The sequence below is a fragment of the Lotus japonicus genome, chromosome 2 (genome assembly GCF_012489685.1).
Source record: "Lotus japonicus ecotype B-129 chromosome 2, LjGifu_v1.2".
Lineage (NCBI taxonomy): Eukaryota > Viridiplantae > Streptophyta > Magnoliopsida > Fabales > Fabaceae > Lotus > Lotus japonicus.
In genome coordinates this window covers 82925264-82983675 of record NC_080042.1, presented here as the reverse complement: position 1 = coordinate 82983675, position 58412 = coordinate 82925264, and the positions used below count along the sequence as shown (strand labels likewise).

Genomic DNA, 58412 nt, shown 5'->3' with positions numbered 1-58412 from the left:
AATGTGTGGAAAGAGATTTCCCATTAGATTTTCGCACAATACATTTAGTATGGGAATAAAAAAGTGTTAATTGTGAATAAATTTGAAGTCTATGAAGTAGTTGGCATGTGAAAGATAACTTAGGACCAAAAAAAGTGCTAACCATCTTTGCTATAGGACTATCACTCACGCCTACTTGTGCATCAAGCCTGCGCGGTTTCCATTATCGTAGATCCTCTCCTGATCTTCATGATTTCTAAGCAAATAATTTCACTAAAAAGGAAATCTTTGGATAGGGTAAAATCAAATTCAAAAGTAATATATAAGATAAGGCAAGAGGGCCACATAAAGGTAGTGCATGAGTTTATTTAATTTAATGGGGTTAAAAGAAAAATAAAGGCTCAGATGCTATTTGGCAATATGGTCCTCTTTTTCTTCCGAATCTATATATCTATCCCAATCCCATAATCTACTCAAAATCTCTTATACGAGTCTTTACACACACCATGGATGATGCCTATACAAAGCTTATATATAATTGATGGCATCTTCAACTTTTTACCTTTTTTTTCCGGTGTAGGGACATGTTATATATTAGGATTTAGGAGTGCCCCACCCATAATTAAATTAAATTCCGAGGTTATCCTCTGTTCTCTTCTCCTATCTAGAGTGGAGTGAGAACAACTAAGCAAGTAAAGTTGAATCTAGGAAAAGCTAACATGCAAGCACTAGCTAAAATATCCCCTTAATCTACATGATCCATGATATGAGAGCACCAAGTTTGCCAGATATTACTTCATCCACTTGTCACTCTTTAACACAATAGTCACTCTCTATGTCAATGCTATTGTTGTTTGTTTTGAATCAAGTTGAGATACTGTGGATTCGATATAACGTGCTTATAGGACTACTTTAATTTCTCCTTGTTGCCACTTTTATTACATATATCCTGAAGTTTTTGTCATGTAGTATGTGACTTATCAGAACTTGACATTTCCGCGGGCAACTTGTTGATCACTTGCATGTGCAGCAACATTTTCACCTGTGGTACTATAATTTCAGAATACCTTATCCTTTAAGGATCCATTAACATGACTAATACCTGAATTAATAATGGTACCAAGCATCATAGCAGTGCCATTCTGTCACGCCTTCTACCATCTCAAGGTGAGAGTAGAAAACTAAGGAATATGTACACGTGTATGCATAAAATGTCACAGGTAACTTCGTACTCCACATTAATTAACTGATGTTGTCTTTTATACTAGATAGAATAACTTACAAGATAGGAGATCAATAATGTTAGAGCAACTCCAACCCTGGTTTCTTAACCCAGCTGGAGTTGCTAAGAAACTGTATCTTATTTTTTGCAGCATTGGAGCATGCCTAGTTGGCACTTCTGATATCTTAGCAACAGTGCAGAGTTCCTTGCACAAGGAACTCTGCTTTTTGGTTTCTTAGATTAAAAAAGGCTTAAATACTCTTTTGGTCCTTAAAATTATAAAGAGAATCAAATCTGATCCCTGTAAAATTTCGCATCAAATTGGGTCCCTGAAATTGTTTTTTTAATCTAATTAAGTCCTTTTGCTCAATTTTGACTAGTCAACGGTCCAGTGGAAAGCCTAGTCAGCTAAGGATGGCCACATGCACTTTTTTCACATCAATTTTAGTCCCTTAAAAAATATTTTAATCAATTTTAGTCTTGTTCTTCCACCGTCCTCTTCCACCTTCTTCCTCTTTCTCCATAACTCAAATCCTTAAACCTAGAAATTCAAAACCCTAAAAAAAAAACTATATGTTTATCACATTCACCTTGGTCTTCTTTTTGAATTTATGTGATTTGAGTTATGGATGAAGAGGAAGAAGGTGAAAGTGGAAGAACATGAAGGTGGAAGAACAGAAACTAAAATTGATTAAAATACTTTTCAAGGGACTAAAATTGATGTGAAAAAATCCACGTGGCCGTCCTTAGCTGACTAGGCTTGCCACTAGACTGTTGACCGGTCAAAATTGAGCAAAAGGAGTTAATTAGATTAAAAATACAATTTTAGGGACCCAATTGGATGCGAAAATTTTACAAGAACCATATTTGATTTTCTTTACAATTTCAAGGACCAAAAGGTTATTTAAGAGCCATTAAAAAATGATATTTTATCTCACTTGCTTCAACAGATTGCTTCAGATTTCAGAGGGAAAGAAACAGAATGAAGGAAGATGGAAGAAGATGAACAACAGAACACCAAAACAACAAACAAAATTCAAACTTTAAAATAAAAATTATTACTTTACAATAAAAATTAAAACTTTACACTCAATCTCCTGATATTTACATGAAAAAAATAAAATAAAGGAGAGGGAGCAAAGTGAGCAGCAAAAATTAAAGCTTGGACCACCGATCAAGCACCTTGCATGTCTGATCCAGATGCTTGAGGGGCGATCTGGGTCTTGATTGAAGCTTTGGTGGCGGCTGGGGTAGGTTTTAGTTGCGGTGGTGGGTGTTTGGTGGTGGTGAGGTGGGTTTCGATGGCTGTGAGGTGGGTTTTGGTGGCGGTGGATGTTGCATCGTGGCCGGTGGTGGGTGTTTGTTGGCGGTGGAGGTTGTTTGTTGGCGGTGGTGAGTGTTTGTTGGCGGTGGAGGTTGTATGTTGCGGTGGTGGGTGTTTGTTGGCGATGGAGGTTGTTTGGAGGGGCTTTGGAGGCGTGGAAGGGGGGGCTGCGGCTAGGGTTGGAGGCGTGGAAGGGAGAGAGCTTGAGGAAGAAGAAGAAGGTGAAGGAGAGAGCTTGAGGGTTAGGAGGAAGGAGAAGGGTGAGGAGCGGCTAGGGTTAGTTTCTGAAGAATGGGAGGAAAAAAATGTATTTATAGTGGGTGACCGGCTGAGCCGGTCATCCCACCGTTGTGGACCGGTCCAAACCGGTTTAGATCGGCTGGAGCCGGTTTTCTGCCCGTTTGGGTTTTTTTTTTAATTTTTTTAAATTGTTTTAAATATTAAGTAAAATTAAATTAAAATTAAATTCATATTAATTTTAATTAAATTATTTTTAAGTTGAAGTATTGATTTAGTATTAAATGTTAAATCTAAATTGGGTGAAAATAAATATTATTAATTTATGTTGTATGGTGGGACACAGGTGGGACCCTACAAATAGTAATTTAAGAAACCATGGGTTTGAGCAAAATCTGCTCCAGTTTCTTAGGAGTTTCTTAAGTCTGATGTGGCAGTACGAGCCCACAGGAATAGTGCTGAATAGTGTGTTTAGAAACCAAATAAGAAATTGTGGGTTGGAGTTGCTCTTAGATGCTTAGACCACTTTATTTATTTAAAGGGAGATATTTATAATATGTCCTATGGAGGGATGTCTAAATGACTCATGATAAAGTTTGGGTTAAATAACTCATCATCCAATTACATTTGAGATAAATGAGTTGGAATTTCTATATTTTATTTATTAATTTATTTCCAACTCATTTATCTCCAATATGATTAGATAATAGGTTATTTAACCCAAACTTTATCATGGGTCATTTAGACAACCCTATAAACCAAAAGAATGATCATGTACTTGTGGTTAATTCCAACTTTTTTTGCTATAGTTCGAGATTTTTACTTTAGTTTTTTTTTATAAGCCATATAAATATATTGAAATGAAGTGCAATACAAGAGGAAGTTATGGTAAACTATATATTTTACTAACTTTATTTTAATTTTACAATTTAATCCTAATTAATATTTTTAACTATACACTAAAAGTACTGAACTCCCTCATTTTAAAAGAAATAATTCACCCGAAATTTTAAAATATTAACGGTACGGATCCTCTTCCTTATAAATTGTTTTCTTTCAATATAAGACTTATTAATTAATCACACTTATTATCATCCGACACTATGAACATGATCAAGACCATTTTTTTTTTGTACAATATGTTTTATTCCATAACAACATCAGCCATCAAACAGTTACATTTGGCATACTAGCAGAAATTGATCTTAATTCATGTTGAGATTTTTCTAGAGCGACAAGTGTAGGACATAAACAAAAGCACATATGAGCCATTGAGGCCCCTGATCCTTGAGTAAAGAGAAGTTTCCCATTCCCTTCCAACCAATGCTATTATGAAAGTACAAAGAGTGTTGCTATTTCACACAACTATGTCATGTGAAGGATCTCAACCTTTAATTGATTTTAAATAAGATCTTGACCATTAATAGATATATGGAGAGAGAAAATTAAAATTGTGAGTGAAATAATTTTGTCCATTAGATTTCTAATTAACGGTTGAGATCCTTCACATGACATGGTCATGTGAGATAGCCACATGAGGGGATCTAAATCCCAAAAGACATGGTCATATTGAACACATTAATTGCACCCAAATCCTCTGTTTTCTCCCTGTTTTACAAGAATAAGCAACTTTAAAGTAATAATCATATGTTTGTCTCTTTGCTCTTAATTTAGTTTATTTGGATTGTCTAGTTGGGTGGTTTAATTTGCAATTGCTAGGATGTTCATAACTTAACATTGTATTATAAGAGCAAGACTGCAAGTGTTTTTTATTTCCTGCTCTATTTTAAAAACTAAAATTGTTTTACAAAACAATAACTGATCTTCTAGAAATTGAGCAAGATCGACTCTTGATCGAGCGGTGGTGAATTGCTGAGAGCACAGTGGTCCAATGAATATTCACGACGTAGGAGCCCAACGCTCAAGAATCTCAAAGTTTATAAAAACAATAAAAGAGTAAGTGATTTGTATGAATAGCTTACACTACAATCAAACTTGTTTATATGGTCGTCTAATCAGGTGAGAGGGTAGCTAACCATTTACCAACCTGGAATTTAGGTTGCATTAAGGCTTTAACCTTATTAAGTTAGTTTGACCAAATTTCTAACAACTTAAATTAGCTAGAAGAATAGAAGTCATATTGTGATCTTGATCATAACGCTCTACTGAGTCACTTTGACCAACCGTCGTAATAGTGGGTCAATTCGTATTTGAGCCAACAAAAACAGTAATGAAACTTAAAAATGTTGCTCCATTCAATTGTAATTATTTTCATTCTATTTTATTTTCTTGCATCAATCCATAAATAGTTTAAATATAAAAAGACTTTTACTTTCACACCAATCATAACACAACGACACACTAAAAACATAGAAAAATTTAAAAGCCACTAGCTAGAAAAATTTGACATTGTTTGCATGTATTTGATTTATGATTTTTTGCTTCGTGTGATAGCTTTTAAAGAATGATGAGGCTTGTAATATTGTCCAGGAATCTCTCTAATCAATTCTTTTGGGTTGCGGTTCTCTGTAGTAAATTTTATGTGATGGAATGAAATTGCTTTTTAGGACACATCGAAAAAATAGAAGAAAAAAAAGCCAAACAGGGAGAAAGAAATCACCTAGCATAACCGCTACACAACAAATCAAACTCAGTTCTAGACACAGAAACCAAACATGATTTTTACATGATGAATATCAAACTCAATTATAGACATGCAAAATCAAACATACTAAGTTGTTAGAACTCAACATTCTTAAGTTTTACGAAGAAAAAAATCAAACAAAGTTCAATGGTATCGAAACTTGAACTTGCAATCCAGCACCAATTTCTTCCCCATCTCATATACTATCTCTTTCAAGGTCGGATAAGGGTCGGAGCAAAGTCTAATGGAATAAAAATCAAATTTGTAGGTTTTCAGAAATTCCCTACCTTCAACACATGCCATAGGAACTTAACATCCTCATCAGTCACGAGTCCTCTGACCATATCTGAGGTATAAAACCCATGCCTATTTAAGTGAACCGTTGTTAACCGCGTGCTGATGCAACCGGGAACATGAACATAATCAAAGTTGAACGATCTCCCTGAAACCTAATTCTTCTCCTGATGATTATCAATAGTCAATTGGTCAAGCTTTGGACATCCCTCAAGTAAGATGAACCGAAAACCGGTATACATGCATGGAACAACCAACTCCAAACGAATCAACTTCTCGAACTCAGTAAATTGAAAATGGAGTGGAAGACAGAGCATGAACTACACAAGTAAGGAGTGTTAGAAAAACCACAATAGACCAATTAAAAAAATTCATCTTAATGTATGAAAACAGAAAAAAAAAAAAAAAAAAAAAAAAAAAGCATCCTAACATAATACTTGTAACACCCCGATTTCGGTGGCGTCACTTTAGTAACAAAAGTAAACTTAATGCGGAAAAACGTGAATATTTTTTTTTTCGATAATAACTAAGACAAACTGAAATAGATAAAACCCAAATGCGAAAAGCAATAAAGCTAATATACAATATATATAACAGCCCCCGCCGTAAGTAGCAACCTCGTCACGAGTAACCTCCAGTGACGGAAAGAAAAGTGTAACGCCCGTAGACAATATGTACAAACCAAATGAAAAGGTGAAGTGTCCGCAACACTATCCCTCAAAACTGAGAATAAGCTGACCCATCGGCCTGAAGCAAGACCTCCTAAGTCCAACCAACTCTCTATGATTCCCGTAAAGAAACCACACAAAAAGCTATCGGCGGGAAACTACCCTGTCCCCAAAGAAAACAAATGATGTTCAGAGCTAAGACTCTACTCCTACACTAATCCCATCTCGAGGAGCTCACACTAACACTCAATCCTACATGCTAGCGTGATCATCGTCCGAATCTGATTTCAGAACGACCTAGTCTATGTACACCATCCGTCCTCCTCTCGCGACCGCGATGCGTTCCTGTTCCAGCATCTCAACCCTAATTCCCCCCGAAGGGTGAACCGTCGTGAACCAGCCCGCCAAAGACATCTGACAATGGGTGTTTGTCCGCCAAAGCACACACAGAAGACGCGAGGGTCAACTCCAAAGAATTATGTAAATAATAACACAGATAGATACAGATAATAGAATAGCCACTTAGGCTTATAGCTAGGAATGACACCCTAGGGTTGCATTATTCCACAATGAATATAACGACAGTAAATCACAGTTAACATGCATCAAGTAGGACTAACAATTATCTAACACACTCATCAACTAAGTCAGTATGCATGTTGCATGAAATGATATGACGGTTAACCCAGTTAACCAAATGCATTCCGGAAACGGATGGACATCAAACGGATCAATCCTAGCACCAGCAACGGTGGGACCATTTCCGCCCGCGTGCCTTTTACTCCAACAATAACGGTTTTGGACATCAACGAGTCAATCCTAGCACCAGCAACGGTGGGACCATTTCCGCTCGCGTGCCTCTGGGATGGACATCCACGGGTCAATCCTAGCACCAGCAACGGTGGGACCATTTCCGCCCGCGTGCCTCTAACACCACACCAAGGTAGTCAGATCAGCAGTAAACCCGAAGGTCTGCCATTTCGGTCTGCTACAAGAGTCGTCTACAAACGCTCTTACACGGCATTCCGGGTCTTATGACCATTTTGGAAACCAACGAAGGTCCGGTAATCACGCCGTGTATTAACCTCCAATGTATGCATGAATGCAAAGTGATTAGCCAAACAACGTCTCCGACCTCACTCGACACGTCGCCACGTGTTCTAGGTAAATTAAAGTCTCTAAAAGCTTACCCTAAGGTAAAGTCGATTCTGCGACAAAAGACACTTCTTCACAACAACACATAACTCACGATGATCTTCAAATCATCCGACTCATCTCAATCCGATGGTCACAACTGCTCAACGAGCACAGAGTATCACACTCTTGGAAACTAACGGTTTCCCGGACTTATCCCCAGGATAGCCCAACAACACATAGCTGCTCCAACAGCACAAGAGTATCGACATACTCAACACAGCTGCTCCAACAGCACAAGAACATCAACATACTCAACACTTCTCGACTTCCTCAACGATTGGATCCGACGACACTTCTCGTTTTCCAGAAACTAAGATTTGCATCCGAAGCTTCCTTTCGAGTTTATTATCATTAATTGAAGATTTAGAGGTTGTTTAATGTCTTATGAGTTTTCTTTTCAAAATAATATCCTTTTAGTCTTATCGCAAAATCTTATAAGTTCTCGGGATCTCCTAATCCCCAAATTACACCAGAGAATGTCTCGATCCTTGAAACACCATAACAAGGCCCGAATCTCATTCGTCCTATCAAACTTTCTCAAAACTCTCAAAATAAAATCGGCATGACCTGCCCGCTATTCTCACTTTTCAGAAACTCAGATTTCATTGCAAAAGCATAAATAACTCAGCACAATCAATCAACATGTCATATATCAACATATTAAGCAATAACCACATAGCACTTAGCATATAAGCATGCACCACACATCCTAGATTACCCACATAGCACATAGCATGTAAGTCAATCTCAAAAACATAGTAGTAGATGCATCATCTACATTGTCAGCCGAAGCCTCAGAAAACATTTTTCCAATCAAACACAAACAAGTGCATAAACAGTAAACAATGTCGAAAGCATCGACCCTAAGCATTAACTAGAGATTCAGTGAGATGCCCTCACCTGTAGATTCTCCAGGGTGAACTTCAAACTCTTCCTCACAACCAACGCCTTGCTCCTCTAGGAATTCCTCAAAATCACCTTTAGAGCAAAACCACAGAAATACTATCAGAATCTATCGAAAACTAAGCTATCGATACTTACTAAGGTTACTCGAAGTAGTTCATATTCCGAGGTACGATAATCTAGCGCGAAAGGACAAGTTTTCGGAAAAGGAAATTTTCCTCCTCCCCCCTCTATAGGCTCGGCCACTTTAGGTAATTAGGGGACTCGATTTTTCTTCGATCAAACTTGGTTCCTATGCTATCATTAGCCGTAACTAAGGGTATTCTAAACTCGGAAAAATTATCGGATCAAAAACTGTCGCAGGGGTATTTTGGTCATGATTTTTAACTTAGAATTTCAAAACTGAAATCCCAAAAAGAAAATTTGACAGGGACGTTACTAACGACGTTTATGACAACTAATCCTACTAGCACTAAGCTAAGGCGATAGTTTTCAGCCTAAAGGTTGAAGCTTTACTCCAAAAACTCCAAAAAAATGGGTATTTGAGGCATAAATTGATTCCGGCGGAAATCCGGCGGCATAACGGAAAATCTAATCCGGCAGAAGTGATCTTGGGCACATAAGGAAGAGGTTTAGAATCAGAAATGAAATATTCAGGATAGTTTTGCAAAAACCTCAAAACTATCAGCTCAGAAAAGTCTATAGAAAAGCTATGGAAAAAGCGATCAGAGGTAAGGATTAGCGACTATACCTCGAAACCTTGAAGCAGCAACTGATTAATCGACGATCAAGCAAGTAATGAAGAAAATCTTCTCCTCCTCCTCTCCTCTCAAACTCGCGGCCTTGGTGGGGAAAATGGGTATGGTTTTGTGTTTTTTTCTCATTTCTTGGCTATATATAGAGGTTGGCAAAACGCGGTAAAATGAAAGTTTCGCGAATCTGATTTTTCCGGCTTCATTCTCCATGAATTCTAAGATATGTTTTGGCGAAAGAATTCCAAAACTAAAATGAGGTCTCCTTGTATTTTTAGTAACTAATGCAAAGTCGGTGTAAAACTATTTTACCCGATAAGTTGCTATTTGCATTGAATGTCGGAATGAAAAACTTCCTTCTGAAAAAAGATTGAAATCATCAAGAGAAATGGGTGAACGCGTGTAGAATCTTCATTTGATGTTCCGAATAGAAAAAGTCCTCATAGTCGGGTGATTCTAGGGTTTTGAAATACCAGGGTTTCGGTTTCGGTAAACTTCCGATTATTGGAATCGGACGTTCGTAGATCCTAGAGTTTCGCCTCGAAACGATTGTGATATATGGAAAAAGAGAAGTTCTAACATTTCTCTGAATTTTTTTGGAATTAACTTCCATCGTGCCTATAAGTGATAACTAACTATTTACTAGGGTTTCTGTCCTAGGTTTAAGCGTATAATGATCGTGCTATAACTTTTATCGATCGTGATGCAATCCTTAAACTTTTCCTGAACTTTCTCCTTCATAAATATATCTCATTCGATGAACTCTTGTTCAGGTTTTCCTTCACGATATATTAAGCCTAGTCGTAAATGGAAATCTCTTCCACTTTTTCTAAGCTTAAAAACTTGGGTCTTACAATACTCAAAACCAGTGAGGGAACAATAGAAATATGTTCCACCGCCCAATATACAAACAACAAATACAACTCATGATTAGAACTCTAAATTCTGACACCACTTGTTATGTCTTATAAAGTCATTAAGAACTGCAAGCTAACAAGACACATAACACAGTGTAAAATTGCATGCCTCGAGCATAAAAAATTTGACATTATTTGCATGTATTTGATTTATGATTTTTTGCTTCTTGGGATAGCTTCTAATGATGAGGCTTGAAATATTGTCTAGAAATCTCTCTAATCAATTCTTTTGGGTCGCGGTTCTCCATGTTTGTTACAAATTTAATGTGATGGAATGAAATTGTTTTTTTCCGCCTTTATTACTCTGTCCCTTGCCCTCCTCTTATATAGATTTGAAGAAAGTGGAGCGATGGATTGTAACTTCATGTCACCTCCTATTCTAATGCAAGTCTAGTCATAGAAGTTTTAATGTTTCTCATTAGATGCATAGTGCAAAAATCAGTGTTCCTCTTTACTTGTTGAACTTATGTTTATTTTTACTTTTGTTAATCAACCAAAATAGAATGGGTTCTAAACCCAAATAGGAAAAGAGAAAAAAGGGACGCACCGAAAAAACAGAAAAAAGCCAAACAGACGGAAAGAAATCACCCAGCATAGCCGATGTATAACAAATCAAACTTAGTTCTAGATACGGAAACCAAACATGAGTTTTACATGATGAATCACAAACTCAATTCTAGACATGCAAAATCAAACATACTAAGCCTTCAGAACTCAACATTCTTAAGTTTTACGAAGAAAAAAAATCAAAGAAAGTTCAATGGTATCGAAACTTGAACTCGCAATCCAGCTCCAATTCCTTCTCCATCTCATATAATATCTCATTCATGGTCGGATAAGGGTCGGAGCAAAGTCTAATGGAATAAAAATCAAATTTGTAGGTTTTCAGAAATTCCCTACCTTCAACATATGCCATAGGAACTTAACATCTTCATCAGTCACGAGTCCTCTGACCATATCTGAGGTATAAAGTCCATGTCTCCTTAAGTGAACCGTCGTTAGCCGGGTGCAGATGCAGCTGGGAACGGGAACATGATCAAAGTTGAACGATCTCCCTGAAACCTGATTCTTCTCCTAATGATTATCAATAGTCAATTGTTCAAGCTTGGGACACCCCTCAAGTAAGCTGAACAGAACCTGATATCCATGCATGAACAACCAACTCCAAACGAATCAAGTTCTCAAACTCAGTAAATTGAAAATGGGGGGAGACGGAGCACAAGTAAGGAGGGTTAGAAAAACTAGAATAGACCAATTTCTTCTTAATGCATGCAAATAGCAAAAATCATCCTAACATAAGACTCAAAACCAATGAGGAAAAAAGATAAATATTTTCCACCGCCCAATATACAAATAGCAAATACAACCCATGATTAGAACTCTAAATTCTGACACCACTTGCTTTGTCTTATAAAGTCATTAAGAGCTGCAGCTAACAAGATCCATAACATAGTGTAAAATTGCAGGCCTGCACGCCTAGAGCAATCAAATACAAAAAGAAAATACAACCCTTAATTAGAACTCTAAATTCTGACACCACTTGATGTGTCTTATAAAGTCATTAAGAACTACAAGCTAACAAGACCGATAACACAATGTAAAATTGCAGGCCTACAGGCCTAGAGCATCAAAATACAAACAGCAAATACAACCCATGATTAGAACTCTAAATTCGGACACCACTTGACGTGTCTTATAAAGCCATTAAGAAGTGCAAGCTAACAAGACCCATAACACAGTGTAAAATTGCATGCCCAGAGCATCAAAAATTTGAAGTTTCCGCCTTTATTACTTTGTCCCTTGCCCTCCTCCTATATAGATTCGAAGAAAGTGGCAAGATGGATTGTAACTTCATGTCATCTCATATTCTAATGAGAGTCAAATAGGAAAAGAGAAAAAACAGACGCACCGAAAAAACGGAAAAAAAGCCAAACAGAGGGAAAGAAATCACCCAGCATAGCCGCTACATAACAAATCAAACTCAGTTCTAGATACAGAAACCAAACATGATTTTTACATGATGAATACCAAACTCAATTCTAGACATGCAAAATCAAACATACTAAGCCTTCAGAACTCAACATTCTTAAGTTTTACGAAGAAAAAAAATCAAACAAAGTTCAATGGTATCGAAACTTGTACTCGGAATCCAGCTCCAATTCCTTCTCCATCTCATATAATATCACCTTCATGGTCGGATAAGGGTCGAAGCAAAGTCTAATGGAATAAAAATCAAATTCGTAGGTTTTCAGAAATTCCCTACCTTCAACATATGCCATAGGAACTTAACATCCTCATCAGTCACGAGACCTCTGACCATATCTAAGGTATAAGGGTCATGCCTCCTTATGTGAACCGTCGTTAGCCGAGTGCCGATGCATCTAAGAACGGGAACACGATCAAAGATGAACGATCTCCCTGAAACCTTAATCTTCACCTGAACTGCAAGCTAACAAGACCCATAACACAGTGTAAAATTGCAGACCTGCAGGCATAGAGCATCAAAAATTTGAAGCCCCGCCTTTGTTGCTCTGTCTCTTGCCCTCCTCCTATATAGATTTGAAGAAAGTGGCAAGATGGATTGTAACTTCATGTCACCTCCTATTCTAATGAAAGTCTAGTTATAGAAGTTTTAATGTTTCTCATTATATGCATAGTGCAAAAATTAGTGTTTCCCTTTACTTGTTGAACTTATGTTTATTTTTACTTTTGTTAATCAACCAAAATAGAAGGGGTTCTAAACCCAAATAAGAGGTTACACGCCCCTTTGGTGGCACCCCTATCCCCACCAATGTAAGACATAACTTAGCAATCACAAATGAATGCAAATAAGGTCTTATCCTTAATAGGTAAAAATGAATAATAAGAAGATAGAAATTACTACATAATAAAAATAACCCTGAAATTAACCGCGTCAAAATTAAAAAATTACCTGGATGGTCGATCTTTGCAGCACTCGAGTTGTGATTGTTCTACATACAACATTGAGGAGCTTATAGAGAGTTCCTTTGTTTTCTTTGACAGATAATGCGACATCGAGAGTTAAGTCAGTTAATTTTTCCCACTGCACCCCCATAATACGTGATCACGTCTCTGCGCATAGTGACATACTCAGAGTCATAATTAGAGACACCTTGCAGGTATTTGTAGCCGAAGATCTTACACATGATTGTAAACATCATCAAATATTAAACTCTCTAATAAAGTAAGGTACAACCCTAAGGTATCAGTTTGGCTCAAACCCTTAGGCATACTCGTAGAGTTGAAGATGAGTTTCTGCAGAACTGGACATGCGGATATCAAGTATGACACCACTTTAAGAGTGTCTCGGGACTTAATTTTCAATGAGGGCAAGTAGGCCTTTCCACATCCTTGTACCGCTTCTAGTCTACCAACACCACCCAGGTGAAAGATGTAACACCCCGATTTCGGTGGCGTCACTTTAGTAACCAAAAAGAAACTTAAAGCGGAAAACGTGAATTATTTTTTTTTTGATAACAGAACCAAAGACTTGAAGAAATAAACTCTCAACGAAAGATAACAGAACTAATATATAATATAAATGCAGCCCCCGCTGTAAGTAGCAAACCTCGTCACGAGTAACCTCCAGTGACGGAAAGTAGAAAAGTGTAACGCCCGTAGGCAAAATGTACAATCCCAAAAGGATAGGTCAAGTTTCAGCAACACAAGCCCTCAAAAGTAAGAATAAGTCAGAGCTATGACACTAACACCCAACCTTAGTAGACTCTAAACACCCATCCCCTATACTTCCATCATCGACTCTCATCTGGTCATGCATGAAGTCCGGGTCCATGTCGAAGGCTCAGTTGTAGTCATTTCGCTCCGGGTCTTCCCCGTACGACGAAGCATCACGAAACAGTCCGTCAACGACATCTGACAAAAAGGGCATACATAGCCCCCCAAACACAGGTAGCACGTGCAAGGGTCAACTTACGGAAGACAGTATAGAGAATACGATACAACAAGTAGAGTATAAAAGGGTATATATATATATATATGTTGTATATACACATAAAAGTTCTGCATTGTCTACCCTAAGGTTTAAACATAGCATGTTATCAAATCTCTAGTACAATTCAATCATCAAAGCACATAACAATATTTATCAACATCTACTCATTAAAACACATAACGATGTTTATCAACTTCAACTCCTCTAAATCCCAACGAATATAATTAGAGTGCATGATTCGTCAATGCCACGTCAATCCCGACGATTCCGGAAGAGATAGGCTGGGCACGATCGAGTCGGTCCTAACACTGGCATTGTGTCGACCATAATCCCTCGAGTGTCACTTACAACCTTGACATAGCCAGATCAGTCCTAACCCTGCGGGTCGACTCTTCCCTCCGCTATGCCCGACAATCAACAGGTCGATCCTAACCTCACGGTCGATCATATCCCCCGTCGATGTCCGAATTACCTGAAGGTATAAACTGTACCCGAAGGCATAAACTGTACCCAAAGGCATAAACTGTACCCGAAGGCATATAGATATACTGTACCCGAAGGTATATACTGTACCCGAAGGCATATAGATATACTGTACCCGAAGGCATATAGATATACTGTACCCGAAGGTATATACTGTACCCGAAGGCATATAGATATACTGTACCCGAAGGCATAAACTGTACCCGAAGGCATATACTGTACCCGAAGGTATATACTGTAACTCATGATGATCTCCAAATCATCCGACTCATCTCAATCCGATGGTCAAAACTGCTCCTCGAGCAAAGAGTATCAACATACTCGGAAACTATCAATTTCCCGGCTTATCCCTCGGATAGCCCAACAAACCCCGCTGCTCCAACAGCACAAGAGTATCAACATACTCAAAACTTCTCAACTTCCTCAACACTTGGATCCGACGACACTTCTCGTTTTCCAAAAACTAAGATTTGCATCCAAAGCTTCCTTTCGAGCTTATTATCTTTATTTAAAGATTTAGAGGTTGTTTAATGTCTTATGAGTTTTCTTTACTAAATGATATCCTTTTAGTCTTATCGCAAATCCTATAAGTTCTCGGGATCTCCTAATCCCCAAATGACTCCAGAGAATGTCTCGATCCATAAACACCATAACAAGGCCCGAATCTCATTCGCCCTATCAAGCTTTCTCAAAACTCTCAAAATAAAATCGGCATGACCTGCCCGCTATTCTCACTACTCGGAAACTCAGATTTCATTGCAAATGCATAATTAACTCAGCACAAACAACCAACATGTCAAATCAACATATTATGCAATAACCACATAGCACTTAGCATATAAAGCATGCATCACACATCCTAAATTACCCACATAGCACTTAACATGAAATTCACTCTCAAAAACATTCAGTAGATGAATCATCTACATTGTCAGCCGAAGCCTCAGAAAACTTTTCCCAATCAAAACACAAACAAGAGCATAAACAGTAAATCAATGTCGAAAGCATCGACACCTAAAGCATTAGCTAGTAAGGTAAGTTGCCCTTACCTCTAGTTATTCCAGCGTTCTCCTCAAACGTTCCTTCACAATGAGCTCCTTAATCTTCAGGAAATTCTTCAAAAGAACCTTTAGAGTAAAACCACAGAATTCCATCAAAGACTATCAGAAATTCAGTAATCAATACTCACTAAGGTTACACAAAGTAGTATATACTCCGAGGTACGATAATCTAGCGCGAAAGGACAAGTTTTTGAAAAAGAAGTTTTCCTCCTCCTCCTCTATAGCTCTCGGCCACTATTCACAAATAGGAGGGTCGATTTTTCTTCGATAAAACTTGGTTCCTATGCTATCATTAGCCATAACTAAGGGTATTCTAAACTCGGAAAAATTATCGGATCAAAAACTGTTGCAGGGGTATTTTGGTCATTATTTTTAGCTCAGAAATTCAAAACTGAAATTTCAAAAAGCAAATTGGATGGGGACGTCACCAACGACGTTTATGACAACTAATCCTACTAGCACTAAGCTAAGGCGATAGTTTTCAGCCCAAAGGACGAAGCTTTGCCCCAAAATGGGTATTTTCACCAGAATTGAAACTCAACGGTAGTTTTTCGAGAATCGGCGGAGTATTATTAGCTAAACATACTCAGAAGAATGTAGGGAAGATGTTTAGAATCAAAAATGAGATATTCATGATAGTTTTGCAAAAACCTCAAAACTATGAGCACAGAAATACCTAGAGAAAAGCTATGGAAAAAGCGATCAGAGGTAAGGAAAAGCATCAGTACCTCGAGGCCTACGCATAGCAACGAACGGAACGACGATCGGTCAAGAATTGGCAAAATCACTTTTCTTCCTTTTCCTCCTCTTGAAGCTACGGCCGTGTGTGTGTGTTGTGATTTTTTTGTTGTTTTTTTCTTTTTTCTTTCATATACTATATATAGGAAATGGAAAATGCGGAAAAATGAAAATTTCGCGATTCCAATTTTTCCTACTGATTCAAACGTATATTAGACACGATATTCTTCCCGTTGAATCTTCTAATTCTCCAAAGAAATATCAGTATGATTTTTGGTTTTCGAGGCTTGTTTTTAATGTGTACTGGCTTAAAATGCACTTTATGCACTTTATGATTTTGACCTCGGATGCAGAAACTTCCTTCTGAAGAAAGATCTGGAACGTCGATTAGAGTGGGCGTACGCGGATGAAATCTTTATTTGATGCTCCAAATAGAAAAAGTCTTCATCGTCCGTTGATTTTAGGGTTTCTGAACTATCAGTGATTCGGTTTCGGCAAACTTCCGATGATTGGAATCGGACGTTCGTAGATCCTAGAGTTTCGCCTCGAAACGATTGTTATATATGGAAAAAGAGAAGTTCTAACATTTCTCTGAAGATTTTTGGACTAAATTCCTACAGTGTTCCAAGGGTGGAACATAGTTTGATTTTCTAAGGTTCTTGTCCTAGGTTTTAAAGCGAATATTAGTCGTGCTATAACTTAAATCGACTTCGATACAATCCTTTGACTTTTCCTGAACTCCCTCCTTCATAATATATTCCATTTAGTAAACTCTTGTTCAGGTTTTCCTTTCACGATACATCAACCTAATCGTGAATAGGAAGTTTATTCACTTAGCATAAGCTTAAAACTTGGGTCTTACAAAAGAGACTAGGTTTTGGCACCGAAAGATGATGCTAGGAGGAGCGAAATATATCGACGGGTCAAATCCTTCAATACTGGTTATATAAACTTGCACCTTCAATTCATGAAGTTTCTCCCCACTGACCTTCTAAAGCCATTCGTAAGCTTTGCTGGAATAATCTTCAGGCCCACCATAAAATAACTTCAACTTTTTAACTTCCACCATATCAATCATCTTATCAGCAAATTCACAGAACCTCTTTGTCTCAGGATGGTAGAGATGGTGGTGCCTCATTCTCAGCACGTCTAGCTCTTTCTAGAGATTAAGCCATCTTTTAGACAACACTGACGTGGCCATAACATTTTCAGCTCTAAGATAAGAGAGGATGTGGAGGAGTAAAGGGTCAGGTAATGCAGAAAAGTCTTCCCCTTCAATCAAAAATCAAGTCTTCCCCTTCTCCACCATGAATCTCGCCATTGGCACATGCAAAACCAACCCTACAAACAAGCTCACCGACAGTTTCCAATGCTTCATTATTTTCTTTCTTATTGGACAGTTCAACCTCCCTCTGTAGTAAGGGTAGAGTGAATGAGTCAACGGATGAGACATGCATAAAGCTTATGATATTTCTTCATCATTAATTTCATTATCCAAATTCCAAACTTCTTTTTTCTTTTCATTTTTATTATGTCTATAAATTCCTTTTTGTTCACACTTTACTTGAGATGAGAATTGAATCCATCATATGTGACGCCCGGAGCCGACGAGGGCGGGGAGTGATCGCCGGTGCAGTGAGGCACGGACAAGGAGCGGCTTCTTGCAGGCTTCTAGGCGGAGGGGCACATGAATGAACCGATCTCACACCCGAACAAGAGGTATTCCGAGACTGACTATACAGTTGAGGAGGGCATAAGAGATTTGATTGGTACTACTCATAACAACAAGTTGCAACTTCTTTTCGGGAGCCCAACTCATAAGAACTCCATGGTTAAGTGTGCTAGCCTTGGAGCAATATTATGATGGGTGACCTCCTGGGAAGTTTTCCCGGGAAGCGTGCGAGTGAGGACAAAGTGCGCTGAAAAGACTCGTGTTGTTACCGTGAGGCTAGTCATCAGGTCAGGATGTTACATCATACACTAGTTATATCTTCAATAATAGTATTAATAAAATGAAGGTCTACTCTTTTTCTTCCGTCATTCATAAACTAGTAGCCAGCCAAGCATAAAAATGGAATACTTGTACCAAAATACCAAGAGCAGTTACGGAAATTTTAATTTGGGGTTGTCTAAATGACACATGAGAAAGTTTGGGTTAAATAACTCATCATCCAATTACATTGGATATAAGTGAGTTGGAAATAAATTAAAAAATAAAATATAGAAATTCCAACTCACTTATCTTCAATGTGATTGGATGATGGGTTATTTAACCCAAACTTTTCTTGGGTCATTTAGACAACTCATTTTAATTTTTGTTTATAATTTTTGTTTATAGTAGTGAGTTTCAACTTTCCATAAATATCATCACAATTTATGGTTGGAAAAATTGTTGAGTTCAATGGAACAGTGGGAAAAACACATTCAATTTTAATTTCAAATTATTGACTCTTTCTTAATCCTTACTTAATCGAATTTTTACGGCCATGTATTTTTCTAATGGTGGTCTTAGTGGGGGTGAAGAAGGGTCATCCCCTAAGTCATGCTTAGTCAAGCATCCTTCAGTCAACTTTTGTATTTGAGAATGAAGGTTTATGGCAAATTGGTGATGGCAGTAGTGTGCATATTTAGGAGGAGAGAAGATTGCCCAACGGTCTCCCAATTATTTTTCGCAGGAGACTTGGTTAATGAGGTGGGTATTCACATAGTTTCAAATTTTATCTCCCTTGCTTCATCCTCTTAAAACTATGCCCTGATTTCCCATAACATCTGTCTAGCAGCGACACGTCAAATCGTCTTGAAATTTAAGGCTTTAACCTTATTGTGTTTAGGCAATTGGTTAGAAGAATAGAAGTCATGTTGTGATCTTAATCGTATATCTATACTGAATCATCATGGCCGGCCAACCTGACTAACACTGACCATCAAGTCATGTTTGAACCACAACCAGAATAATAGTGGATCATTTCGTATTTGGGCCAACAAGAACAGTAATAAAACTTAAAATGCCGATCCATTCAATTGTATTTCTTTTCATTTTATTTTATTATCTTGCATCAATCCAAACATAGTTTAAATATAAAAAGACTTTTACTTTCACACCAATCATAACACAACCACACACACTAAAAACATAGAAAAATTTAAAAGCCACTAGATTCAGAACAGCTTATATCTTTAGGAACTAAAAAGTATATTCAAACCTTAAAAAGTTAATATTGATTTGTTGAATACATAAAAGTGATAAAACATCCACTTCATCCGTTATAACTTGTTATTGTCTTTGAATCTGGACGTTTTTTCGGTTACCATGTGAGCTTACAAGATCTGGGAATTGGTGGAAAACGACTTGATATTGATCTGAGAAATGTTATATACACATCAACATATTATTCTCATATCTAATAGCTGGACTCCTGCAAATTACTTTTCCCAGAATCAGAAAAGATGATATGGTGGGTACTTGCTTCAAACTATTAAAAGCAGTTTCTTTTAATTTTGACAAAACCAACTACGTGTAATGACATGCTTAAATCAGTTTAGTTTTTCTCAGAATCAATTAACAATTACAAAGGGGTTTCAACTAGAACTCTTAATATCAGTGACTGGCCTGAGGTTTCCTTCTCCATTCAAGTGTTTTTTTTTTTCATGTTTGGATGTACTACCTTAAAGGGATTTTAAATAAAAAACTAAAAATTTGGTAACACTAAATTAAGGATTAATTTAAAAAATATTAATGTAAATGCATATAATTACACTTAAATATTTAGTTTCTTTTCATTAATGATTAAAATGTCTTTTTTTTTTTTCTAAAATGAAGATACATTTTGGGCAAGAAGATTTAAACAAGTTCTGGCCCAAAATGTATTTTTTTGGAGTTGGTATCATAAATGAACTTTGATGATAAGCCCCAAGAAACCACATAAGAATCCGAATAAATCTGAAAACAAAAATACTATTTCCCAGACATAATCTGTAGTTATTCCCCCAAAATCTTATGTGTGGATCAGTCCCTGTTTGGAACTGGTCATGCTATTGAGAAAGTGTTTCCAATTATTCCAATTATTCAAGGGGGCTGCTTGGGTGGATTGCATTCTGAATGGTACCAATTTTAATAGCTGAGTACTAATTTTATATAATTTTCCTGTAACCTGTTGCATATTATCATTTTAGTAATAGGCTATAGCTTCAATTGATAAAATAGCAATTGTTTCCATGTACATGTTCTAATTTTCTGAGGTGTCTCTCATGCTGTCCTGTTTAATTCTAGTGTCTGATAACATCTACAATGAGCCCTCAACTGAAACGTTTATTTAAGAATACAACTATTATTTGTGATAACCTTTTCAAACCTCAAATGTCACCAGAACACTGCAAAGCATGGAGAAAACTCAAATGCCCAGGAATGGAAGTGGCAAAAAGAATATAAAAGGACCACTACTCTCTCTAATCATTAATCATAGCATGTAAATTAAACTAATAAACAACTACTAGATATTTATGTTCAAACACCAAATAGCTTCAATCAACCACAAAATCTTCTTAACTCACTTTCAGGTGAATCAAAACCAACCATACTTCTAAATTCATCAATGATTAATGCTGCTTCTTATGAAGATGATCATCATATCTCTATGATGTCAAACTTTGATTCCTATTGTGGCAGGATCAGTACCAGGCTTTGCACCAATAGCAAAAAACTCGATGATGACTTCCAAAGGCATGCCCTTTGTTTCAGGCACTTTCAAGTAGACAAATATCAATGTAATAATGCAGCCACCAACAAATAGTGAAAAGACACCAGTGAGGCCTATGAGCTGGAGCAGATAGGGAAATGCCAAAGTGACTATCAAGGTGCAAACCCAATATGTGAGGGAAGTCAGAGAAATGCAGATTCCGCGAACATTGGTTGGGAAGATCTCGGCACATATGATGTTGGGAATAATACCTATGCCCATGCAGAAGACGCTTTCATAGACGATAACACAAACAGCGGTTATTGCGGCATCGAGGACCGAACTGAGGTAAAAGAACTCGCGGAGCACTAGTATCAGGAGACAAACAATCAAAATGGGTGTTGTATACAGCATGATTGACCTGCCATGAGAGAATATATAAAGTCATTGTAGTGAGACAAATCTTGCACTAGTAGGACACTAGATAGATTATAAACGCGGAATAGCAATGAAGCCATTGTAGTAATACGGTTAAGGCTTTCACTTCGAACATGAATTAGAAACCAAATTAACATGAAATATAGAAACCATAGTTTAAACATACCTCCTGCCAGCAATATCCATGAGCTTTATAGAAATAGCTATACAAGGAAGCATACAGAATGTTGTGATGATATTTACAAGAAAAGAAGCAGATGTTGAACTAATGCCCAAATTTGACAGAAGAGACCCTACTCCCGCCTCCTGGAGAATCTGGGGAGCATAGTATAGAAACCCATTTATGCCAGCAGCCTGCAATATATATCGTATTTTCAGAATAAAAAAGAAGCCAGTGTATATGCATTTGTACATCATTGATATTGTTTGCTCTAGATAATTTTAAATTGTGAGGAAATGCACACCTAGAAACTCTATGTTTAGTATGTAACCAAGAACTTTGTCAAAATTGCCAGAAATATGAGATGATGAAGAAGGACAGATAGAATGGGGAAAGGGAAAATAATTAAGATAATGGGGGCATTGTCGTGTAAAGAAATTGCAAAGTAAGAGTAGATTGTAATTATGCATATTATGGTAGCTTTTGACACGCAGACAGAATCGAACAAGACAACGTGTTTTGTTCTGTTCTCTACTTCTCTTTGATTCCAATATTTTAAGTGGAACCAAAATGTATCACTTTTCCTACCTTATGTCCTGTTCTACTCTGCTTTTAATTTATGTTCTGGCCTAAATCAAACATTACCTAAAGATGCATTTGAAGAAGACTTAAAAGTATGGAATCGTCATATCAAGAATCCAGAGCTCATCACTAGTTAACTTTATGATTATTAATCCTCTAAAATGCAGAGACTAATAGTGGGTAAAGAACAACTTCCAACATAATTTTAAAATGTGGATAACTATCCAATTATATGATGAATGCATGCATGATTATAGCAGGATACAACATAGTAAAGTGATGTAATACTCATACAATGCCAACTAATTGTACCTGTTGAAGAATTTGAAGTCCTATCCCAACCACTAATGCACGCTTGACTCCTGGTTCTAGCAGACCTTTCCAACTTGGACCTTTTGCAGAAACTTCAGGCATCTTCAATATATCGTTAGTACCTAGAACCGACCGGCTGACTAAAGCAGAAGCCTGATAAACTTCACCACCATCTATCGCCATGTCATAACCAGAAGTTGAAACAAATGAAGCATGTTGAGAGTGAGACACTGCGGCAGGATCTGCATGCAAATAAACCCTTTGGAGCCCTTCTCTTTTCCCACCCCCAGCACCACCGTCGGCTGATTTATAAACCAATTGCCAGCCTCCGCCAATGTTTGTACTTCTAGGTGTTTCGCCAGCATTTCCATGGACCAAACTGCTATTACTTCTGAGATAGCTATTGCTCCCCATACCTAACATGTCCTTGGATCCATAAGCCCTATCCTTCTCCCCAGCACCGCCTTGAAATGACATTAGCGGAGCACGCAGGTTGTCACTGGTGTCAAAGGGGCTGGACTCTGGATCCCCCACACTAAAGATACTGTTGGCATGAGTAACTAGCATGCTGCGTGAACCTTCATTCTCAGCAAGATTACTCTCATGCAAACTTCCAAAGAGATTGACAATAGGATCCTTAAAACCAGCTGCAGCCTGAGATGTAAAGCTTCCTTGCTGAGACAACATGCTGCGGGACAACATGCTGCGGGACATCATGCTACCCTGTCCAGTAACTGGTTGAGCAACCATTGCAACACCCTCATTGGGTCCATATAACTTTATGTAATCTTTCCCTGCTTCCTGGTTCACAAGGAAATCACTGGCCGGAGCAACTACATACTCTTCTATGGAAATGTCTTCACCCCCAGGGCTGAGACCCTCCGCCAACAAAGCCAACTCCCCTATAGATAAAAAAATTAACTCCTAATCAGTGCATCTTTTGATCGGCGTTGTCACAAATTGATTTTAGTAAAATTGATTGTATTAAAAGTGAGTTGAAAGTAAAGTGCTTTATGTTTGGATACATTTATGAAAAAAGTGTTTTTTACAGGGTAATGTGGCGAAATCCTGTTTTAAAACAAAAACGCAGAGCTACTCACTCTAAGCTTCTAGCAGAACTGTATCAGAATTGATTCTGCGGTTTACGATGGAAAACCAAACACACACTCGATAGAAAATAATGATACAGATAATTGAAAATAACAACAAGAGAAAATCATGCCTAACCAGAAACGTCTTCAGCATTGCGAAGCCTTTGCAAAACTTTTTCAGCCTCACGGATTCGCCCTTTGCTCACAAGCCACCTTGGAGATTCAGGCAGATAAAACACGGCCAGAGCAAAATATACAATAGAAGGAATAGAAATAACACTGAGCATGACTCTCCAATTTGGCGATTGCATCAAGGACATTGAGAACACCCAGATATAAGACAAGAACATTCCACCAGAGCAAGCAAACTGTGTAATAGTGTTCAATTGGCCTCTGATATCCGCCGGCGCGATCTCGGATATATAGAGAGGATTAAAAGTGACGGCAAGAGCAGCAGCAACCCCGTTAAGTATCCTCGACAAGAGAACAACACTAACATTAGGAGCCCACAACATTATCAATCCGCTAACGAAAAACATGAGAGAAGATGTTATCAGCATAGGGCGCCTTCCAACCAAATCAGATACTGTCCCAGAGAAGATTGTAACAACGGTTCCGGTTATGAATGACATGGCCACGATTAACCCTTCAAGTGTGGGATTTGTCTCCAAGTTGAATTCCACCTTCATGTAGGTCATACCCCCTGCAAGAAGACCAAACATGTTTGTTCAATTCTAGTAATGAGATCTAACCTAATTTTTTGCAACACTAACCATTATCTACTTTTCATCCTAAACATTTCAGAATTAGGGTAAGCATTTCAATCTCATGTCCTCAAATCAGAATACCACCAAAAACCAAAGACAACTATTATCCTAAATCTATTATCACACAATAACACATGCATGAGCTCTAGATTTTCAGATAAGCACACACAAACACAACATGGATATCTACAAAACCACTTGAAACAACAGATAATTATAAAAAACCAAATTAAAAAAAAAAAACATACCAGCAATTGTTGAACTATCCCATCCGACCAGGAGATTCCCAAGTGTAGCAGCAACTGCAACAATCACAACTGGCAACATTTTTTGATTTGGTTAGAGAAATCCAAAACCCAACAATAACTTGTACTCAGATTGAAAACTTTGGAGCAATTGTGATTGTGAGATCTTGATAGGCAATCAGTGTTCACAAGATAAATAGCTGTGTGTATGTGTATGTGTATGTGTATGTGCAGGCATGTCTCTGACTGAACATGCTGGAGTGTTGTTGGTTTCAGTTTCAGATGTTCCAAGTTGGATGGATGCATTATCAGCAAATCAAAATTCAAAACATATCTATCTCAAGTCTCAACCTCAATCTCCTCACACTTAGCTGTACGAGACTGCAAATATGGTTTTTTTCCTTTTTGAGTTTATAATCAATTTGTTTGATTAATTAATTAAATTGAAGGTCAAAAGAATGTGCCAGCTCAAAATATTTAATTTAATAAAGGATTAATGGTAACCATTTTTGTGAGAAACACGTGAAAATGACATGTCTCCACGTTAGCTGTGACTGTAAATACGCCACGATTGCATTTCCAATGGTAATGATTAACATTTGAATTGGTCTTAAACTATTTTTAGTCCCTATAAAATATGGATGTTTTAATTTTGGTCCCTACCTAGTACCTACATTTATATTTTTTAGTCCTTATTTGCAAAAAAAATTATTTTAGTTTCTTTCGTTTAGGGATGGCAATATAACATGAGTTTGTGGGTGCCCGCCCGAACCCCCGATATGATTGAGTTTGAGTTTGGTATTGGTGAAACCTGCACCCGAACAAAGTAATATAAGTTGCGTTTTGTTTTGTAAAAAAGTCTATGCACTAAGGAAGGTTTGAACGTAGGTCAGTTTTTTAATTTTGTAAGATAAAAAACTGTTTTCCAAAAACAATAATCAATTATACTAATTCCTTTCAGCTCATCATAAATAAGATTTTTGATTAACAAAAAAATTTGAGCTAAAAAAATAAAAATTCCAAATAACACGAATTTCGTACTAATATTTTTTCATAAGAATTAAAAAAAAAAAAAAGTAGAGCCCCTGTGGCCTGAGTGTTCTGTAGCGTGGTGCCTGCTGAGAGGGAGAGTAAGATACGATACCATGATCTTGCCACTCAGATTTAGATTGCTATACTTTTTTGTAATAGAAGACTAATTCAATTAATTAATACTTGGAGGATTTCAGCCTGCTCTTGTCATGAAAATGAAATAAGATATTTTTCTTGCAGATCAACTACACCGACTCATGTATAACTCATAATTCATGATAATGGATCTCAATAATTCATGTCTTTATTTTGATATCCGTATATTGAGTTTTGACTTTTGATGAAATATCATGTGCTTCGTCTTTTGCCGTTTTGCGCAGAAGCTCTAATGAATAACTCTATGTTCCCACATATAAAAACAAAAAAAATGAGAGATGTAATATGTAATGTGACATGAAAAAATAAAGAGATACAATGAGAAAGTGATCGGAAATAATATGAAAAATATTATGTTGCATTGTATAAGGTATTTTTTAATCCCAACTCTTGCGAATAGAAAAAACTTCTTGGTCAGCTCATACCGCTTAATGCGCTGATAGTGGGGCTGTGATTAGTGTCACAGCTGTCACTGTGGAATACCTTAGTCAATAAAAAAAAAAAAAAGTACTTCTTAATCTGTATGAAAAAAATCCTTACCTAAATATACATTATATTTAGAGAAAAAGTTTGATGCACCGACGGTGTAAAGTTTTTTTACACCGTCAACCAATCAGATTTCAAGAATGTGACACGTCAATTAAAGAAATTAAATGAAAAGAGAGATTTTCTCACATCTTTGAAATCTGATTGGTTGACGGCGGTGCATCAAAATTAAACTCTTATATTTATGCATCTCATTTGATTTTAAAAAAATAAAGTCGTACGTCTATCGTTCCCAATGAGTTAGGTTAAGTTTTCTGTTTCATTTCTGGTTCTCCTTTCTTAGCCCAACCAACCAACGATCGTACGTGGCAGTCATTGATTTGCCCATGTGGTATGTATATATACGTACTTAATACGGATTTCAATAAAATAAAATAAATAAATAATAATGACTAGTACTATGAACATTGAGTACACGTGCCTTTTTTGCAGATATTATTGAGCCGACTTTTTTATCTGATAATAACATGGGAATTGGGAAGCTTTGTGTATACTATTTTAGGCCCCCTTATTTGGTCCACTTCAAATTTTCCACCTTCATTACTTTCTGATGGATCTTAATGCACAGTGATCTTAATTAGGACATTAATTGAGAAATACTATGAAAATATTTGAAGAATATTTTGCTCATTACACATATATAATCGTGCATTAATGAAGTCTATTTCTATTAGTTTTGGAATACAAGTAACTCAGTCCAAATTAAATTGGATCACTTTGAAAGGATAAAATTTAATTTTGAGTATATAATCAATTTACTTGCATAAAACGAGACTAATCTTTTGAGACTTTAAAACCACATCAAATGAATAGATTTTTTTAACAAATACTTCTTTATACGTACCGCTCAAGTATTGAACCATGTATAAATTACAGAAGTGCAATCAGTTCCACGACTTTAAAAAAAAAAAAAGTTCCACAACTTGATTTTTTTTCTCAAAACTTTGCAAAAAGTAATCCCAATATATTTTAGCATACCGTTTAATTAATGGGCTTGAAATGTCCAGGTCCATGATAAGAAATTGAGCACAGCATACCAAAAAAGACCAATATCATTCATATTTTAAACAAAAATGAATAGGTCCAATCTATATGCACAATTTTTTAGTAGCCCATTTGTTTTTTTCAACTAATCACGACTATGAAAAACTTAAAACAATATTTTAAAAACGGGTTTGTAACTGTAGGAACCAAAAAATTATTCGACACGTATATTCGTGCATTGGTTCATGAGTTATTATTGTTTTGGCCAAGCATCCATTGATGTGAAATGCTGTTAATGGATGCTTGAATAAAATAGTATTTTTAAAGAAATTGAGGAATAAAAAATATTTTTTGAAAGTAATTGTATTGATAATGTGTTTAGTCAGGTGCCTTTTAAAAAAAATGTTACCCAAATGGTTGTCTAGCTCAAAGAGCAATACACATTGTATATATATTATATACACATAACTAAATTGAAAACAAACATCTCCACTCAAGCAAATAAACTAAAACCCTAAAGATTATAAAAGCCCCTAAAACCCCAAAAAATAATTTATGAGAGAAGGGAATACTAACCAAACTAAAATATATATATATATATATATATATTTTTTTTTTTTTATGGTTGTACCAAGATATTCCACAACCGATAGCTATGATGTTAATTCTCTCGAGGTTTTGAGATCACATTAAGTTGATAGACCTCTCATAGAAAATCATTTTCCATACATACACAACATTCAGTGATCGAACCCTAAACTACTAAACGCTTAAGAAATCGATCTCCCATATCATATTGAAAAAACAAACCTTCACATATGTTATAATAATCCCTTGACCTCCTTTACCCAACCCATATGGATCCCTGGGACACTTTCATACAATTTAAATTTGTATTTCTCAATTAATTTCCTATTTTTGGGATTTATTTATTATGGACCAGTTTTTTGTGGTCTAATGTTACACCACTCCCGGTTGACCTGATACCATAGGTAATATTGTATTTTTTAAATATTTGAAAACAAAATAATTAATTTATAAACCATAAATGATTTAATTAGTAAATAAAGATTAGTAGTTAATTGAAGGTAAATCATAGTGGTAATTGGGGAGGTAAAATGATAAGGTAAATCAGTTAATTACTTAATTACTCCTACTAATTACACCAACAAATCATTAATTGTCTCCCACTTACTCACTTCAATTACTCCAACTACCCACTCACTTTAATTTTCAAAATCAGATCTAAATCACTTTCATTTTCAACCCATACGCCCCAGAAATCAAACACAAAAACCCATTTGGCCTTTTGTTCTCGAGAACTCTTTAGGGTTCATGGCCACCTTCATCGCAACCCACCTCCAGATCTAGCGTTCTCGTCGCCTTTCCTCTTCCTCCAACCACCTTCATCGAAGGCCGAGATCGTTCGTTCAGCGTCGCCTGTTCTCTTCCTCGAAACCCACCTCCCTTGATACCCACCATCCGTTGAAAACCCACCTTCATTCGAAGCCCAACATCGAATCCGGTTTCCATGGGTGGATTCGTCTCCAGATCTAGCGAATCCCTTTGTCACACATCGCGTTTCCTTTTCTCATTCCACCGAAGTGTAAGTTCTTCATTTCTCATCCCCTTCTCCTTGTTGAAGTTTAGGATTTAAAATTTTTGAAACAAGTTGGTGATCTAAGTGTCGTTTTCGAGTTCTGAAATTGGTTTTTCTTTGTTGGGTTTTTTCCAGATTAAGGTGATTTTGAAAATAATTACTGCATGAACAAGAGATAATTATTTGGTTCAATTTTGGGGTTCTGCCAGATTAAAGCGATTTTGATCCGTTTTAGAGTTGAAATTTGGGTTTTCAAATTATTGAATTGAAGTCAATTTGAAATTAGGGTTGAATTTGGGGGTTTTCAAATTAGGGATTTGACATTATTCTGAAATTAGGGTTGAATTTAGGGGTTTTCAAATTAGGGATTTGACATTATTCTGAAATTAGGGTTGAATTTGGGGGTTTTCAAATAAGAGATTTCAAGTGTTGAAATTAAGTAGTGCATGTATGGGATGCGAAGATGTTATCCTGCAAACACTTTGTTAATTTGTGATTCGAAGTATTTTTGGTTTTTTCGTTACTTTGTTCAATTATTGGATTGAATGAATACTAACAGTAACACTTTCTGTTTGTGTTAAAACAAGGGAGGATCTCGGTGTGCTTGAAGGATAACGGTGAAGACATGAAACCCAGGTTATGGCGAAGACATGAATCCCAGGATAATCTGGGTATGCTTGAAGGAGGAGCACGTTTTTTTTTTTTGAAAATGAAGAATGAAGGAGCTGGTCGAGCGAAGTGGGCCAAGTTTTTGTAAGTATATGTATTTTTGTCATGGCCCAGATGGTTTATTTTTTTTGCCTCTTCAATCCGGGCCAAAAAAAAATTGTTCAGGTCCGTTTAAATCAAATTTGTTTTTTATTACCAAAAAAAAAACAAATTTGTTTTTATGTATTATACTGTAAATAATATCAATAAACAAAATAATTTATATTTATTTCTAAAAAATAATAAATATTTTTTATTTATTAATATTTGTTTTTATTAAAAAATTGATTTTTATTTATTATATTGTAATAAATAATATTTAAATATTTTTATTATGCATTTATTATTAATATTTTTTAATTATTAATATTTGTTATTATATTATTCTGTTAGAAATAATATTTATATTTGTTAATTATTTATTTATTTATTTGTAGATAATAAAAGATTATTAATGAATTATAAATATTTATTAAATATTTAAGTCTTATCTCATATGTCCCTTCTGACCTTTCTTGTACACTCATCTGTCCCTTCTCACCTGTCTTCTACCCTCATCTCCTTTGCTGAGACGCATCAGATACGCATGATGCGTGTTCAGGTAACTAAGCACGTGATGTGCTTTAACTTGAATGTGAATTAACACAGCTGTCTTCCGTTTGGTCAGGCGTAGGGTAAAGCCTACCCTGCCCCTCCGCCGCAGGCTATCTGTCAGCGTGCAGAGGCTTGTCACTATGTGGTTCACTCACAGAATATAATATGTTATGTTAGAGTTAGGTACATAGTAAATATTGTAATTACTATCTTAGATATATTTATCTTAGATATATATAACCAACGGTTGGGACAGTCCTACATAGAGCTTCTAAAAAATGGAAACACCAAGTAGTGAGGGAATGGGAAAATACGTTGTGTTTGTGGGTAGAGAACCGGGCATTTACAAAACTTGGGCCGAAGTACATTGCCAAGTCTATTGCTACCCTGGGAACATTCATGAAAAATACTCCACTTGTGAGGCGGCTGCCAGCGCGTGGATGAAATTTTTGGCCAAGGAATCCATGAGAAAGTTTCCTCGGACAACAGCAAGGGAATTGGGACATGTTTACTGGGAGGGTGATCTACACTTTCGTCCATCTTCTTCAACCATAACTCCATCTGCAGCCTCAATGTGTCCTACATTGAGCGAGGCTGTAAAAGATGGAGTTTGTGAGCCTCTCAAAGGCTGTGGGGTTGAGAAAAAGAGGGATGGTGGAGCAATAAAGTGGCTGTGGATTACCATGTGTTGTGTTTTATTTGGTATTTTCATTGGAATTATGGCCACTCTCTATGTGGTTTCCTAAATGTCTTAAGTGTTTTATTTCTTTTGGGAGTTCTGTTGTATTAAGTCTTTCCTATGTTTAATGGACCATTGTTGGGACCCCAGTGTTGTATTTTGTATTCCAATTTATAATTTAACTTGTGTTAATGCTTTCTTCTGACCTATTCTAATTTAAATTTTAAATTTCCTCATTGTGGGGTCCTTTATTCACACATAATATAGTAATCTGAATGTAGGTAATTGCTTCTGGTTATAATCTTAGTACTTTTTAAGGAAAATCTTAGTACTATGTAACTATGTAGTTTATATACCTAGTTCACGTGTGGGGTCCCCAACCAATTTGAAAGTGACCTGACTTGACTTGTTTACATGTTACTAAACCCTAATTTATGTTCTATTAAAGGGCTATTCACCCCAATGCCCACATTCGCTTGAAGGCTATTCACACTCTTCTCTTCTATCCTCTTTTTAACTATTTGGGATTTTTTGTAAGTTTACTTAGTGATGTCATCAACTAACCCTGGAAAGATGCCCAATGATGAACCTAGCTTCAATACTCCATTGAATGGAGGGGAAGGAAGGTTAGTTATTCTGGCTGTTGGTTGATTTATCCATCATTTATTGTCTTCCACAAATAACTTTTTCCCATTATTTCTTCTGTTTTTTTAATTTTCAGCCTTGATACCTTGACTGATGAGGCTAGGGTAGAGCCTCTTCATCAAACTCAGTTGTCTAGTGATGTTAAACAACTGACCGCTACTGTCATGGATCTTGCTGGGTCTGTGAAGGCAGCTATGGTGAAGTTCCAACAAGTGGACCATCGTCTAGAGGAATTTCACCAGATCCAGACTGTTATGCATGGTAACATGGAGAGGGTAGACAAGTTTCTCAGCATGGTTGACAAACCAAACCTTGGAGAATCAACCCCAAAATGTGGTATTAAGTCTAAAGCTCCTGCTGAGTCTGCTGCTTGTAAAAAGAAAAGAAAAAATGCAAGGGCAACATCTGAGATCCTGAAAAATGATGTAATCAACATTGATTTGGACTTTGAGAAGAATGAAGGTGAAGAAAAAAATACAGACTCTGCTGGTTCCAACCCAAGCAAAGGCATTCTTACACCTTGGCTACAAAAAAGTTTCAGAAGTGCTACATCTGTAGAGATATGTTCATTAAATTGTTACCCCTCTTTCTGCATATTTTTTATTGTTAAGTAACTAATCAGATCTGCTAAATTGTAGGGACTTGTTGGTGCCTTTGTTAGGCAAGAAGTTGAGCAAACAAGGTCTAGGCTGTTTGTCACCCCACCCTCATCCAAAAGAGCTACTAGCTCTTCATCTACTTTTCGAAGTCCTATCACTGGCCCCCAATCAATCAATCCAATGACCCAAGCGATGCTCTACATGCGCCCTTTACCTCGTCCACTTGTTCCAAAGGTATACTACGGTTTTTGCATTGCAAATATTGCTGTTATTTTATTTTTATTTCAAACCTGATTAAGTTTAGTTCATGTTTTGTAATGTCAGAGTGCCAGGCCAAAGTTTGAAGTCCCTGAAGAGCTGGACTTGTTATTGACTGATACTCAGGTTGCTACATACTTGTTCGAAGAGGAAAGTGACCCAGAGTATGTTGAATAATTATTCCAATTTGTTATAACTGTATGTTGTATTTTGGTGATATTTTAATGTGCGGTATTTTTTGCTCAGTGAGCTTTTGCTGAGTATGGGTCGTTATGAAGCTGTGAGAAGGGACTTTGATTGCCTCATCCCTAGACAGGAAATAACTGACAAGGTTACTGGTTAATTTAAGTTTCTAATTAGCATTAATTAGTGTTTTAATTAGGGTCTGATTTGTTTATTAATCTGCAAAACAGATTATAACCTTGGTTGCTGTCAAGATCATGCGTGAACAAAGCTATCACATGGATGATACTATCTGGTGCTTTCCCCCATGTTTTGTGGTAAGATTTGAAAGAGTTCCTTATCTGCATGCTATTCTTCATATTGGTTGAAGTCTGATATGTTCTCACCCCTAAAATAGGAGGATGTTTACAAGGGCTTTTCTGTTGAGAAATTGTGTAAGGAATACTTGAGGCCATTCATGTATCCATACAACACTTTGAAATATGTAAGTTTTGTTTAAGTTTCATAAGTGAAAGAATATGTCTTAATTGCCTATCATTAATGATTGTGATGCACCTTTTAACATATTTACTTGCATTTGTAGATCTACATTCCTATCAAGACTGTTTCTGGCCATTGGTATTTGTGCATCATTTCCATTGGGGATTACACCATTTACCACTTGGATTCCCATCTTAATGTGGAGGACATACCGGTTAGATGTGCATCCATGAAAACATTGGTAATGTTTATATAATACTTCACGGAGATCTGAATACTTTTTACCTTCTAGCATCATACTTTAATTTGTTTGCTTTTATTGTATCAGTGCAACACATTGGTTGAAATGATGAGCACAGAGGACAGATATGTGGAAACTAATTTTTACCGGAAAATGGTGGATTTTCATTCTTGGAAGCTAAAGGAAGCAAGGGGCATCCTCAATACTGGTAGCAGGTAGTCCTTATTGAAATTAAACATTAAACTGCTAATTTCATAATTTTGTCAAGTTTTGTTAACTCTTTCTTGTTTTGATGTTTACTGCAGCCATGATTCAGCTGTGTGGTTGTTAAGTTAGCTTGAATTGGGTTCTGGATTTAATCCCAATCAATCTGGCTATGTAAGTAAATAGTCATCTGCATGGTTCATGACTGTTTTGTTGGATTGTGAGAATTAATTTCTGTTTTTTTTTTTTCTTATGCTAGCCAAATGAAAGGGTTGTTCGCATGAACACTGCCACAACTCTGTTATGTGGTGAGCACAATGACACTCGGAGGAGCTTGGAGGAGAAGGCCAATGTCTTCTGGAATGCATGTCACACTGTTGATGTTGAAGGGGTAGCTGCGACCTTGTGAAGTCTGTGGTTGAAGGGCAAGTGTATTTTTTTGTTGGCTGCATTTTTAACACTGGCAGCAGTAGGATTTAATAGGCAGCAATAGGATTTAATAGTTGGCTGGCTTATTTTGTTGTGCATATATATGTGTTGCACAGATTTTGGGCATGTAATATACTCTAACTTTACAACAATGATGGTTTGGATTTGGTGGTGGCAACACAAATTGAATTTCCTATGATAGGCAATGCAAGGTTTTGTCACCTGATGGGTGGATCCTGAACTAACCCCCTCCCCCCCCACTATGGACTATTTGTTCAGTTACTTGAGAATGAATTCCTTGATTTGGTTGAATGTTTGCATTTAGTTGAAATAAATTCCATGATATGGATGAATGTTTGCATTTTGTTTTAATTTTAATGTTTGCATTTTAACTGTAATTTTAATGTTTGCATTGTAACTGTAATTTTAATGCTTGCATATTAACTGATATCAATTCCCCATTCCCCTCCCTTATTGAACAAAAAATGACTCCCCTCCCCTATTAGACGGTCAGTCAATGCTATTAATTCACCCATTAATGATTCTTGGTGAATGGAATCTTGTCATATCTCCCCCCCCCTTTATGATTATTGGTCAAGGAATCTTGTCATATCTACTTTTTACTGTTTCCTAGTGTGGTCAAAACAGCTTTTTTTGCATGTTTGTGTTCCCAACACCATCATTCCCTAAGTCCTCACCCACCGCCCCCCTCCCCCCCCATAAGGTCGTTCATCTATTAAAGCCACAGTCACCATTGCCTATCTATAAAGTCACCTCATCCTTTCTTTCTTCTCTCCCATTATTTCCTCATTCTCTTCTCTCAATTGTCTATCAATGGCCAGCTCTAGCCAATTCCCACCCCCAAACGAAACTGAGGTTATTGACATCTCATCTGATTCTGATGCTGATGTTTATTATGAAAGTGATTCTGATGGTACCGATGACTACCCTTATGGATGGATTCGAAGCAATGATCCAAGGTTTGTAGGGAAGGAGGTTAGGGAAGGTGAAATTCCATTTGGTCCAGGCTTTGTTAAACCCATTACAAAGTCTCAAGCTGTAAAAGGTCAAGCATTGGTAAGCATATTTTCTTACAACCATGGTTTCATCACTTCATTCATGAATTTCCACCCCTATTATCTTGTTAAAATCTTGTTAAATTTTTTCTTAAATCATGCTATTTTCATCACTTCATGTAGGCGGTCCCTGCATGGTTTGCAGAAAGGTGGCTTGATAGGAAATATGAGAAGATCATTTTTGTATATGAGTATGTGAAGCTTTATACTGTCAAAGTGTCGTGGCACTATGCCACTGGAAACCAGTGTTCATTTGCTAAGGGTTGGTATCAATTCAAGGTGGAGAATCATGTTGGGCCTGGAGACCATATATATTGCATGCCAACAATTTTTGAAGATGTTTTTGCTATCTCGATCTCGCGCGCAGCTGACCGCCTTGTGTGAAGGATTCAGTATAATGCTATGCCTGTGTGTGCCCGTGTGAACAAAATAATTTCTACTTCTGTCATTTGTTGTCATCCCCTTTGTCCCTCTTCCATTTTGTAGCCAATTATGGCCATTACTATTTCAATGAAGTTCACTTTGTGTTGGGCATATATTTTTCCATTACAACTTAACATAACACAATAAAACTAGGTAGTGAGGGTATCGAAAATTTAGTGAGTAAGTAACTAAAAAATTGGTCCAAACTATTTAAATTTGGGATAATTATTAGTATTAGAAAAAAAGGAAAAAAGGATCCAAAAGAGAGTTTTTTTGTAATTTCTTTTTGAATTGGCGGTGAAGACAGTGGGTGAAGTAAAAAATGAACCTAATTCAAGAAATTCAAGGGATTGCAAGTTGGCAACCAAATAAAGTAGTTATTGGTTTTTATTTTGGTATTATTCTGTATTAACTAGTATTAAATAGTATTAATTGGTTCTTATTCAACCTCTGTAATAACTAGTATTAATTTAATTCAACCTCTTCTTCACTTCACCCTCAAGGGATTTCTAATAGGTTTTAATCCCTTTAATCTCATCCAAACCACACCCCTCACATAAAAAATATTTCCTATCACTAGAAACTCAAGGAATAACCGTGGTTTGAAACCACACTCCTCACATAAAAATGTTTGAAAACCATTTCCAAACCCCACAAATTACTAGTGAAATACACATCTCACATATTACAAGTGAAATACACAATTTAGTACATACCATGTCAAATGTAACAAGCATATTGTACCAGGAATTTAAAAAACAGACCATTTAAAGTACTGATAGTTCAAATAAAACATTACAAATCCACACCAATTTATGAAAAAGAACATTACAAATCCACGAATAACATTACTGAAACAACCGTGCTACTCAGAGCACCCAACATCCACCGGCGAGGTTCCCCTTCCAAGATAGATAGTGTGTGATTCCCTTCCAATAGTGCAGCCCCACCTGTGAGATGACAAAAAACAGAGGCAAATTAGAAGTCAGTGGTAACAGTGGTAGAAAGCAAAATAGTGACCGTATATGTAATTTTACAATTCTATGCATATATTGCATACTCAATGCCTAACAGAACCATGTACATAAATACTCACTTCACTGTGTGGCCCGTAGGCATGTTTTCCGATTATGGCCTGCTCCGCCACAAAGACCACAGTGGGAAGTACACCTCCCCGGTCCACTACCTCTAGAAGCACCACCAATGCGCCTTTTGATGGGTTTGAGTGGGTCACGCAAGTATTGTTCAGCATCGTTGGCCACCATATTCACAGTTTGTTTCACTCCATCACCTTTCTCCAATTTCTCCAACTTCCTTGCTTGCTTTAGAACCAGTTCATTTGTGTCCCGGAATGTTTCCGGTGCTCTACATGCTGCTTTAGACATTCGCCTGCAGTTTTCCCTCAATACTGTAAATCTACACATATCCATGGGTCCCATGCACCCAATTGTTCCCCACGCAGCTCAAGCCCATCTTTTGCATACTTGCTCCATCTCCCCATAATTAATGATGAGGGAATTCCAGGCAGGTCTAGATATCTACAAACAGCAAGAATATGATCGCATGGAATGCCATATGATTCCATGCGAACAAGTAAGCAACCTCACGATCCGGAAAGTGATAGGTGACTATGTTATTGACAGATAGTTCTTTGAAATTTACCATCCCCAAATCTTCTAAACCATTGATAGCAATCTCAGTTGGCGGCTCCACATCAACATTTTGTTCTTCAACCCCATTTTCAGACTCTTTTTCATCTTCTTCATCATAGTCAGTCCCTTGCTCTTCTCCTTCTTCTCCACTTTCCTGAACGTCATCAGTCCCTTGTTCCTCATCAACAAAGACATGTACATCACCTTCCCCTCCTTCAACCATTACTCCAACAACATGCTGAGGACCCTGGCGCAGTAAAATTAAATAAATTTCCCCAAATCAAACAACCCATATACTAAGAAAACAAGATGCTATAATTTAATTTAAAATCACACAACACTTCTCAAGGAATGAAACACTTTGCCACTGGAAACCATATTATGCAATTTAGCTGTTACCTGAAGCGCAGAGGAACCAAGTGCTGCATCATCTATCAGAGTGTTCGACCTAGACTCCTGGGTATGGGAAGACATGTTCAACAGCCACCGAACCCACCCGTTCCCACTAGCGAACCCGTTCCCACCGCCTAACCAACCCGTTCCACACTACTGCATAGGAAACCCAGATCGAACACATTCATTAGAAGGTGAAAGCAATAAAACCTCTACAACATCATTCACAGAAGGAAGATGCAGTAATGAGAAGGTAAAAGCGACAACGAACCTGTTGATGAGGAAGAAAGAAGAAAGCTGCCGAGAAGGGAGGCGTCAGATCTGGATAGGATTTGAAGATGAGAATCAAACCTCATGAACCCTAGCCGTCCTGGAGTTGTTCACAAGGAAGAAAGAAGAAAGCTGGTGATGATGAATGTGAATGAATCGGGGTGAATCGGGATATGAATTTGGGTTATTTTCAGTTAGAAAGGAGGGGAAAATTTATTGTAGTTTGTGTTAGTTTGTTTAAGTTGTATGTATTAATTACATGACCCAATTAGTAGTTTGTTTAAGTTGTATTAATTATGTTCCAAATTTTTTTTTTTACTGATACAATTACCTAACTCAGTTAGTGCAAATCAACATTAAGAAAATTACTAACTATATAACTAATTATATATAATATATTAAGTATTTTATTTTTTAAAAATTTAAAAATACCTGCTGGACCTGCACTAGCAGGTCAAAAGCAGGTGGTGTAACCATGGACCACAAAAAAGTGGCCCATAGTAAACGCGGCTCCTTTTTGGGTAATAAGATTACCTTTTCCAAGTTTTCCGGAAAGCCCAAAGAGGTTCCTGCAATGTGGGGTATCAATTGACTATTCATAGTTTTGGTTGCGTTACATAGAATCAGATTCTTCGATTCAACAAACAACTACACTTGGTCTGTGTTCGTGTGTGTGTGTCACACTTTACCACCGCTAATTTGGTCCCTTTCTCTCAATGCTTCTTTAAACACGTTACACTTGGTGGAAGGAATCAAATGGAAGCTGAAGGGTGAGTGTGTGAGTGAGAACTGAGAACCCTTCTTTACACTGAAACAAGAAGAAAGAAAGAAAGAAAGAAAGAAAGAAAGAAACCACTTGAATTTGACAGTGTTTGTCATGGCCATGGATGGAAGAATCTGCGAGAAATTAACGGCCAGATACTACGCCCTTTGTGCCATTGCTGGAACGATCAGTGCTGGTACCACTCACCTTGTCACCACTCCTCTTGATGTCTTGAAAGTCAATATGCAGGTGCATTTCTTCGATTCCATTTGTTCTTCACACCCTGTTTTGCTTTGTTTGATTAGAGTGAGGATCGCTTTACACTTTTGTTGTGTATCAAAATGTGGGAAATTTGAGTTTTTCGGCTACCCTTTTTTGAGAATGGATTCTAACCCTAATTTGCTGTAACAAGAAGTGGAAAAGTTGAATTTTTTTGGCTACCCTTTTTGAGAATGATTTTTAGCCCTAATGCAGTAACAACAAGAAGTGGAAAAGTTGGATTTTTTTGGCTACCCTTTATTTGAATGAATGTTTTCCCTAATGTTTAGGACTGACCATGTTGTTGATTTGATCATATTTGTTGATGGGGCAAGTGATTTTGTTACTTGTAGGTGCATCCTGTTAAGTATTACAGCATTTCAACTTGCTTTACGACGTTATTGAGGGAACAAGGGCCTTCTGTTCTTTGGAGAGGTTGGACTGGCAAGTTCTTTGGCTATGGTGCTCAAGGAGGATGTAGATTTGGTTTATATGAATATTTCAAGGGGGTTTATTCCAATGTGTTGGTGGACCAGAACAGGAGTCTTGTTTTCTTTCTTAGCAGCGCGTCTGCTGAAGTATTTGCCAATTTAGCTCTGTGCCCGTTTGAAGCTGTTAAAGTGAAGGTTCAAGCACAACGCAGTTTCGCAAAGGGCTTGTATGATGGCTTTCCAAAGTTATATGCATCAGAAGGCATGCGAGGGTAAGGAGAGATTCAATATGTTAGTTTCCTGCTTTGTGTGCGTCTGTCTTTAGGGGAAGATTATGATTATTTATCTTCTATTCTGTGTACTGCTTGCAGATTCTACCGTGGACTTGTTCCACTTTTGGGCCGAAACCTTCCATGTAATTTCATAATCTCTTGAAGCTTTTTTCATGCTACAATAGTTAGGGCAGTAAAATTTTATATTTAAAAAGTAAAGAGTCATCATCAGTGCTATTTCTACATCTGTATCCTCGTTACCCTTATACTTTGTGAAATCTTCCATAACTGCATATCAGGATTTTTTCTGATATTTTAACATACTGTCTTACTCTGTAGATGTGTTTCAGTATCTTTACTTTGTCATTCCTGCTCTGCCTAGGCTTTGTTTATGAGTTTTTAGGGGAGGAGAGGGGACAGCTTTGAGGGGAAAGGGAGGGGAGGGGAAGAGAGGGGAAAGGGGTGTAAGCCCTCCTTTCGTTTGGAAGTTCAAAATTTCACAAAATCCCCCAAGTTGGGGGAACTCCACAAAGTAATTATAGGAGGGTCTTTGAGGGGTTTTCATAAACTCCCCAAACCCTTCCCCCCCTTAATAAAAATCTCCCAAACAAGGGGAGGGCTTCTCATAAGCCTCCCTCTTCCCTTCCCTCCCCTTCAAATCTCAAATTGCAAACACAGTCACACCCTTAGTGTCCGGTAAAAATTGTATTTCCAATCATTATGTTATCATTACCACATTGTACCAGTTTAATTTGACTGATTAGGATTGCTTTTCATCAATGAAATAGCAAAAGATGTTGAATAATAAAATAACAATAGACTTCTTCAAAGCTAAGCATGCTGAGTATTCAATTATACTATGGGACTATGTTCTGGAAATAATTAATTTTACTACTCTGATCTAGCATGGTGATGGAAAGTTTCAGTGATAGTTAGATATAACACTTGCAGTTGTCCATCTATGAACTGTATTAATTGTTCATCTGTATTTTTGGCAGTTTCCATGGTTATGTTCTCAACATTCGAACATTCAGTTGATTTTTTGTATCGTAACGTTGTCAAAAGAAAAAAGGAGGACTGTTCAAAAGCTCAACAGCTTGGTGTGACATGTTTAGCTGGATACGCAGCTGGATCTGTTGGTAGCTTCATTTCTAACCCCGCTGACAATATTGTGGCTTCTCTTTATAACAGAAAGGCTGATAGTCTTGTGCTGGTATATGTTTCTTTACATTTGGTTAATGATACTTCCTTGAGAGATCAAAGCCCTTGTACTCAATGTGCTCCTCTCTTATTGTGCGCAGGCTGTCAGAAGAATTGGGCTAGCCAATCTATTTACCAGGAGCCTTCCTATTAGAATGATGCTGGTCGGTCCTTCTATAACATTGCAATGGTTTTTCTATGACACGATCAAAGTTTTAGGTGGACTGTAAGTATACTGCTCTCTAAACTTTTAAGTGATATTTATAAGTTTGCTTTGTAGTTTTTTCTGTTTTATTTATATGCTAGTATTAACTATTAACTAATTTTGAGTTTCCCATTTTGTATTTTGCTCATAACTCATAAAGTCATGATTATACTTCACGGTGCTCTGTGTGTGTGTGTGTGTGTGTGGAACAGTGCAAACTGTTGAAAAATATAGATAACTAATAATTTAAGTGTGAAGATTAATCTTATACAGAAAAGCATGTGTGCCACTCAATGAGGCAGACATTTGGTCTGAAATCCCTATGAAGTTTTCACGAAGCAGAAATTTGTTCACGCAGTCTGGATTTCAGATTTTGATTCTTTTGATCAAAAGTAATCACCATATAAGAGAATTTTAAGGACTATATATTGATTTTAAGTTTTTAACACACGAACCTTCCTATGCTTCTGCTTGCACATGGTATGTATGATGCTGCCTTGGGGAGAGGGAGACAGGGAGTTGATCATTTGTGAACTTTCAGTTGTCAATATGGAAAAGGTGTCATATGTTACCGTGTCAGGAATCATGTTCTCGCTTGTGCATGCATTTGCATTATGGCTTTCAATGGCTTTGGGTCATGGCCTGGTCACATGAACTTACTACCTTTAAATAGTGATTGAGGCATTTGCCTATTGACTACTTTTCATATTGATTCCTCATAAGAGTAACTGATGACTCATTTTTCCTTATTGACTAAAAATTATTTGCATATGGCTTTACTTTAGCAAGAAGTTAACTTTACCTTTTGACTCTATTGGGATGTATGTTTTAGTTTGTTGATATAATACTGTTAGGTTATAGTTTGTTGAGATAATTCTGTTAGGATTAATTTTTTTAGGATTAGATATCATTCCGTTATCTTATTGTTATAGTGTGCGCTTGGATTTCCGTTGAACTCAACGTGAATCCACCACATTGAAACCGACGTGTCAAAATCATACTTCTCCGATCCACGTTAAACTCAACGTGGTAAATTCTAGCTTCTCCGTTGGTGCATTGAGATACATGAAATCATGTTGGTGTTGGCTCTAACACCAAACCAAACATGCACATAGTTTGTTCCCTTTTTAGTTTGACCACGACTAGGAAACCTTATTTATAAATATTGTACTTGTGAATCATGTTAAGACAAATCTATCATCAATCAATTATTTAGAATACTTATAGTTTCAAGATGACATTAGAGTGGTATCATCCTCTGTGATCTTTCCCATCACTATTCTGCTGTTGAATTTCACAAGTTTGATACTCTGTTATACAAATGTCAATATACCATTCTCTCCCCAACAAGCAATCTAGTCGAGCTCTAGTATCCTGATTTTTTAAGGTACCCTATTTTGTTAGTATCCCAGTTTTTTGATTTCCTGCTGCTGTAAGCACTGACCCACCATATCTTGTTGCCACGAGTTTCAGTCTCTCTGTCTTCACTGTTGAAGTCGACACCTTTGTCCATCTCAAAGTCCATAAACCGATCGTTCCCTAAGCTCCAAATACACTCACCACCTTACTAGCCTTCGTTAATGTTGTTGCTTCTTCTGTTGTGGTCATCGACTCCTCTAGCTAGCCTTGAGGAAATCCTAGAGAATTAGTTCTGACTTGCAACAATCTCAATTAGATCAAGTACGGATGCTGAGTATCAGGCAATGACTCACACAACCTGCTAGTTCTTATGGTTGAAGCATTTAATTCAGGAATTTCAGTTTTGTGGTCATATGAAGCTAATGTGTAATAACCTGTCATTATATATAAAACTTAATTTTCTCTCTTTCCACTTTCTATTCAACCAATCGAGAGGAGACTACCAACTACTTTGTTCTTCTTCACTTTGTCTCTTATTTCTTTTGTACCAAACGACCTAAAAATCTTTTTTTCGTCACAAGTTTCTCTCTAGTCACCTTCTCTCAGCTCATTTTCTCTTCTACAGTCAAACAAACCATAAGGGGGCCAATGATATATTCCAAGCTGGATGCATATGATCTATACCCTCCAGCTTTAGGGGGAGTGTTGAGAATTGAGATATATGTTATATGTTTTCAGTCAATAATGATATACACACACATCTTTTAAACACTTCATTTTCACCTCTTTTTATTTCTATCTCTCTCCTCTTATCATCTATCACATCTCATACTCTCTCTCTCTTACTTTTTCTTTTCTTCTTATCTCTCTCCTCATTTCACCTCTCTCCACCTCAAAGAGAGGTGTGAAAGGAACATTATCCCTTTTCAGTTTGTTAAGTTAATTCTGTTAGGATACAGTGAGAAAATTTTGTTACGGTTAATTTTATAGTATAGTTAGTTTATTTCTCTATTTTGTTTGTCTAGGACTAGGAAACTTAACATATAAATATTATACTTTTAAATCATGTTAAGACCAATCAATTATTGATAATACTTCTAGTTTCCAGAAACTCTGGTAGATGAATGGAGAGAAATGTCTAGTTTTGGTGCAAAAAACATAAAAGCAATGTCATCAAGAGATAGCATTATATGAAAACTGTATTATAATGAACACAGAAGGTCATGAAGTGGCTTTTATGGTTAAGGATACGAAATATGATACTAAAACTGTAGACAAGATAGCCCATTTAATTATGTGAACAAATAGAAATGCTGAGAATGGAGTAGCATTACTTGCAAACTTCTGGCCTGGCCACTGGCTGGTACTCATGCTGGTACTGTTGATTACAGAGAATGTTATCTGATCCTGATGATAAGTTTATAAAGGCGTCAATTGCTACTCTTTAATGTAATAAATACTTTCTAGGTTTATCTATCTTCATTTCTACGCTGTCATGTAATGGTTTTATCCTGTTTGATAAGCTAAGAGTTAATTATAAAATCATTTGAATCTAAGGCTTTTGTTATCTACGTTTATGTTAATATTCCTGAAGGATTTGTCTAGGAAATGATGTGTCGAACTAACATCAACTTTAAACCTGTATTCTCTATTTTCTGAAACGTGTTATTGTTTTTTGAAACTTTGCAGGCCAACTAGCGGTGAAGTTGCAACTGACTTGTTAGAAGCGGCAGCAGTCTAGATATAGAGTTGGAATTTCGCAGTCACATTTTTCGTATGATTGCAAGTCATTTTATAGCATATACAGGAACAGTTTTGGCAACTTTGTTTTCTGCCATCATTTTGTCCTTTGAATGTCCTTATAGGCTATCGCTGAAGCTTTTGAAATCTGGTTTTGGAAAAGAATGACGAGCCCATTCATGTACTGAATGAATTGTATTAGCATACTATACTGGGAGTTACAAAAAATAAAGAAAAACAGAGATTTACTAGTAATGCTTGTGCTGGCAATTTACCAGCTAGGGTTTTGTTCATTCCACTTGGCAAGGAAAGGAACATTTCACAATTGTATAATGTAGGCAGAAACATCCATCTTAGCAGGTTTTTTACCCAAGTCTTCCCGGAAATGATTTGAGGTCAAGCTACATTTGTCTGTCAACTATATTTAAGCAATTGATTGGTGTGTTTGGTTCTGTTGTAGAAAGCCCCATAATCACTTTTGAAAAGAACCTACAAAGTGAATTTTCTGGAATTACTATGCTTTGAATTGTATGTCCACTAATTCAATATACTGAGTGCATATTTGGAAATTCTGCTATACTTGATTTTAAAGTCAAAATCAGTTATGGGGAAGAACTTCGGTGAGTAGCTTCCGGGTGCCAGAATTGATTATGAGGAAATAGATGAGTCACAGAAGACACCATTATTGAATCTGTAGATAGCAGCAAATTCATAATTCACAGGCAGAATTGCTAGTTGTTATAAATGAGGGGCACATTGTATGTATTGTCAGAGGCACCAGATGTCCCTGATTTGGCTTATTATTGAAGGAACTGTCTAACTCACTATCAGCTATGTGACATATATTGTGTCACTATCAACTGGAGCAAATTTTGATGGCCCCGTTTATCTACCGTCCTTTTTAACTCAAGATTCATGTTCATGTGTTGCCAAATTGTGCCCACAACATAGGGTCATGGCCATAACTTTCTCACTCTCAACGCTCAAGACAATGACAAATACCTGAATAATATGAGGAATTCCACACCTCAAACTTCATATTTATATCTTACTAGTTACTTAGGCCAGAAAATGATGCGTACATGAAATCATGGATCATACAAATATCAATATTTGTCATCGTTTCCAAGCTAAATTCACGAGTTTTCTCTTAAAAAGGTAAAATCCTAGAAGGATGAGGTGTGCACTCAAGAAAGCATTCACGGGTTTCATCCCAAAGTTATTTTTGAAACAGCAACTCTGCTACAAGAAAATGGTTATCTTTCTTTCTATCTATCTTCTTTTTGGTCATAATAATCTCACCAAGTTATCTTCATGCTATATCCTCACCTATTAAGAATATGATAAAAAGAAGACACAAACACTCACACCTATCAATGTAAGTCATGAGTTTATATGTATTAGATTAATAATGTATCTGGAAAAAAGTGTTAATAACAGTTGTACATTAGCATTACTCTCCTGGCAAAGCAACCAAGTGTTCAGATTAATCTTCACGAGGCACATGTGGATCTACCTGGAACTTAATTAATTTAGACATAATCAGGTCCAAGCTAGTTCTAAGATCCTAGTGTTTTCTGATAGACTTGAGAAAGAAAAAGTAACATTTTTTAAGAGAAGAGTATTCACCCCAACAACCTAACTATTCTCCTCACTACAAGTCAAGTGTGAAACATGAAATGAAACACCATTCGAGGTCAAATGATTTAGATCTTTATTCTCACACTAAATCATAAACGACTCACCACAAAATTTGCTAAATTCTTTTTTATATAAGTCAAATTAAAATTTTCGAGAGACTATCATTAATATTTAATATGAAAAGTCTCTTTAACAGTTTTCATTTTTTGCCTTTGTATAGATTGACTCGGTTGTGTTTGTCCATTGTGCATAAAAGAGTCTCAATATGGATGATAGCTACGGGTGTTCATTATTTTCAAATCATATTCTTCCTATGAGTATGAACCGTTCATTAATTAAAACTCAAATGAAATGACCGATTGTTAAATAATTGTTAGAAATTAATTAAAGGACTTTGTGCCCCCTCCATGCCCATCAATATTCAATCAATAATGTCCACTCTTCAATTGAATAATAAATACATTATATAATGACAGTTACCTAAAATACCAATCTAGTCGACTAATCCCGGAGAAGGGTCCCACTAAAACGCTAAACAGCCGGGACTTTAAGTTAATTTAAGGTAGTTGTACTTGAATTGAGTTTTTACTCTTTTTTTTTTTTAATTTCGATTTATAAACCATTAACAACACTTTCCAGAATCTAACTTTTTCTTTATATTTCTGCTGAGATTAAATTTTCTCAATTCAATTTTTTCTGATGTTGAAAATTATGTGTCTCTCTCTTACTTGAAAACTAATGTCATATTCTCATAATTCATCATCATATAAATTCTCCTATATACTAAGTGGAGAAAAAAATTAGATGTTATCTACACTTCAAAAATATCAAATGTATCAGCTTTTCATGTAATATTATCTTTCATGTAACATGCATGTTTCTGGATTTACAGTACCTTAACTCATTATCCTCCAATTAAACATATTTGAAAGCACCACTTGAGTGTTTAATTGTGCTACGCCATTACATGCAGCGTTTTAAATCTCAAGTTTGACATTTTAACTAAAGAATTAGGAGCTGAAATCTATTGGTGTGCACCACATTTGTTGACATTTCAATAATAATGTTTGATGGACACCTAAATGTAAAGGATATAGATACATAAGGTAATATATGAAGAAAACATAAATAAGTAATGTATGTAAATAATGTAATGATAAAAAATAATAAAAATACATAAAACGTGTGTCGTTACTTTTAGTGATTCATGAATAGAGTTGAACTTGAAGGAATGAATTGGCCGCCATAACCATCACAGCTGGAGAAAAAGCTGCCTTGGCTGTTTTAAGCATACTTTCCTCGAAAGAAGGATCCCATTCATACCTGTGTTGGATGATCCTGTGGACCCCCCTTCCTTCCATGAACTCAGAGGTGGACCAGAAACTGATGTTTTGGTTTTATGTAAACACAACTCCATGTTGTCATTAAAGTATGATTAATGAACTTTCAAACATTGGAGGAAGAGGGTATTATAGGCACAGAGCATTTACTTGCCCAACTTATCTTCTTCCATGCTGCCAAATTGACTAATAGCCCAAAACTTTGCCAAATTAAAGAAGGCAAGATTATTATACCAAGAAAATGTAGTTATCATTTTTCTTCCATTATTTCTTTAATATATAATGCTTTTTTGATACAATATAGGCTTAACTGCACTTTTGGTCCCCCACTTATACAATTTGTGCGAAAATGGTCCTTAAACTTTAAAAACTACAATTTTAGTCCCACACGTTTACCTCCATTTGCATTTCTAGTTTTCCGTCCAAAATCTAACGGTTTCTGGAATTTCCACAAATATTAGTTCACATCTTCATCTCCAATATCATCACCTCACTAAATCATCCCTGGAAACGTACCCAAACCCAAATGTCATTTAAGAGAAAAATTAGTGACTCTCATTCAATTTGCATAGAAAATTAGAAACCCACAAGGAAAAAACCAGTCCACAAAACTATAAAAATTCCAAGAAAGATGCAAACTTTGTTTCACCCAAGAGGCTAAATTAGAAACCCCACAAGGAAAAAACCAGTCCCACAAAGCTAAAATTAGTGACTCTCATTCGATTTCTTCTCTGCTCCGACTCTCCTTCCATGACGGTGTCAACGAAAACGACATCAAGTTCGCTCCTTTCTCGTTCTTCTCATGCTTTAATTTTGTGATTGTGTTTTTCTTAAAGCTACTGGCTTTAGTCTCATTGCATTTCCATCTACATTCTACATTTTGATTACTTCCAGCACTCTAGTTTTCGACAAAGTGTTGGTTCTATTTGCTCAATAAACTATTGGGTTTTCTCATTGCGTGTTTGGCTCTGTTTTTCTTTAAAATTTATTTAATTTTATATTAAGATTTCTCAATATTTACAATTGTTATCCGTTGGTACTGTGTCAATTTTAAATATTAAGGTTTGATTATGGTGTTGTGTTTAGAAATAAGAAATTAAGGGTGGGAATTTCATGTTTCTGGGGATGGTTTAGTGAGGTGATGATATTGGTCAAGAACATGATGAATGTGATGAAGAAGGAGATGAATATTTCTGGAAATTCCAGAAACCGTTAGATTTTTCACAGAAAGGCAACGGAAAACCAAAAGTGCTAACGGAGGTAAACGTGTGGGACCAAAATTGCAATTTTTTAAGTTTAGGGACCATTTTTGCACAAAGAGTATAAGTAGGGGACCAAAAGTGCATTTAAGCCTACAATATACTATTATCTATCTATTCTTTCATTAGGAACTCTTTTTGTATTTTTTCACAAATGTCTATAGCAACAGAGGTGTCATGAGTCATGAAGTCTACAGAATCCAACAAAATTAGGGCAATAACTGTATACATTCTGGAGGATAAATCTAGTTAGCACTAGGCTACTATAACTAGCAAAGCTCCAAGGCTTTTTTGCCCATCTAGTTAGGATGACCTGGGTCTATGACTTGCTTCTCATTAAGTATCCTTTTTGAAGTTTGAAAGGTTAATATTATCCACTAACATACAAATCATGGAGGCTTCAAATCAAAACAAAAAACAAGATTATAAAACATGCAAAAACATTCTAAAGCTGAACACACAGTAAAATGAATCAAGATGGTGATAATGATTAATATAAGTTGCAGAGAAACTAGTCCTTGAAGTATTCAATTTCTTAACATGAACATTACAGCAATGTAAGTTTCATTCATATTTTAGATTGCATTCAGTAACAGTAACAAGGCTTATTAGCTATTCAGATGGCACATTTCACTGAAAGAAGATAACATTTCTGCAAGTGGTACAAAGTACAGACAGTAAGTGTAATTCATTCAATAATTAACAATGGATTGAAGGTGCAGTTGTACATAAATTATACATAAACAAGGTACATAATCATCTTGGGTTTCTCCCCCACCCTCCATAACTATTTGGCCTGTTGGATTGTGTACACTTCTTTCTACCCTCAAGACAACTGAAATACAAAGGAAATTAAATCGAAAATTGAAATTGTACAGGGAAAAAATCAGAATATATAGAACAAGAAATCTACAATTTGTGCCGCCAAGTCAAAGCAAATTATAACATCCAACAAAGGCTGCTAATTCATTCTGGCACGCATGTTATTGACCCCAGAATGAGAGATACATCGTCTCTATTTAAATGGATATCCCTGCAAAATAGGAAGATAGACAACATTAGTAGCAGCCCTGCATTCCCTCATTGCTATCATTCAGGCATGCCACAAGTAGTGACGGTGAAACTAGGTTAATGTTAATCACAAAGTCATGCACTAAGGTTAAGCCTAGAACTATTTCATAATTAGTACCCAAAGCTAATTTTGTAGGTGATGTATTGACCTGGAAAAAAAAAAAACTTACTCATGGAATATGTTGCTTGTCAACATTGGTGTGTAGTTAAATAAAATCAGGTTTTCACATAGTCAACGCCGCGCTTTCTTTTGTTAGACTTTGAAAAGAAGCATATCTGAGCCCAACTCTTTTTCTGCTTTAGTGGCTTTTGTGGTTTAACATCCTTCTTCTCCCCAAGCTCAACCATGTACTGAACAACAGCCTAAGATGCACCAAACCAACATATGAAAATTGAGATTCAAAAATAGAAAGATCTTTATCAAAATATAAAATTCAAAAGAACTACATTAATGGGATGGTTACCTGTGCTCCCTTCTCAGCTATATCTCTTGGTGGAACTTCAAGAGGATTCTCTTCCACTCGCAGGACACGAAGATTTGTGAGCAACTTAAATGATTCAGGAAGGACACGTATCTGGTTATTGCTGATATCCAATTCCTCAAGCATTTCTAGGTTCCCAATGGATCGTGGTAAGTTTCGCATGTCAGCAAAATTGTTCCCTATGTTCATCCTGACAAGGGAGGTAGCAAAACACAAGCTCTCAGGCACTGACTCGAGCTCATTGAAACTTACATCAAGTTCCTTCAGGCTTGTTAGAGATGACATTGTTGTGGGTAGTTGTTTGATGTTATTGTACCGCACGGACAAAACCTCCAGGCTCTGAATCTTCCCTACAGCTTCTGGTAAGGCCTTAAGTCGGTTATAGTCAGCATGAAGCTCTCTAAGGGAAGAACAATTACCAATAGAATGTGGAATCTCTTCTATATCATTTGTTTCCACATTCAATATTTGTAGGCTAACAAGTGAGCCTATAGTGTCAGGAAGCACAGCAAGCTGATTTGCACTCAAATCAACCTCCTCAAGACGTATCAATCTGCCAAAAGATGCAGGCAGAGATGGTAACTGGTTTCCCCGCAGATCTAGATAGACTAGATTGAGAAGATTTCCAATAGAATCAGGGAGCTCCTGGATCCTATTGGTATGCAAATCCAATCTGGTCAATGATGAAAGGCCTCCAATTGTGGAAGGTAAGGCCACAATCCGATTCTCTGATAAATCAAGGGTGACCAAGCTTGATAACTTTCCTAATGAATCAGGTAGCCAATCAACTTGATCCAATAGCTTGTTCTGTAGTTTCAGATCACGAGTGCCTTTCTTCGCAGAAACTTCAATTAAGCTAGCAAGTTTAATCAAACTTAACTTATCACCATCTTTACCTGCAAAACAACATTCCATCAAAACACAATTACCTACCTAAACAAATAACAATATCAACTGAATTGAATGCTGAAAGACATACATGAATAGACAATAGTTAGTTACCTGAGGTAGTTGTGGGTTTGAATGATGAATCCAATATCTGAGCTTTGGTGGGGATGCTGGGTTCAATTCCATACCCGTTGGAGTAGAATGTGGACTTGGACTTACTCACATAACTATCATCTCTAGTAACCAACTCTGAACTCTTGGAAGGTTTCCTCTCCGCTTGCATCAAGCTGGAAGAAGCAACAGATGCAGGAGGTGGAGGCCTATCAAAACCACCCCTAGAAGCAGAAGTAGAAGCAGAAGCCGAATTCTTCGACAAGCTAGGCGAAACCGTGGAAGCAGAGCCATTGTAGTAACTTTTTTTGCTAGAAGTACTTGTGGAGGGATTGGCAACACACATGGAAGCTCTCTGAATCAATTCATCAAACAGTGAATGGACATTCTCAAGATCAAGAAGTTTCATAGCCTCCCTCCTCTGCTCCTTACTCTGGAAATACAACATGTTCTTCTGCATCTCTTGCAAGATCATGAAAAGCTCATCAGGCACATCAGGACCCTTGCTCTGTCTCGCAATGGATTCAAGCCTCACCTGATCCTCCTTCTCAACATTCACAATCAAACCATTCGCCGCTTCAACCTCATCAATCGCAGGCCTCGCCGGCAAAGATCTATGAATCCTCATTATCTCCTCCACCACCCCATCCACCGACGACCAAGACTCCATTATTTTTCGTTCCAAATTCACCACCGAAATTTCAAAACTTGAACACCATCACGAATACCCAGTTGGGGAAAAAGAAGGAAAAACGGTTTTGCTTACAGTTTCAGACAGTTACACACACACCCCCAAATCGGTTGAATCAAGAAAGAAACGAGTTTCACAGTACCCGACAAGGAAGAAACACCGTGAGGCTCATTCTGTTTGTGATTCCGGTTGAAGAACCCAACGAACACAGAAAGTTGCAACGTTCAGACCTGGTTATAGCGGAATTCAGAGAAGAAACGGTGAATCTGAAATTGGGAAGAAGAAAACGAAAACCGAACGGTTTTGTTCAGTTTAGAGCGAGCAATGAAGAAGGGAGAATGGTGAAGGTGAGAGAGTGGTTTTGAATGGATTGGATGAACAAGATCTGCACCATTTGAATCTCTTCTTCTTCTTCTTCTTCTGGTTCTTGTTGTTGTTCTTCTTCTTCTACTTCGTGCTATTTTTGTCGTATGCGCCACTTTTTATATTTCCCGATATGCCCTTGATACTTTTCTTAAATAACCACCTCTTGTTTTTCTTTTCTAATCCGCCCGCGGTTTTATTAACGGTTGTTTGTGGAAATGAAAAAATGAAGCCCAATTCATATGTAAAGGCATATATACACATATATAGAGTACTAAACCAATTTTGCTCTTCAACATATAACATGATATATAAAACAATATGGTTAAATAAGGTTTTAGTCCATGTATAGTATGCTAAGTTTAAAAATTTCAAGAGTAAAATTTGAATTCAGTTTTTACGGTATGAAAAAACTACTTAGTTTTAGTCCATGTGTCAGAAATGAATGATTCAATAACCTTTGCTACATGACTCTACTGATCTTACGTGTAATTGTCACAGGGTTTCACCAATTTTATCGAGTTATGTTAGTGAGTTAATGGCAAAGTCACCAGACTGCCACCTCCGGCAGTGACCGAAATCAGGAGTTTTTCAAAAATAGGGATTGAGTTTAAACCTTAATTCGGAGATGGTCAATTTTTCAAATTTAGCATTATAAAGGGACCAAAACCTTATATTACTCAAAATAAATAAAGATATATGAAGGTCTAAGAAACCAATAAATTAACAAGATTTAGCACACAACTCAACTGAATTCTTTAAGTATTTAATTCAAGATTTAATGTCTAATTTATTTTTTAATGTGATTTTTGAGTCTTGAAAGAATAGTAATGTTAGTTTTTTTTTTTAAATATTGGAAGTGAGAGTTAATGCAATTGGAGTATGGAGGGAACAGGTGTAAGTGTTGGGAAGGGGGACACGTTGAAAGGTGGATCCAGCTGGCATTTGCTGCCTACTACTCTCCTCACGCCAATGGCATTACCCTTTTCAGCGGTTAAACCAACACAACAGGCAAGTGCAAGTGCAAGTGCAAGTGCAAGCAGATCAGAATAGACCTGGACCTGGCTACTTTAACTTAATTAATTATCATTTGTTTATTATTACAACTTTGTGGTCATGGTTGGTAATGTTGTGAAGAATGGTGTGATGAGAAAGATGGGTCGTGGTCATGGTCATGGTCATGAGACTCATGGCTTGGAGCCTTGGACCAGTTATTGTCTTAGTCGCCGGTTACTTACTGTGAGACTTATCTCTCATCTCACTGTTGATACATGCACTACTTTATTGGAAGCTAATTTACTTATTTAAGAGATAAAGTGCTGAATCACTACGTCAGTACACTCTGGTTTATTCCTGGCTCTGATGATCCTGATCCATGATTCATACTTGTGATATCAATCACACTCAGACTCACGTGCTATGCCAATAGCTGTCCCCTCACCATCAGGCGAACCCCATGTACATGTTACCCTCCTGCTCCTACATCTTCTATGCATCCATTTACTATGCAAATTACAAAACCAACCACCACCATCATCCTCATCCACTCAACTCAAGGGTTACTCATATTTCACAAGATAATTAATGATATTATTCACTTATTTCATGTTTCTCGCCCTTCCTACAGATTAATTTAATTTTCAGCGAGCAATATATATAACTTGATTTTGATAACACCTCGAGTGATATGATGAGTAGCGTTATTTATGGGATTGAAAAATTATTACAGGAGCATGACACATGATAAGGCAATGCCAGCAAAACTAGGCTGCACCTTTCACCCCTCTGTCTCTTGTTCTGCCTTGTCCCCTTATCATTCAAGCAATCATATGCATATGTTTATTTTATTCTATTTTAACCACAAAGTAAACTAGTCCTCTCTCTATTAATGGTGTGTGTGTGTCCTCAAATTTCACTTACTTAAGATGGAGTTAAAATCATCATTGAGGGGATTCACGGTTGATCTCAAAACACACCTTATTCTAAATTTCTAATTAAGGTTCCATCTCTAATTAGTTTAGGTAGTTAGAGAATTTGAAAAGGATGGAGTACGAGAATTTGGAACTATTCACCACTTAAAAGTTGGTAATTTCAAAACTTATTTATATATGTCATGACATATATGTATTACACTAGGCAATAAGAAGAACAAAAAAAATTATGTATTATAATCTCTTAAAATTATTGTCATATTAGTAATTCTTGCTTATATTGAATTATTGTGACTTTAGGGTAAAATAATGTATTTTAAACTTTTTTTAACGTATGTATTTTAAACTTAACTCAATCGATACAGGATGCTAGCGTATAACTTGAATAAATTACTTTTGTGTGTTGAATAACATAATCATTCACCTTACCTCTTATAGCATATCCAATGTAAGGTTCTTAGTTCTTTTATTTTTGAGCTAAGAATCAAGAACTGAGTTCTTAACCAATGGAGGGGATAACATGGAGTTCTTAGTTCTTAAAAATAAGAACTAGGTTCTTATATAATGAGTTTTACTTCTTGAGTTCTTAGCATAAAAAAATATTTTTTCTCTCTTATCCAAATTACTTTATTACTTTATGAGTTTTGTTTTATTACTTTATGAAAATAAAAAGTATAAATAATGTGTTTGGTGGGACCAAATAAATAGTTCTAAGAACTAAGAACTCATGGTTGGAACAAAATTTGTTGAGAGTTGCTTAAATACATGTGGCAGTACGAGTCCACATGAATAGTGCTAAGAACTAAGAATTAAGAACTAGCATTGGAGATGCTCTTAGGGGGCGTTTGGTACAAGGTTGAAAAATACATTCCCGGGAATGTGGAGGTAGGGAATCACATTTCCGTGTTTGTTATAAGGTTGAAAATTGGATGCTCGGGCATAAAACATTATCGGGAATGACATAACTTCCATAACTTCCGTCATTTGATTCCCATGAAATGGGTTGAGAATCTTGCATTCCCATAGGAAAGTGAATGTAACTTCCCACTACTCACAAATTCCATGATTTTTTTTTTATCATTTTGAATTTTTGAATTTTTAAATTAAATAAAATTTAAAAATATTCCCGGGAATCCTAAATCATAACCAAACACAATTTAAGTCTTACCAAGGAATGATATTCTCACCAATCAAATTTTCAGAAATATTATTCCCGGGAATGTATTTCTCAAGTTTACCTTTTTTTCATCCTATATTTTGGTTGTAACATAAATTCAAATGAATTTCCAGTTAAATTTTTCATTTCTTCAAATAAGCACACATTGAGGGAAATAATACCAAAATTGCTCCAAAAAACTTTGAACAACAGTAAAATGAAAATCATAATTATGTCATAGCATAATTTCAAATAAAAACATCAGATATCTGGATAACATGGTGATAAACTTAAATACAATTAAAATGTCATATAACCTTGATATATAAGGCACTAAGCAAAACATAATTCAAAACTAAATTAATATCCACATCCGAGATGTTCTACACACACCAATTTGGAAATCACGGCTGCTTGAGCTCCTTCAAGGTCTCTTCATAAATCTTATTCATCACTTCATTTTCACCATTCACATGGTTCATGAATGCAACAAAATTTTCATCTTTTAGCATATCTTCAGTTGCCTTGCTTTGTATATTTGAGAAACCGACTGTACTAAGAATAACCTGCAATATTTCAAATAATATAAGCAAAAAATTGTAAATTGATGAATTTTGTTGGTTAAATTCGGGCTTAATAAATTAAAAGCCAAAAATTACAATAACCATTAAGATATGTTATACATACGGTCTAAAGTAGATTAAAGACAAATAAAGATTGAAAATAAAACCTGAACACTTGATTTAGCAATTAAGCTTTTCACAGGTCCTCCTCGAAGATCATTTTCTCCAGCCAAAATAACATTTGCCCAACTTGGCGAGTTCTTGCCATTTTCTCTTGGGTATACAACATTGCCTTGGAGTGAGAGGATTTGAAAATCTCTCTGCATGCATGCTTAGTTGATTAGTCTGTTGGTGATTTTAGAATCATCAATGTATTTTAGTAGTAATGTGATCTACTATAGGCTGATGCAATTACGCGTTAGGTTCGGAATCGAGTCAGGTTAGTGCGGAGTGCACGCTCGGTGAGCCAACGCATAATTGACCGCGAATACGAACCGGGGTCCAAGGGGCGGAGCCCCTGGCTGGGGTCCTTTTCCCGAACGGGTGTGACCCTAGTTTGAAAAATCGTGACTTATTTTTGAATAGTTGTGATCATTCGTGCAGCCTCCTATATAAGGTGACTTGCAGCCTAAGGTATCTACACAGAAAAACAGAAAACCGAATACAGTAACAGATATTCGAAAACAGAACTCTCTACTTTCTTGATCTGTTCTCTTGTGCCAAGAAGCAGATTGATTGTCAAGTATTATCCCAACAAAGATTTCGTGAACCCAGGCAATTATAGGGTCGAAATAATTTGTTCGGAAAGTGGACGCTCACGATTCTTGACTTTATCCAGGATTATCACACCCAGATTTCTAACAAACGAACAAATTATTTTCTGATAATCATGGCTGGAGAAGGCGCTGTTAAGGAGATGACTACTAAGTTCGGGAAATTGGACAAGTTTCAAGGACAAGACTTCAGGCGTTGGCAGAAGAAGATGCATTTCTTGTTGACAACATTGAAGGTGGTATACGTTCTGTCTACACCGATTCCTGAACTTCTGGAGGATGAAACTGTTGAAAATATAAGAAGCAGATCAAAGTGGGAGAATGACGACTACATATGCAGAGGACACATTCTTAACGGTATGTCTGATCCTTTATTCGATATTTATCAAAATGTGGAATCTGCAAAGGAATTGTGGGATTGTCTTGAAGCCAAGTACATGGCAGAGGACTCATCCAGTAAGAAGTTCTTGGTGACTGATTTCAACAATTACAAAATGGTTGAATCAAGGTCTGTCATGGAACAATACAATGAACTTCTACGAATTCTTGGACAATTCACACTGCACGGATTGAAGATGGATGAAACAATATCTGTCTCAAGTATCATGGACAAGTTGCCCCCTTCATGGAAGGATTTCAAACACAATTTGAAGCATGGAAAAGACGAACTGTCTTTGGTCCAACTTGGAAGTCACTTGCGCATAGAAGAATCTCTAAGAGCGCAGGAGAGTGACAAGGGAAAAGGAAAAGAAGTTGCTGGTCCCTCAGTTAATATGATCGAGGAGGGTAGTAAGAACAATAACAACAAAAACAAAGGAAAGAAGCGTGCTTTCAAGAACAACAAAGGAAGTTTCGGTTCTAACAAGAAACCGAAACTAGAATGCTGGAAGTGTGGTAAGACAGGCCACTTCAAGAGGGATTGCCGTTCTGGAAAGAAGCATGATAACGCGAATGCAAGTGGTTCGGGAAAGGGGTCTAAGGACCAATCCCAAGAACAAGGTCAGAAATCAATTCATAACTTGAATATTTTGGTTAAACATTCAGTTTCATTAATTTCTGAAGCATTTTATGTGCAGGATGATGCTATTGCGTGGTGGATAGATTCTGGCGCCACAACACATGTTTGCAAGGATCGTTTCTAGTTCAAGACTTTTGTTCCAGTGGAAGATGGATCTGTCCTCTACATGGGAGATCATCACTTTGATCCTGTTGAAGGCAAAGGAAGCGTGGTGTTAGAATTCAGTTCTGGAAAAACTATTACTTTGTTTAATGTTTTGTATGTTCCTAAACTACGTAAGAACTTAGTTTCTGGTCCTGTATTGAATAAGCTTGGATACAAGCAAGTGTATGAATCCGATAAATATGTATTATCAAAGTCTGGTGTGTTTGTAGGATTTGGATATTATAATAATGGTATGTTTATGTTGAATTTGAATGGAGTTCCTAATGATTCTGGTTCGGTATTTATGACCAATTCGAATGTTATGAAATCTTCTTTATGGCATGCTCGTCTAGGACATGTACATTATAAAAGAATGCTTGAAATGTCTAAAGATGATTTAATTCCTGTTTTTGATGGAAATGTAGAAAAGTGTAAAACTTGCATGCTAACAAAGATTACTAGGCAACCTTTTAAAAGCATAACAAGGAAATCTGTCATACTTGAATTGATACATAGTGATTTATGTGATTTGCATGCTACTCCATCATTAGGACATAAAAAGTATCTTGTCACTTTCATAGATGATGCATCTAGATTCTGTTATGTTTATTTGTTGCATTCTAAAGATGAAGCCTTAGATAAATTTAGAGTTTATAAAACTGAAGTTGAATTGCAACAGAATGTAATGATTAAAACATTACGTACGGATAGAGGTGGTGAATATTATGATCCTGAATTCTTCCAATCCGTAGGAATCATTCATGAGACTACGGCACCTTATACACCTCAACAAAATGGTGTGGCTGAAAGGAATAATAGAGTTCTTAAAGAAATGGTGAACGCCATGTTATCCTATTCTGGTTCGAGTGAAGGGTTTTGGGGAGAAGCCATGTTAACGGCTTGCTATTTGTTAAATAGGGTTTCTAATAAAAGGAACA

The 58412-nt window shown here is 36.6% G+C and overlaps 3 protein-coding genes across 4 annotated transcripts; 1 reads left to right on the top strand and 2 right to left on the bottom strand.

Moving 5' to 3' along the window:
• Positions 1-20816: 20816 nt before the first annotated feature.
• Positions 20817-25079, bottom strand: LOC130740339 (monosaccharide-sensing protein 2-like). Of its 2 annotated transcripts, XM_057592912.1 has the most exons (6): positions 25015-25079; positions 24667-24735; positions 23788-24354; positions 22561-23462; positions 21673-21860; positions 20817-21489 (listed from the first exon to the last, which is right to left on the bottom strand). In XM_057592912.1, the coding sequence occupies exons 3-6, from the start codon at positions 24347-24349 to the stop codon at positions 21033-21035; spliced, it is 2109 nt and encodes a 702-aa protein (XP_057448895.1). In that variant the 5' UTR covers positions 24350-24354; positions 24667-24735; positions 25015-25079; the 3' UTR covers positions 20817-21032. The 2 variants fall into 2 exon arrangements, with proteins under 2 accessions (XP_057448895.1, XP_057448894.1); XM_057592911.1 differs by having other exon boundaries at positions 24667-25058.
• A 13339-nt stretch (positions 25080-38418) lies between these two features.
• Positions 38419-44554, top strand: LOC130740338 (mitochondrial phosphate carrier protein 1, mitochondrial-like). The gene is made up of 6 exons (XM_057592910.1): positions 38419-38827; positions 39190-39539; positions 39639-39682; positions 40538-40752; positions 40841-40965; positions 43993-44554. The coding sequence occupies exons 1-6, from the start codon at positions 38693-38695 to the stop codon at positions 44042-44044; spliced, it is 921 nt and encodes a 306-aa protein (XP_057448893.1). The 5' UTR covers positions 38419-38692; the 3' UTR covers positions 44045-44554.
• Positions 44555-48956: 4402 nt separating this feature from the next.
• Positions 48957-52085, bottom strand: LOC130740337 (plant intracellular Ras-group-related LRR protein 4-like). The gene is made up of 4 exons (XM_057592909.1): positions 50839-52085; positions 49819-50732; positions 49525-49717; positions 48957-49316 (listed from the first exon to the last, which is right to left on the bottom strand). The coding sequence occupies exons 1-3, from the start codon at positions 51503-51505 to the stop codon at positions 49571-49573; spliced, it is 1728 nt and encodes a 575-aa protein (XP_057448892.1). The 5' UTR covers positions 51506-52085; the 3' UTR covers positions 48957-49316; positions 49525-49570.
• Positions 52086-58412: the final 6327 nt, after the last annotated feature.

Coding starts and splice junctions, on each gene's coding strand:
- LOC130740339 (XM_057592911.1), bottom strand. CDS start 24,745: ATGTTGCCAGTTGTGATTGTTGCAGTTGCTGCTACACTTGGGAATCTC. Junction 24,355..24,666: donor GGATAGTTCAACAATTGCTG/GTATGTTTTTTT, acceptor GTCTTCTTGCAG/GGGGTATGACCTACATGAAG. Junction 21,490..21,672: donor ATGGATATTGCTGGCAGGAG/GTATGTTTAAAC, acceptor CTCTCATGGCAG/GTCAATCATGCTGTATACAA.
- LOC130740338 (XM_057592910.1), top strand. CDS start 38,693: ATGGCCATGGATGGAAGAATCTGCGAGAAATTAACGGCCAGATACTAC. Junction 38,828..39,189: donor TCTTGAAAGTCAATATGCAG/GTGCATTTCTTC, acceptor TGTTACTTGTAG/GTGCATCCTGTTAAGTATTA. Junction 39,540..39,638: donor GCATCAGAAGGCATGCGAGG/GTAAGGAGAGAT, acceptor TACTGCTTGCAG/ATTCTACCGTGGACTTGTTC.
- LOC130740337 (XM_057592909.1), bottom strand. CDS start 51,505: ATGGAGTCTTGGTCGTCGGTGGATGGGGTGGTGGAGGAGATAATGAGG. Junction 50,733..50,838: donor CAAACCCACAACTACCTCAG/GTAACTAACTAT, acceptor GTTGTTTTGCAG/GTAAAGATGGTGATAAGTTA. Junction 49,718..49,818: donor TAGCTGAGAAGGGAGCACAG/GTAACCATCCCA, acceptor GGTGCATCTTAG/GCTGTTGTTCAGTACATGGT.